This window comes from Leuresthes tenuis, unplaced genomic scaffold (assembly GCF_036924035.1).
Source record: "Leuresthes tenuis unplaced genomic scaffold, fLeuTen1.0.hap1 SCAF_5, whole genome shotgun sequence".
Classification (NCBI taxonomy): domain Eukaryota; kingdom Metazoa; phylum Chordata; class Actinopteri; order Atheriniformes; family Atherinopsidae; genus Leuresthes; species Leuresthes tenuis.
Genome location: NW_027325359.1, coordinates 37870029 through 37930976, shown reverse-complemented (window position 1 = coordinate 37930976; position 60948 = coordinate 37870029). Strand labels below are relative to the sequence as shown.

Genomic DNA, 60948 nt, shown 5'->3' with positions numbered 1-60948 from the left:
GAGAGTCATAAAAAGTCTAATTTCAGTCTAATTTCAGTCTAATTTCAGCCTAATTTCAGTGTTTATCACCCTTCTAAACACGTCTCAACTTATTTGGTTTCTTGTCACTTATTTTTATTGATAACTAATCAAACTATTTTAATGAACTAATATTTCTCGATGGAAGTGAATTGTGTGGAAAAACAGCAGGAACAGCATCAGTTGTGTTGTGGCTGAACTTCTTAATGAGGCCACAGAATCTGAGGGTCCCTGAACCCACTGATGGGGGGTAAACGGGGTGTTACCAACCCGCCTTCGCCTGCCTGGGGGTCACATATTGTTAATAATAACGTCCAGGTTTGGATTAACCCCTGTTTGGGAGTTATTTAGACTTTTTAGACGCATTTACTCGAGTAAAACAGCATGTACCCACATTAAATAGTCCGTCTGCGAAGCGCTGAGTTTAACGGAAAGAAACGGCTCCAACGGTTCCAACGGAAATGAGTTGCTTCGGGCTGTTTACTCATGTGAGCTTCGCTTATTTTGTGAGGAAACTAAATGAACCAGTAAATAAAAAGCCATACCTTCAGTCTTTAATCGGTGGCGCTGCTCTCCGGGGAAGCCAGTGCGCGGTGTGGTGCGTCCCTTCACCCCGCGGGACACCTTCTCCTCTCCGCTGTCTTCGGCCACCAGCGGCTCCAATGACTCCTCTTCCACAGCCACTTGTGCACAAACTGGAGTTTGAGACGTGGCCAGTGTCTCCTCTGCGCTTGGATGACGAGCGGCTGGCTGGGCGGAGGCTGCCTGGAGTGGAGAAGCAGACGGAACCTGCCGGCAGGGAAGCATCAATAAGAGCACAGAGAGGTGGAAAATGATCATCCCAAACATTAGAAACAGCATCCGCTGCGTCATGGCCACCAGAGCTGGCGTCCAAAACGGTTTCCCAGGCGTCCTTAAAGCCCCCCAACCTGTTCTTACTGTACTATCTCTGTGATAAACTCTTATTTTAAAGCGTTGCTGTGATGAGACGAAGTGAAAAACCTGCTGACTGTGAAATAAAGCGAATAATCCCTTAAAACTACAGTAATGACAGTAATTCTTTGTAACTTCCTGCTTTAACATGCATTTGACTGTTTTAGGAGTTACCATAGTTACCATGAACTACAATACCAGGACAAATCTATTTTAATCACTGTTAGAATCTAAGGTGAAGATGCTCGAAGCTTTTTCTTATTCTGACTAATCTGATTCAGATTTGTTTCTTACGTTTGATCAACCATCAATAGAACAGATCAATATCATATGATACAAACTAAAACCTGCAAAAAGACACATATTACACCCATTTTAAAGTCCATGTCTTTCATCATCAGTTCTAAGATCCTTTATTAGTTCATAAAAGTCTCGGTGGTCTTAATTTAATGGTCAGAGTTGTTATTTTTCTGTTAATTATTCCTAAAGTGAGAACCAAAAACTTAAGGTGAGATCCTCCCATCTGTGACTTTCCAGCTTAAAACCCACCTTCTCAGGTGATCTTTTCCTGCCTCAGACTGAGTCCGATACGATCGAAGCAGCCTGTTGAATCAGAAAGCATCCAAATGGCTAAAAAGAAGCTTTTGTAGGAAATATCGTACTTGTAAATGAAACAATTAGGAGCTATTAAGACCTTTTACAGCTTCTGAGACCTTTAAAACACTTAAAACTTTCCCGGCTCTGGGTTATTATTTGAAAAGTCATGTGTTTGGGTGAAGTGGAAGAGCAGAAGACTGACCACATGAAAGGATGCATCTGGTTCCTGCAGCAGCCAGACTCATATCCTCTGCCCTGCAGCAACTAAGCTCCGGTCTCCAGTAAAGGAGGAGGAACTTCCCCGGGCTCTGGTGTGGAATCGGTCTGAAACAGTCGCAGTAATGTGTGAAAGGAGATAACAATCCTCTGGGATTCAAACTGCAGACCTTCTGCGGGGACAGGTGCTTTGTTTTTCCTCCCCACAGGAAATATATCTCAGCTGCTGCTGGCCATAAATTCATAAAGTTCTGTAGGGACACAATGTGGATGTTGTGAGAGAATAATTGTGGTTATTTGCTGAGTTTTCCTCTTGTAGCAGGTCTCAGTTACATGTCCTGTGAAAGATCTCACATTCATGGTCATTAACCATCATATTAAGTCATGTATCCAAGTTATATATAATATTAAACTGCATGGTAACAGCAACATTCAGAAATATGTACCATAACTGAGTTAAATTACACAAAATCAACTGTTTAACATACAGTTAAATGTATTATATTAATATATTCATACAAAACAGATCTTTAATTCAATAAATGTGTGTTTAGATCCAGAGTTAATATATCTGATAATATATCTGATGTCTGTCCCAAACACAGAAACCAGGACATAGCTGCAGAACTGGTTACTAATGTGCTTTGGAAGGAGTCAGAAGCATGAATTTGGTGTGTCTGCTGCAGACTGAAATGTGTCATAATTATTTAAATGGGTTAACATGTCTGCCCTCCTGTCCCTGCGCCTCAGTAATTTTCCATCTCCCTGCCTCTGCCCCGCTCCACCTGCCAGCCACTCCTCCCTCATCCGCCCAACTTCACTCAGCTGCAGCTCATTCCCAACCAGCCCTGCATATCAGCAGCAGGACCGAGCTCCACTCTGGCAACTATCAATGGCAACCTGAGCTGCCACAGGGTGCCAGAAGGTGCCAGAAGGTGCCACAGGGTGCCAGAAGGTGCCACAGGGTGCCACAGGGTGCCAGAAGGTGCCACAGGGTGCCAGAAGGTGCCACAGGGTGTCAGAAGGTGCCACAGGGTGCCAGAAGGTGCCAGAAGGTGCCACAGGGTGCCAGAAGGTGCCACAGGGTGCCAGAAGGTGCCAGAAGGTGCCACAGGGTGCCAGAAGGTGCCACAGGGTGCCAGAAGGTGCCACAGGGTGCCACAGGGTGCCAGAAGGTGCCACAGGGTGTCAGAAGGTGCCACAGGGTGCCAGAAGGTGTCAGAAGGTGCCACAGGGTGCCAGAAGGTGCCAGAAGGTGCCACAAGGTGTCAGAAGGTGCCACAGGGTGCCAGAAGGTGCCACAGGGTGTCAGAAGGTGCCACAGGGTGTCAGAAGGTGCCACAGGGTGCCAGAAGGGGCCACAGGGTGCCAGACGGTGCCAGAAGGTGCCACAGCGTGCCAGAAGGTGCCAGAAGGTGCCACAGGGTGCCAGAAGGTGCCACAGGGTGCCACAAGGTGCCAGAAGGTGCCAGAAGGTGCCACAGGGTGCCAGAAGGTGCCAGAAGGTGCCACAGGGTGCCAGAAGGTGCCACAGGGTGCCACAGGGTGCCAGAAGGTGCCACAGGGTGCCAGAAGGTGTCAGAAGGTGCCACAGGGTGCCAGAAGGTGCCAGAAGGTGCCACAGGGTGCCAGAAGGTGCCAGAAGGTGGCAGAAGGTGCCAGAAGGTGCCACAGGGTGCCACAGGGTGCCAGAAGGTGCCAGAAGGTGCCACAGGGTGCCAGAAGGTGCCACAGGGTGCCAGAAGGTGCCAGAAGGTGCCACAGGGTGCCAGAAGGTGCCAGAAGGTGCCAGAAGGTGCCACAGGGTGCCAGAAGGTGCCACAGGGTGCCACAGGGTGCCAGAAGGTGCCACAGGGTGCCAGAAGGTGCCAGAAGGTGCCACAGGGTGCCAGAAGGTGCCAGAAGGTGCCAGAAGGTGCCACAGGGTGCCAGAAGGTGCCACAGGGTGCCAGAAGGTGCCACAGGGTGCCAGAAGGTGTCAGAAGGTGCCACAGGGTGCCAGAAGGTGCCACAAGGTGCCACAAGGTGTCAGAAGGTGCCACAGGGTGCCAGAAGGTGCCACAGGGTGCCACAAGGTGTCAGAAGGTGCCACAGGGTGCCAGAAGGGGCCACAGGGTGCCAGAAGGTGCCACAGGGTGCCAGAAGGGGCCACAGGGTGCCAGACGGTGCCAGACGGTGCCAGAAGGTGCCACAGCGTGCCAGAAGGTGCCAGAAGGTGCCACAGGGTGCCAGAAGGTGCCAGAAGGTGCCAAAGGGTGCCAGAAGGTGCCAGAAGGTGCCACAGGGTGCCACAGGGTGCCACAGGGTGCCAGAAGGTGCCACAGGGTGCCAGAAGGTGCCAGAAGGTGCCACAGGGTGCCAGAAGGTGCCACAGGGTGCCAGAAGGTGCCACAGGGTGCCAGAAGGTGCCACAGGGTGTCAGAAGGTGCCACAGGGTGCCAGAAGGTGCCAGAAGGTGCCACAGGGTGCCAGAAGGTGCCACAGGGTGCCAGAAGGTGCCAGAAGGTGCCACAGGGTGCCAGAAGGTGCCACAGGGTGCCAGAAGGTGCCAGAAGGTGCCACAGGGTGCCAGAAGGTGCCACAGGGTGCCAGAAGGTGCCACAGGGTGCCAGAAGGTGCCACAGGGTGCCAGAAGGTGCCACAGGGTGCCAGAAGGTGCCACAGGGTGTCAGAAGGTGCCACAGAGTGCCAGAAGGTGGCATAGGGTGCCAGAAGGTGCCACAGGGTGTCAGAAGGTGCCACAGAGTGCCAGAAGGTGGCATAGGGTGCCAGAAGGTGCCACAGGGTGCCAGAAGGTGCCAGAAGGTGCCAGAAGGTGCCAGAAGGTGCCAGAAGGTGCCAGAAGGTGCCACAGGGTGCCAGAAGGTGCCAGAAGGTGCCAGAAGGTGCCACAGGGTGCCAGAAGGTGCCAGAAGGTGCCAGAAGGTGCCAGAAGGTGCCAGAAGGTGTCAGAAGGTGCCAGAAGGTGTCAGAAGGTGGCAGAGGTGCTGCCACCGCTGTTTGCAGAGGCCGATCCTGATGTTCCGTGAACAGTAATAATTACTTTAAAATGATGATGCAGTTATTGGTTGTTCTTTGATAAAGTGTTAGACCCAAAATACAAAGTCACTGCTTTTAGATGGAAACTATGTCTTACATAGCATTATATAAATCTATATAAGTATATATATATGTATATATGTATGTTGTAGCGTCCAGCAGGACGTGCTGAAAGGATGACGAAGAGCTGCTCCACAAACAGTGGGTTTATTATCCTGCTGGCCGTAACTACGCTAAATCAGTGACCCTCTGCTCTCTCTGGCCTCTGTCCCTCACACTCGACTCCACTAACTTTAGGGCAGTGTTAGGAGGTTAAATAGCACAGATACCAGGGTTGTGCAGGATCATTTTGGTTTCCTCTGTTAATCGAATCCAACCAGAGGAACATTTATGGTAAATGGACAGATGGACACAGAGAGAGGATAAATATATTTTCAGATTCAGTGTGATTTCTGCCGTTAATACATCTGATTTCCATCCCAAACACAGAAACTCGCTGCAGAACTAGATGAATTATCATGTTTCTTTTTACAGTTAAATCTTTATTCTGTGTGTTCTGAACTGTTATTCATGAGCTTCTTTTCCAGCTCTAAACTATATAAACCTGAATGCTGAAGGGTGTTACTTATCAAGTAAATATTCCCTTTTATAACACAATATATTATGTGTATAATGGGCTGAAACCTGTCAGGTGCTGTACTCCAAAGCAGCGTGCAGAAAGATTTGTGCACATTAGGAACCAGAAAGTCCTCCTCTGGTAAAGCTGCAGCCTCCTCAGAGAGTCCAGATGTGAGGTTTTCTGCATAGATGAAATGAGTGACTCATACAGCTGCAGATGTATGAGTCTGTGCTGCATCACTCCAGGCCAGGTGGCAGCAGTTGGACTGAGGGGTTTAGCAAAGAGACTCAGGCTGAAGCTGGACTGAAGCTGGACTGAAGCTGGACTGAAGCTGGACTGAAGCTGGACTGAAGCTGGACTGAAGCTGGACTGAAGCTGGACTGAACACCAGCTGCCAGTTTTTTGGGAGAGGAACAGGAAAAAGTCTGCAGTATCCAGCAAACCCTTTTATTTTAAGCAGGGCATATGTATGATGAACCAACAGAGCAAAGCCCCCAGAGAAGGGTAATAACCTGCATCCTCTCTCAGCTGAGAGTTTTCTTTACTGGACTTCTCAAAGTTTTATGGTTTCAAACAGTTTGGAACAGGCTGTGGCGGGTTGATCATGAACAGATGGAGGCTTTATTCTAATTAGGGCTACATTGTTCATCTCCTATTCTGAAACAGACTAAGATATAATGGGGGGGTAGCTACTAAACAGATGGACATTCAGATAAATGAGAAAGCAGAAGGAGACGTGTGATAAAATCAGAAACATGGGTGTCTGCAGAGGACTGAATCATGTTCTGAGGATAGTTTCTGTGGCCCAGTGGGTGTGACTCTTGGATAACTTTCTGGTATAATCCTGGTTGGCCTGAGTGGTTGAAATGAGCTAACAGGGAGGCCCAGGCTCCAGAAAACAAACCAGCATTCACACGTTGCCAAACATCTCCTGGGACAGTGAGTCAGTGGGAGGAGGAGAAGGAAACAACATGCTTCTAAAGGAGAGCTGTTCTCCCACAACACATTTCTTTCAGTGGGTAACAGTGAAAGAACACTGGGAACAGATGTGTGCAAAGTAAGAGACTCAGTTATTAAGGTGCTGATATGTAGCCTGACCTCAGTTATTAAGGTGCTGATATGTAGCCTGACCTCAGTTATTAAGGTGCTGATATGTAGCCTGACCTCAGTTATTAAGGTGCTGATATGTAGCCTGACCTCAGTTATTAAGGTGCTGATATGTAGCCTGACCTCAGTTATTAAGGTGCTGATATGTAGCCTGACCTCAGTTATTAAGGTGCTGATGTGTAGCCTGACCTCAGTTATTATGGTGCTGATGTGTAGCCTGACCTCAGAGACTCAGTTATTAAGGTGCTGATGTGTAGCCTGACCTCAGTTATTAAGGTGCTGATGTGTAGCCTGACCTCAGTTATTAAGGTGCTGATGTGTAGCCTGACCTCAGTTATTAAGGTGCTGATGTGTAGCCTGACCTCAGTTATTAAGGTGCTGATATGTAGCCTGACCTCAGTTATTAAGGTGCTGATATGTAGCCTGACCTCAGTTATTAAGGTGCTGATATGTAGCCTGACCTCAGTTATTAAGGTGCTGATATGTAGCCTGACCTCAGAGACTCAGTTATTAAGGTGCTGATGTGTAGCCTGACCTCAGTTATTAAGGTGCTGATATGTAGCCTGACCTCAGTTATTAAGGTGCTGATATGTAGCCTGACCTCAGAGACTCAGTTATTAAGGTGCTGATGTGTAGCCTGACCTCAGTTATTAAGGTGCTGATATGTAGCCTGACCTCAGTTATTAAGGTGCTGATATGTAGCCTGACCTCAGTTATTAAGGTGCTGATATGTAGCCTGACCTCAGTTATTAAGGTGCTGATGTGTAGCCTGACCTCAGTTATTAAGGTGCTGATGTGTAGCCTGACCTCAGTTATTAAGGTGCTGATATGTAGCCTGACCTCAGAGACTCAGTTATTAAGGTGCTGATGTGTAGCCTGACCTCAGTTATTAAGGTGCTGATGTGTAGCCTGACCTCAGTTATTAAGGTGCTGATGTGTAGCCTGACCTCAGAGACTCAGTTATTAAGGTGCTGATGTGTAGCCTGACCTCAGTTATTAAGGTGCTGATGTGTAGCCTGACCTCAGAGACTCAGTTATTAAGGTGCTGATGTGTAGCCTGACCTCAGTTATTAAGGTGCTGATGTGTAGCCTGACCTCAGAGACTCAGTTATTAAGGTGCTGATGTGTAGCCTGACCTCAGTTATTAAGGTGCTGATGTGTAGCCTGACCTCAGAGACTCAGTTATTAAGGTGCTGATGTGTAGCCTGACCTCAGTTATTAAGGTGCTGATGTGTAGCCTGACCTCAGAGACTCAGTTATTAAGGTGCTGATGTGTAGCCTGACCTCAGTTATTAAGGTGCTGATATGTAGCCTGACCTCAGAGACTCAGTTATTAAGGTGCTGATGTGTAGCCTGACCTCAGTTATTAAGGTGCTGATATGTAGCCTGACCTCAGTTATTAAGGTGCTGATGTGTAGCCTGACCTCAGAGACTCAGTTATTAAGGTGCTGATGTGTAGCCTGACCTCAGTTATTAAGGTGCTGATGTGTAGCCTGACCTCAGAGACTCAGTTATTAAGGTGCTGATGTGTAGCCTGACCTCAGTTATTAAGGTGCTGATGTGTAGCCTGACCTCAGTTATTAAGGTGCTGATATGTAGCCTGACCTCAGTTATTAAGGTGCTGATGTGTAGCCTGACCTCAGAGACTCAGTTATTAAGGTGCTGATGTGTAGCCTGACCTCAGTTATTAAGGTGCTGATGTGTAGCCTGACCTCAGAGACTCAGTTATTAAGGTGCTGATGTGTAGCCTGACCTCAGTTATTAAGGTGCTGATATGTAGCCTGACCTCAGAGACTCAGTTATTAAGGTGCTGATGTGTAGCCTGACCTCAGTTATTAAGGTGCTGATATGTAGCCTGACCTCAGTTATTAAGGTGCTGATGTGTAGCCTGACCTCAGAGACTCAGTTATTAAGGTGCTGATGTGTAGCCTGACCTCAGTTATTAAGGTGCTGATGTGTAGCCTGACCTCAGAGACTCAGTTATTAAGGTGCTGATGTGTAGCCTGACCTCAGAGACTCAGTTATTAAGGTGCTGATGTGTAGCCTGACCTCAGATATTAAGGTGCTGATATGTAGCCTGACCTCAGTTATTAAGGTGCTGATATGTAGCCTGACCTCAGTTATTAAGGTGCTGATGTGTAGCCTGACCTCAGTTATTAAGGTGCTGATATGTAGCCTGACCTCAGAGACTCAGTTATTAAGGTGCTGATGTGTAGCCTGACCTCAGTTATTAAGGTGCTGATGTGTAGCCTGACCTCAGTTATTAAGGTGCTGATATGTAGCCTGACCTCAGTTATTAAGGTGCTGATGTGTAGCCTGACCTCAGAGACTCAGTTATTAAGGTGCTGATATGTAGCCTGACCTCAGTTATTAAGGTGCTGATATGTAGCCTGACCTCAGTTATTAAGGTGCTGATATGTAGCCTGACCTCAGTTATTAAGGTGCTGATATGTAGCCTGACCTCAGTTATTAAGGTGCTGATGTGTAGCCTGACCTCAGTTATTATGGTGCTGATGTGTAGCCTGACCTCAGAGACTCAGTTATTAAGGTGCTGATATGTAGCCTGACCTCAGTTATTAAGGTGCTGATGTGTAGCCTGACCTCAGTTATTAAGGTGCTGATGTGTAGCCTGACCTCAGTTATTAAGGTGCTGATGTGTAGCCTGACCTCAGTTATTAAGGTGCTGATATGTAGCCTGACCTCAGTTATTAAGGTGCTGATATGTAGCCTGACCTCAGTTATTAAGGTGCTGATATGTAGCCTGACCTCAGTTATTAAGGTGCTGATATGTAGCCTGACCTCAGAGACTCAGTTATTAAGGTGCTGATGTGTAGCCTGACCTCAGTTATTAAGGTGCTGATATGTAGCCTGACCTCAGTTATTAAGGTGCTGATATGTAGCCTGACCTCAGTTATTAAGGTGCTGATGTGTAGCCTGACCTCAGTTATTAAGGTGCTGATATGTAGCCTGACCTCAGTTATTAAGGTGCTGATATGTAGCCTGACCTCAGTTATTAAGGTGCTGATATGTAGCCTGACCTCAGTTATTAAGGTGCTGATGTGTAGCCTGACCTCAGTTATTAAGGTGCTGATGTGTAGCCTGACCTCAGTTATTAAGGTGCTGATATGTAGCCTGACCTCAGTTATTAAGGTGCTGATATGTAGCCTGACCTCAGAGACTCAGTTATTAAGGTGCTGATGTGTAGCCTGACCTCAGTTATTCTTAAATAGCTGCTAACACAGCTGTACGTCAGGCCTGTTCTTCTATTTCTGTGGAGGACTTCTATCTGTTGGACTGGCGCCTCTCTAGAGTTATAATTGTGTCTTTGTGGCAGACTGCAAACATCCCAGATTATCAGATAATAAGCAGCGACACATTGAATTGCCCCGGGGCCATCTGCACCTCTTTCTGATAGCTCAGGAGTTTAATCACTAGTCTCTGACACATCTTATCGCTGCTCATTCAGCAGCAGCATCAACTCTGCGGGTGACATGAACAACATGACATGTCACCGCTCCCCAGAGTCAGATTCTACATCAACAAGTGTTGCTGTATCTTCTTTAAATGCTGTCATTACGGGATTAGGAGTGTAGCTCGGTGGGTAAAAAGAAGAAAGCCCTGAGCTGTGACTAAACATGATTTAAATATGCTAAAAATGGGTGTGTTTTGGTTAAAGAGAGCATTTAACCAGTGAAGCCATGTATGATACAAAAATGAATGTCTTTAATGTCACAAATATCCGCCATAAAGACAGAAATACAGAAAATCTGTTTTCTACACATGCTAAAGAACCTGCAGCGAAGGAGAGAGATTCTTTTTCAGAACAACTAGTAATCCAACAGAAAAGGATGAACCTTTGATGTTAAAGGAGAAACTTTGAATGATTTCACTCAAACTGTGAAGAAGCTGACAGACGTTCAGACGTTGGAGGTCATGGAAATGTTCAGCTGGTGTTCCGGCTTCCGTGGTTTATCTCACAGAAGCAGCTGGGCGAGGTTTCTGCTTTGTGACGGGAGAAGTTGCTCTGCTGGTTCTCTATGATAAGATGAACCTATAAAACCTATAAAACCTGCCACCAGCTGAGCTGTTTGAGGCGATGGTTCAGTGGACGTTTCCAGGGTGAATGTCTGGTCGAGTGTCTTCATATTCATCTAATGTAGAACCTGGTGTTTGCCTTAAAACTGGATGGAGAAGGTGTGTCAGAACAAAAGAAAGCCTGCAGGATGATGGGACTTTACTCAGTGCCTCTTCGCCTCCTGCCTGCACCAGAAGTGAAGCTGTCTTCTCACTTCAACCACTTCAACTTGTGGCTTCATTTATTAAAAACATCGTACAACAATGTGCAGATAAAGGATCAGCTGGTCAGTTGGGCTCAGAGGGGGTTACTGCTGGTTTTTAGGGGGTGTTTGGAACAGGATGTTGGCCCTAAGATCTGGGAACAGCACTGAGAAGCTAGCAGACAGCCAGACTGAGTGAAGTTAGAGGCTCCAGAGGTCGATGCACAGCTGCAGGCAGAGTGTTCCCGCTGCATCACGACAGGTGAGGTTTCCCCACAGGTATGGCTACGGTTGTTAGAACCTGGTTCTGAAAAACAAACCTCTGGATGCGTTCACAGACCCAGAGGAAGATGAGCAGGACGCTGACGTACTGAATCCAGGCAAACTTGATGGTTTCCCAGAAGCCAGGACGATAAGTGGAGGGAGACGGTTAAGGTGGAACTCATGATGACATCAGACCAAAGCTCTGTTTGTTAGCCCGGTTTATGAGCTCTAATGAGCTCTAAAGAGTCATTCTTACCCAACTCTGCCAGACATGAACGTTTCACTGTAACGAACCGCTGATCATACCGGACCATGTGGGTCTGTGGAAGAAAACCCGGAGTGCTGAGCTGGAAAAGGTCCATTTTATTCTGATTCATTTCATCCCTCTGAATTAGCATCGAGTCACTTTGAAGCTCATGAACTGCGGTTAATGATGAGGAAACGTTAATGTTTCACAGCCTGTGGGTGGATTTAATATTTCTGTTAAACTTTACGACTCTTCCATGTAAAAACAAAGAGACTCAAACACATTTAGCTCCACAGACAAGAGCAAAACAATGAAAATATGACCAAGATCTTAAAAGTCAGAGTTACAGGATGATCCATAAATCCCTAAATGTTTTCCACCAGAAAGGAATCTTTTCTAAACTAGTCCAGATTTATCTGCCTAACATCTGTTTCAGCAGATGTTTAACTCGTTTAGGAGCTCACATCTGAGAGAATAACTCGCTGAGTCGGCTAAAAAGTCTCTTTTTTTTCTTCCAAACACATGATTATTATTACTATTATGACAGAGTTGCATGAAAGTTTTCGTGCTCATCCAAAGATGTTGGAGTGAAGGGTTGAAAAAAAACTGCTGATGAGGGTAAAATGACTGAGATTAATAATTAATTATTAATGATTAAATTAACTATTAATACTGTTAATAGTTAATAACAGTGGTCATCCAAAAGAATTGTGTATTTTTATCAGCTTCTCATTCCCAGAGTGTTTAAAATAATTTATTTAGTATCAATATGATTTTAAGGAATAAATTCACTGGTTTGTGTTAAACTTCAGAATAGTTATGAGCAGCACTTGGTGCTTAAAGCTGGAATAAAGCCATTTTCAGAAGGTTTAAAGGATATCTGATGACCTCGGCTGGGTAACGGATTTCAGCAGTGAGCTCAAAGGGGGAACCAGCGGCTCGGCCCACAGTCCAAACCGGCATTGGACAGGACAGCACTGTGGTCACTAAGGCAGAAAAAGGAAAGCGCCATGAAGTGACAGCCAGCTGACATTCAAAGTGAAGTTCTGTCCACTTACGGTTCCTCTTCTGGTAGCTCCTGACGATGTTTTCGAGGTCATAGGAACTCGCGAAAGGACTGGACTCGTCGATCACCGACACCTTGGTGTGAAACAGACGCAACAAAACTGACACCACAGTTTACAATGTTCTGCAAATATGTCCTGATTATAGGCCAGAGTGAGGATGTTAAACAGCGTATTTCTTTATTAATGCCGATAATAACGGGAATAACTAAATATTGTTTGTGTAAGTATTCGCCCCGAGGTGCTCTTTGGACTCTTTGGCATGAATGCTTGGATGGAAACACTTCAGTTAACTTTCAGTTACTCATTAGTCATGTTTCCATCCAAAAGTGATTTTTTTTCATCAAAAGTACAGTTTTCTGCAGGTTGGCATGACAACCAGGCTGTTTTACCCCCAGCTACTCCTTTCCATGCGGAGCTCTTGCTATAAGCTCTCACTTCTCTGCTGTTTACTGTCCATTTATTTGTTTCTCCTTAATTAAAGTTAAGCCACACAAACCTTCTGTTGGCCGCCATGTTTGTTGTCCTGTGAGAGACCCGGAAACAGCTGTTTCCATCCCTTTTCATTTGTGTGAATCAGGGGATTTTAGTTGAAATGATGGCCTAATGTTCTCGATGTGAACAGGCTGATGGAAACGCTCCTATTGCTTTGTTGTTCTTTTGTTAAAAGCTATAATGGGCAGTAAAGATTTATCTTATCTCACATCAGGCTGTACCTTCACCAAATCATATAAAACCCATAAAGGCAATTTGCCTCCTTATATCAGCAGCAATAAAGTCCTCCTCATTAAAGAATAACTCGTGTTTTCTCACGTTGTAAATGTTGTACAATGTTGTACAACAAAGGTTGTCTTTACGGGATTAGGAGTGTAGCTCGGTGGGTAAAAAGAAGAAAGCACTGAGCTGTGACTAAACATGATTTAAATATGCTAAAAATGGGTGTGTTTTGGTTAAAGAGAGCATTTAACCAGTGAAGCCATGTATGATACAAAAATGAATGTCTTTAATGTCACAAATATCCGCCTTAAAGACAGAAATACAGAAAATCTGTTTTCTACACATGCTAAAGAACCTGCAGCGAAGGAGAGAGATTCTTTTTCAGAACAACTAGTAATCCAACAGAAAAGGATGAACCTTTGATGTTAAAGAAGAAACTTTGAATGATTTCACTCAAACTGTGAAGAAGCTGACAGACGTTCAGACGTTGGAGGTCATGGAAATGTTCAGCTGGTGTTCCGGCTTCCGTGGTTTATCTCACAGAAGCAGCTGGGCGAGGTTTCTGCTTTGTGAAGGGAGAAGTTCTCTGCTGGTTCTCTATGATAAGAGGAACCTATAAAACCTACAAAACCTGCCACCAGCTGAGCTGTTTGAGGCGATGGTTCAGTGGACGTTTCCAGGGTGAATGTCTCTGATGCAGCTGATAGTGTCTTCATATTCATCTAATGTAGAACCTGGTGTTTGCCTTAAAACTGGATGGAGAAGGTGTGTCAGAACAAAAGAAAGCCTGCAGGATGATGGGACTTTACTCAGTGCCTCTTCGCCTCCTGCCTGCACCAGAAGTGAAGCTGTCTTCTCACTTTGATCAACTTGTGGCTTCATTTATTAAAAACATCGTACAACAATGTGCAGATAAAGGATCAGCTGGTTAGTTGGGCTCAGAGGGGGTTACTGCTGGTTTTTAGGGGGTGTTTGGAACAGGATGTTGGCCCTAAGATCTGGGAACAGCACTGAGAAGCTAGCAGACAGCCAGACTGAGTGAAGTTAGAGGCTCCAGAGGTCGATGCACAGCTGCAGGCAGAGTGTTCCCGCTGCATCACGACAGGTGAGGTTTCCCCACAGGTATGGCTACGGTTGTTAGAACCTGGTTCTGAAAAACAAACCTCTGGATGCGTTCACAGACCCAGAGGAAGATGAGCAGGACGCTGACGTACTGAATCCAGGCAAACTTGATGGTTTCCCAGAAGCCAGGACGATAAGTGGAGGGAGACGGTTAAGGTGGAACTCATGATGACATCAGACCAAAGCTCTGTTTGTTAGCCCAGTTTATGAGCTCTAATGAGCTCTAAAGAGTCATTCTTACCCAACTCTGCCAGACATGAACGTTTCACTGTAACGAACCGCTGATCATACCGGACCATGTGGGTCTGTGGAAGAAAACCCGGAGTGCTGAGCTGAAAAGGTCCATTTTATTCTGATTCATTTCATTCCTCTGAATTAGCATCGAGTCACTTTGAAGCTCATGAACTGCGGTTAATGATGATGAAACGTTAATGTTTCACAGCCTGTGGGTGGATTTAATATTTCTGTTAAACTTTACGACTCTTCCATGTAAAAACAAAGAGACTCAAACACATTTAGCTCCACAGACAAGAGCAAAACAATGAAAATATGACCAAGATCTTAAATGTCAGTTACAGGATGATCCATAAATCCCTAAATGTTTTCCACCAGAAAGGAATCTTTTCTGAACTAGTCCAGATTTATCTGCCTAACATCTGTTTCAGCAGATGTTTAACTCGTTTAGGAGCTCACATCTGTGAGAATAACTCGCTGAGTCGGCTAAAAAGTCTCTTTTTTTTCTTCCAAACACAGGATTATTATTACTATTATGACAGAGTTGCATGAAAGTTTTCGTGCTCATCCAAAGATGTTGGAGTGAAGGGTTGAAAAAAAACTGCTGATGAGGGTAAAATTACTGAGATTAATAATGAATTATTAATGATTAAATGAACTATTAATAGTTAACTATTAATACTGTTAATAGTTAATAACAGTGATCATCCAAAAGAATTGTGTATTTTTCTCAGCTTCTCATTCCCAGAGTGTTTAAAATAATTTATTTAGTATCAATATGATTTTAAGGAATAAATTCACTGGTTTGTGTTAAACTTCAGAATAGTTATGAGCAGCACTTGGTGCTTAAAGCTGGAATAAAGCCATTTTCAGAAGGTTTAAAGGATATCTGATGACCTCGGCTGGGTAACGGATTTCAGCAGTGAGCTCAAAGGGGGAACCAGCGGCTCGGCCCACAGTCCAAACCGGCATTGGACAGGACAGCACTGTGGTCACTAAGGCAGAAAAAGGAAAGCGCCATGAAGTGACAGCCAGCTGACATTCAAAGTGAAGTTCTGTCCACTTACGGTTCCTCTTCTGGTAGCTCCTGACGATGTTTTCGAGGTCATAGGAACTCGCGAAAGGACTGGACTCGTCGATCACCGACACCTTGGTGTGAAACAGACGCAACAAAACTGACACCACAGTTTACAATGTTCTGCAAATATGTCCTGGTTATAGGCCAGAGTGAGGATGTTAAACAGCGTATTTCTTTATTAATGCCGATAATAACGGGAATAACTAAATATTGTTTGTGTAAGTATTCGCCCCGAGGCTCTTTGGACTCTTTGGACTCTTTGGCATGAATGCTTGGATGGAAACACTTCAGTTAACTTTCAGTTACTCATTAGTCATGTTTCCATCCAAAAGTGATTCGAATCATGTGTTTTTCCATCAAAAGTACAGTTTTCTGCAGGTTGGCATGACAACCAGGCTGTTTTACCCCCAGCTACTCCTCTCCATGCGGAGCTCTTGCTATAAGCTGTCACTTCTCTGCTGTTTACTGTCCAGTTATTTGTTTCTCCTTAATTAAAGTTAAGCCACACAAACCTTCTGTTGGCCGCCATGTTTGTTGTCCTGTGAGAGACCCGGAAACAGTTGGGCTCTACGTCAGAACACAGCTGTTTCCATCCCTTTTCATTTGTGTGAATCGGGGGATTTTAGTTGAAATGATGGCCTAATGTTCCGATCTGAACAGGCTGATGGAAACGCTTCTATTGCTTTGTTGCTCTTTTGTTAAAAGCTATAATGGGCAGTAAAGATTTATCTTATCTCACATCAGGCTGTACCGTCACCAAATCATATAAAACCCATAAAGGCCATTTGCCTCCTTATATCAGCAGCAATAAACTCCTCCTCATTAAAGAATAACTCGTGTTTTCTCACGTTGTAAATGTTGTACAACCCCCGATGAGGCAGCGGCGTCCTCTGCTGCAGCCGCAGGTCTCCGCTGATGAACAGCTTGGCGGCGGGAACAGGAGAAGCGTGCTGCACAAAGGCCAGGCTCTGCATCACCACTGTGGACATCCGCTGGGGAAGAGAACCAAAGACATGTTCCTCTGTAACGCTGCTGTGCTGTGGAGCTTTTAAAGAGTTGGATATATAAAACTAACGTTGTGTCCTTAAACTTAGCAGCACGTGTTGCTTTTTCATCAGGCTGCTTAAAACAGCCGTTTTACATCGTTTTACATCATTTAACATCGTTTTTACATCGTTTTACATCGTTTTACATCGTTTTTACATCGTTTTTACATCGTTTTATATAGTTTTTACATCGTTTTATATCGTTTTACATCGTTTTACATAGTTTTACATCGTTTTATATAGTTTTTACATCGTTTTATATCGTTTTATATCGTTTTACATCGTTTTATATCGTTTTGCATCGTTTTACATAGTTTTATATCGTTTTACATCGTTTTATATCGTTTTACATCGTTTTACATCGTTTTATATAGTTTTACATCGTTTTACATCGTTTTTACATAGTTTTTACATAGTTTTCCATCGTTTTACGTCGTTTTACATCGTTTTACATCGTTTTTACATAGTTTTTACATAGTTTTCCATCGTTTTCCATCGTTTTATATCGTTTTACATCGTTTTTACATCGTTTTTACGTAGTTTTTACGTAGTTTTTACATAGTTTTATATCGTTTTACATCGTTTTACATCGTTTTACATGTTTTTTTAGAGGACAGAATACATACAAAGAGCTGGTAGCTGAAGGTCAGCAGCAGCTGGACGCTGTACATCTGCTCATCGGGTTTCAGAGGAAGCTGCAGCTGAAAGATCAAAAGGTCCAACTTCCCGTCCCGGTTCAGGTCCTCTTCTCTCACCTGCAGAGCGTCGTCATGGAAACAAATCAGTTAAACTTTAAAGAAGTTGTGAGGCACCTCTATATATACTGCTGGTTGTCTGAATATGAAATATATGTATTGTTAGGTGCTCCCCTTTGAAATATCTGTACATTTACAGAACTTCAGAGCTGGTGTGACATCCTTCCACTTCATCAAGAATTCAATCCAATTCAATCTGTCCAATAAAACTTTATATATTTCTACTCACATCCAGTCATCGTTGCCTTTCAGTCTCTTTTTGACCCAAAATGTTTCCCTTTTCTTCAGTGTTTTGTCGTTTATTTATATCCCGTCAGTATGATTAAATTGAGTTGAGCTGCGGTTAAAGTTTGAACTTAAATGGACCGCCATATTTTTCCCAGCAGCACATGCACAGGACTAAAATCTCTGCTGTGAATTATTCTACATGTAAGAGTCGCCAAATTTAATGTGCAGACGATGTCTTTGAGTTACTTGAGCTGTGATTTTTGATTTTATCATGATGCTGTAGTTATAAAAAGCAGGACTTTATTCTTTATTAGAGCAGAGCGACAGAGTTTAATTAGAGCAGAGCGACAGAGTTTTATTAGAGCAGAGCGACAGAGTTTTATTAGAGCAGAGCGACAGTTTTATTAGAGCAGAGCGACAGAGTTTTATTAGAGCGACAGAGTTTTATTAGAGCAGAGCGACAGAGTTTAATTAGAGCAGAGCGACAGTTTTATTAGAGCAGAGCGACAGTTTTATTAGAGCAGAGCGACAGAGTTTTATTAGAGCAGAGCGACAGAGTTTTATTAGAGCAGAGCGACAGAGTTTTATTAGAGCAGAGCGACAGTTTTATTAGAGCAGAGCGACAGAGTTTTATTAGAGCGACAGAGTTTTATTAGAGCAGAGCGACAGAGTTTAATTAGAGCAGAGCGACAGTTTTATTAGAGCAGAGCGACAGTTTTATTAGAGCAGAGCGACAGAGTTTTATTAGAGCAGAGCGACAGAGTTTTATTAGAGCAGAGCGACAGAGTTTAATTAGAGCAGAGCGACAGAGTTTAATCAGAGCAGAGCGACAGAGTTTTATTAGAGCAGAGCGACAGAGTTTTATCAGAGTGACAGAGTGCTCTTTGTGCTCTTTTGGGGGATTTTTGGTCACAGTTTCTGACGTGTTTAGTCTGGTTCTGGTTGGACGAACTCAATGATTCAGTTTTGTTCTTGTGTCATTCCAACATGACTTCGAGTTCAGCCTTAATAGTTTAAGTGTTTAACACCTAAATTCAGGACTTCACTACAGAAACATATCATCAGAAAATGATTCAACTCAAGAAGAATTAAAGTTGTAGAGTTGGTTAGAATATTAACCTAATGATTATTCCCAGTTTCTGACATTAAATACTGAACAACTGATCAAATCAAACCCAATAAAGCTCTAAGTACCTGGTCAAATATGACAGAATAAATAAGTGTTTAAGTTAAACTCTGACAGGTGATGTTCATAGAAACAGAGTCGTTCAAAATTAAGTCGACAAAAGTCATAAAATAAACCTGTGGTCTTCAGACTTTTTCTACCAAGTAATCAAGCGCTGATTTAAGGGATTTAATACTGATTAAATACATATAATCTGTTCTTACAGACACAGCAGGGATCCGTAGGTTGGCTCCAAGCATGTTGTTCAGATGGGGGAAGGTGCTCCAGGCAACATAGTGTCCCTCAGTACTGGTCGCTGCCACGAGCAGAGTCTGGTACTGGAACCTCACAACCGGTTGCTCTTCATAAGTGCTTCGTTTTATCCAGAAACCTGAAATAAGAACAACTTCAAACAGTGGGCAGGCATGCCTACCTGATAAAACTGAATCTGGTTATTATAAATCAGACTCTGTACAGGCGTGTCTAATCACTTTTCCTGAATATAACTCACAGAGCCGTGGTTCTATCACTGGTTTAACCTTTATCAAACCTTCCTCTTATTGCTGAACCTTTTATCCTCAAAGCAGGACAGGATCCCCCTTCTCGGGGGCTTCGGAGCACAAAATTCATAAATTGAGCCACCAGCAGCCTAAAAACAAACCAGTGCTCTTTACATTTAGACTGAAAGCTATCCTGATAACTAATTTATTGATTAAATCACATTTTTTAGACAGAAAAGTCCATCTTTGAAAGGTTTAATGTAAGATAAGGGTGTGTTTCTGTTTTTCATGAATGGATCAGTAGAATGTGTTGATTTGGGCTTGTGGGAATAATGGTGGATTGTTTCTAAAACTGTTCTCATGTTGAAGTATCAATAAACAGATTTTGTACCTTTTCAAGGCTTTGTCTGTGTTTGTTAAAGCGTATCTAAGACTTTCATGGACATCTGTGTTGTTTCTTAAACAAGAAGCACAACAGTTGAGCGTCACACATCACAATCCTTTACCTTGACTCCTGTAAGCGACCAGCAGAGGTGGGATGTAGGTTAGGCACAAAACAACTACCAGGAACAAAGTGGCCTTTGTACACACGCTGGTTTTGTAACGTATCACAGCCGGGTGGGAGTAGACTTCATAGAAAGCCATAAGTGTTGATATAAAGAGCGTTCCTAACCGCCAGCTAGCTTAATGCACAGCTAGCACAGATGCTAACCTGAATGATTAAAGTGTTTTAAACTTCACAGAAAAGAAAACGCTGAACAAACGCAGATTAGTCCTTATCAAATAATATCCATCTACCTGCTTCCGGAATGAAATAACCTTTAGAGGTACATTCATCACAAAACTTTAGGCATTAACATGCTATTTATGTTAGCTTCTGAAGCTACTCAAGTCGCACGCAATGCGCCATGTTAAGCGTCTGGCGGTTACCATGGCTGCCAATGTTAGCGCTGAGGCTGCGTTCAATGGAGTTGGTGCAACAGCAAACTAGAAACTAAGTGTAACGTAGACTCGTATAGAAGAAAGATTTAAGGATACTAATGAAGTGTCACATGCGCATTGTTTAGTGTCTCTTTGTGGTATCTCTCTGAGACAGTTTTGCATCTTTGTAGTGTTATGTCTCTCTTATGATTTGGAATCCAATAAGTATTTTCTCTGCTTCTGTCACATAATAACAGAGTGATGAGGAGGAAATTGAAAATTTAGGTACAGCAACTGATTAGTTAATTTACATTTTACTTTATAATTTGATCAATTATTTCAAAATGTTTTCAAAAAGGATCTCTAGTCTGTGTTATGTATAAGTTGACGTTTTTATATTAACCGACTTTCTCCGACGGCACCCGAAGGCAGCATTCGCACCAACACCCCTGTCTGACGGTGACGTCACCCCTCTGCCAGACCGACAGCTCAGAAGCAGAGACTTATTGTTGACGTTTTGTTTTGATCGCATTTGTCTGGATTTTTTGGACATTACGCCGACATTACCCGCTGAGTTAGAAGCTCTCTTCGCCTCTGCCGTCACGCCTCAGTGCGGGGATCCAGCAAAGATGAAATGGATGTTTAAAGAGGACCATTCCCTCGGTAAAGGGGTTTGGATTGTTATGAAACAAGAGCTGTTCTGATCGTATCATGCATCTTCCTTCTCTACTGCCATCCCCGCATCGACCTGTTGTTATTTTCTGGCTATATCACCCCTCATAGACGCAATAATGCATGATTTTCGCTGCCACCTGCAAATGGCTGCTGTCAGTCGATATTTACTAATGGTGCATGACTAGCAACTAATGCTAACATGTTTTTCTGAAAGACCTCAAAATTAAGCTCACCTTCAACATCGTGTATAAATCAAATTAATCAGCTGATCCTTGCCCGAAATTTGTCCTTCCATCGTAAGCATCTATTCCATTTCTTACTGGTGTAAAAGCAAAGCCCATTGGTAATAAAATCTATTAATCTGGTCAGTTTCAGCTAAATTAGTACCCCAAGTTTAATGTACTGTTTCCTGCTGTTCAGCAGCACCTTTCAGGGTAATTAACATGACATTTGTGGTGCACCATCCTGTACATGGATGCCAAGTGTTTCCTTCACATTTGGCCCCTAAACGGTTGGAATTAGCAGAATTTTGAGTAAGTTTTGTGTAAAATTCTCTCCAGAATCTGATGGCAGCAGCATGTTCCAGTCCTGTGGGTGACATTTGTTTTCATGCTCTCATCAGATAACCTCAGGGCTCCTTTTTAAAGAAACACGTCCAAAAGTAGGCCTCTTATCTGGGCTAATGAGCGAGTGCACCTAAATGGATACACCAGTCCTCACCCTCACCTCACCCTCCCCTCCCTGGAATTATTGCTCCTACATTGAGATGATGTTGAGTGTGTTTAGAACCACTAAATAAAGGCCATTTGTATGATTCATAATGTGATTATGGGTCACTCCTGAAATTGCTAATCATCCCCCTGACTTGTGGTTTGGTTCTTTTTGCATTTAAAGCATCAACTGCTCTGTGGGCTGAGGCTACATGTTGTGCTTTGCCCTGTTTCTGGAGCCCTGTGCCGAGCCAGAGGTCCCAGGAGGCCTCACTCATCCCATTAATCTCTGACTTCCTGTTTGTTTGCTGTCTCTCCCTCAGAGCACCGATGTGTGGAGTCAGCCAAAATACGCAACAAATACCCCGACAGAGTACCGGTGAGTTGTGGGGGAGGGGTGCGAATGACGAGTGAGTGACAGGAAGTCGAGAGATAAGGAAGGATTGATAAAGAGTGAATGTTGGCTCCAGCAGTAGGGAATTAAACCCAAACAGATCACCAGCTGACTTAGTGTAAACAAACCCATAACTTTCAGTAAAATGTCAAATATGACAGATTAAAGCGGCCATTTGTCTAAATGTCCATGTGTCAAACCACAGAAAACAAAGCAAACTTAAAGGGATTGCATCTCACTAAAGGCCCATTACAGCCTTTCACAGATCAATAATTTAGCAGATTATAGTTCAAATCCATTTCCTGCAGCTGCTTTAGTCCCAGGGCAGGACTTTGCCCCCACTAAGGTCCGATCTAAAGAGTCATTTTAATGTGCTTCTCTTGCTTTGAGGACAAAGAATGGCCTTCATTTTCTACCACCTCTTATCTTTAACGGTTGCCTTACTTCCTGCAGCTCAGCCTGGGGGATCCTGAGAGGTTTCCAGGCCACCAAAAGTTATTCAATCCCCCGGTGTGACATAGATATGTCCCCTGGTGTCCTCTGAGCTAAAAGCACCTGGAATCCCTCCGAGGGAGGTGTTCGGATGGGATTCTGATGTCTATAACACCTCAATAGACAGAAAAAGCATTTCTGTTTAGAGCTCCTCCTTGACTGTGACCCTCTGTGGGAAACTCTTTCCTGGAGACCTGAAACCCATCTGTGCACAGCTGGAGGAGCAAAACATCTGCATCAAAGTTGCATCAAAGTTGTGGCGACTGGACAAAATTTGCATTGATTGTTCAGAGGGTGAATTCCTGGAGGGATAAAACAAGACGATTTGGTGCAGTAATGGAATAAAAAAGGGTATCTCAGGCGCTCCTGGGCGGTTCCAGGCCCGGGAATGGGAATAAAGAAGTTAATATCTTTAAATTTAAGGTTCACACACACATCCAGTGCAACACCATGAGGATGAAATGGTTCCTGTGGGCTGAAACAGTCTGAATCAGTAGAGGTTCTGGGGCCCTAAAATGATTGAAACAGGCTGGCATATCAGACATGGCAACTTTTAAAAGCTGCAATAAGTCACAGGAGGGAGAGAAGTTCATGCTTTTGTCTTTAAAGCTTTCATTTCAAGAGAGCTGAACATTAATAATGTTCCTGCGGCGCTCATTCGTTCTCCTGAAATATCATCAGAGCTTACACCTCTACAGATATGTTATATGAAGGCTCAGCTGGGTTTGTTGCCTGGTTACGAACCTGACAAATTAACATTATTAATATATCCTGTTAGACCTTAAAGTTCATGTTAAATCCAAAGAAAGAACAAAGGCTTTTAAAACTATAAATCTGCTTATAAATTCAATTCAGTTTATTTATAAAGTGCCAAATTACAACAAAAGTCATCTCAAGGCACTTAAATAATATAATAATGATTATAATTCAAGCCAATTGGAGTTCAATTCATTGTAATCCTAATCCAATGAAGTCCAGTTAATTAATCTCATATAAATCTATCATACCTGCTTACTGTTCATTCTTCCAGGTGATAGTGGAGAAGGTTTCTGGCTCTCAGATCGTGGACATCGATAAGAGGAAGTACCTGGTTCCCTCTGACATCACAGTGGCCCAGTTCATGTGGATCATCAGGAAACGGATCCAGCTGCCTTCAGAGAAAGCCATCTTCCTGTTCGTTGACAAAACTGTGCCTCAGTCCAGGTGAGAGCAGCACCGCAGCCTTTCAGTTACCTCGATAGCCATAATAATAATAATGTGTGTAATAATAAGTGGTTTTTATGGTGCTACATGAAGCTGAGCAGCTTCCTGATGACAGTTTGAGCTTAAAATGTTCCCCCCTTTATAAAAAGGTTTTATTGAGCTGCATGAGAGGTCAGAATACTGCATGCTGGTTTCAGCCTGTTTTCACACCTCTTTGTTAGCAGTCTGTTTGCAGGGGGGAGACTTGGCAAGTGCCCCTCAACCCCACCCTTTCATTGAGGTCAGGAGCTTTCAACTACCCCCCCCCCCCCCCCCCCCCCCGAAAACACCCCAAAACAAAGTAATGTGGGAACAATAATGTTCATCTTTCAAAAAGTAGCAGCATTGATGTGTGTCATCTTCATTAGCTAAGCTGTTAGCGTTAGCTGCTGCTAAAGGAGGAAATAAATCAGTAAATAAACCATGAGGAGTTATTTCATTAGCTAAGCTGTTAGCGTTAGCTGCTGCTAAAGGAAGAAATAAATCAGTAAATAAACCATGAGGAGTTATTTCATTAGCTAAGCTGTTAGCGTTAGCTGTTAGCATTAGCTGCTGCTAAAGAAAGAAATAAATCAGTAAATAAACCATGAGGAGTTATTTCTTCATTAGCTAAGCTGTTAGCGTTAGCTGCTGCTAAAGGAAGAAATAAATCAGTAAATAAACCATGAGGAGTTATTTCATTAGCTAAGCTGTTAGCGTTAGCTGCTGCTAAAGGAAGAAATAAATCAGTAAATAAACCATGAGGAGTTATTTCATTAGCTAAGCTGTTAGCGTTAGCTGCTGCTAAAGGAAGAAATAAATCAGTAAATAAACCATGAGGAGTTATTTCATTAGCTAAGCTGTTAGCGTTAGCTGTTAGCATTAGCTGCTGCTAAAGAAAGAAATAAATCAGTAAATAAACCATGAGGAGTTATTTCTTCATTAGCTAAGCTGTTAGCATTAGCTGCAGCTAAAGGAAGAAATAAATCAGTAAATAAACCATGAGGAGTTATTTCATTAGCTAAGCTGTTAGCGTTAGCTGCTGCTAAAGGAAGAAATAAATCAGTAAATAAACCATGAGGAGTTATTTCTCAGATGCTTCCATTTCCCTGCTCTGAAGTTCAGGCTCTGAGAGCTGGAACTGATCCTCTTCGTGGCTCAGTTCCTTCAGTCCAGCGTTGAACTGGACCAAGTTGTTAAAACAGTGGGATGAAAAGTGGCTGCTGCACATTCACAGTCTTTAGCTAACTCTGCTGGAACATTAGCCTCAGATATAGTTTATCCACTGGGCTCTTATATCCTCTGAGGCTGCTGCTGGATGGAAGATGCATGCTCCTCAGTGCAGCTGACAGCAGAACATTTCCACCAGAAGCTGGCTTCATCCGCCCAGCAGGGTGGATGTGAGGGGGCGGGGCTTAGCAGAGGGGGCGGGGCCAACTTAAGGAGTGACGTACTTTAGAAATGAAAATCAGAACGGCTCGTTAAATGAGGAACTTTCACACAAAAATAACTAAAGAAAATGTTCTACCCTTGATTCGCTCCCAAGAGCAGAAAAAAGCGATTTTCCCTTCATATGTCACCTTTAAAGCTGGACTTTAGACTCTATGTTCAAATCATTTATGGATGTTAAACTGCTTTTCTTGGCTAAGTGATCTGCCTTATTAGAACTCAAATTACTTTTTTGGAACTTTTCTCGAACGAAAAATGCGTTCCCATGTTTGCAAAAGAACAATTTTTGGAATGAATCGATGCATCTATCCATTTCTATTCCTGCTTAATCCATTCAGTGTTTGCAGGGGGGGGGCTGCAGCCTATCCCAGCAGCCACTGGGCGAGAGGCGGGACTCTGGACAGGTTGCCAGTCTATCCGGGGCCTATAAATAAATAGGTTCCAGTAAAATAACTTATATTATGTCCAAGAGTACCTTCTCCTTCTCTAACTAATTTTAAAATAAAGCGCTCGGGTTACTGAGCGTTTCAGAATCCAACAGCAGAACCTGGAGGCTGGATTTGGTTCATTCTCACAGGCTTTCTTTCCCCTTCAGATAAAACGGTGGGTTGAGGTGTTTAAAGCGTCGTTAAAAGCTTTGTGTCTTCTCCTCACGATGCTTGAAGAAGCAGCAACACGTTAGCTTTAGCTTGCGTGATATTGTGATGTCGCCGTCTCTGTCCATCAGCACTGAAACATATTATTATTATTATTATTAATATTATTTATCTTTTAAACTCACAGCTGTTGGCATCAACCTCGAAATCCACTATTTACCAGATAATAAAATACAGTTTATTTAGAAATCGTGAGGCAGAGATGAGCTTAAAGCAGTGAAGGTTGTTGTAGGATTTATGGTGTTTATCTGGGGAACCGAAGAGCAGGAACAATCTTAGGTTCCTGTTCCAACCTTAGAACAAACCGTATAAATCTTAGGTTCCTGTTCCAACCTTAGAACAAACCGTATAAATCTTAGGTTCCTGTTCCAACCTTAGAACAAACCGTATAAATCTTAGGTTCCTGTTCCAACCTTAGAACAAACCGTATAAATCTTAGGTTCCTGTTCCAATCTTAGAACAAACCGTATAAATCTTAGGTTCCTGTTCCAACCTTAGAACAAACCGTATAAATCTTAGGTTCCTGTTCCAATCTTAGAACAAACCGTATAAATCTTAGGTTCCTGTTCCAACCTTAGAACAAACCGTATAAATCTTAGGTTCCTGTTCCAACCTTAGAACAAACCGTATAAATCTTAGGTTCCTGTTCCAACCTTAGAACAAACCGTATAAATCTTAGGTTCCTGTTCCAACCTTAGAACAAACTGCATAAATCTTAGGTTCCTGTTCCAACCTTAGAACAAACCGTATAAATCTTAGGTTCCTGTTCCAACCTTAGAACAAACCGTATAAATCTTAGGTTCCTGTTCCAACCTTAGAACAAACCGTATAAATCTTAGGTTCCTGTTCCAACCTTAGAACAAACCGTATAAATCTTAGGTTCCTGTTCCAACCTTAGAACAAACCGTATAAATCTTAGGTTCCTGTTCCAACCTTAGAACAAACCGTATAAATCTTAGGTTCCTGTTCCAATCTTAGAACAAACCGTATAAATCTTAGGTTCCTGTTCCAACCTTAGAACAAACCGTATAAATCTTAGGTTCCTGTTCCAACCTTAGAACAAACCGTATAAATCTTAGGTTCCTGTTCCAACCTTAGAACAAACCGTATAAATCTTAGGTTCCTGTTCCAACCTTAGAACAAACCGTATAAATCTTAGGTTCCTGTTCCAACCTTAGAACAAACCGTATAAATCTTAGGTTCCTGTTCCAACCTTAGAACAAACCGTATAAATCTTAGGTTCCTGTTCCAACCTTAGAACAAACCGTATAAATCTTAGGTTCCTGTTCCAACCTTAGAACAAACCGTATAAATCTTAGGTTCCTGTTCCAACCTTAGAACAAACCGTATAAATCTTAGGTTCCTGTTCCAACCTTAGAACAAACCGTATAAATCTTAGGTTCCTGTTCCAACCTTAGAACAAACCGTATAAATCTTAGGTTCCTGTTCCAACCTTAGAACAAACCGTATAAATCTTAGGTTCCTGTTCCAACCTTAGAACAAACCGTATAAATCTTAGGTTCCTGTTCCAACCTTAGAACAAACCGTATAAATCTTAGGTTCCTGTTCCAACCTTAGAACAAACCGTATAAATCTTAGGTTCCTGTTCCAATCTTAGAACAAACCGTATAAATCTTAGGTTCCTGTTCCAACCTTAGAACAAACCGTATAAATCTTAGGTTCCTGTTCCAATCTTAGAACAAACCGTATAAATCTTAGGTTCCTGTTCCAATCTTAGAACAAACCGTATAAATCTTAGGTTCCTGTTCCAACCTTAGAACAAACCGTATAAATCTTAGGTTCCTGTTCCAATCTTAGAACAAACCGTATAAATCTTAGGTTCCTGTTCCAACCTTAGAACAAACCGTATAAATCTTAGGTTCCTGTTCCAACCTTAGAACAAACCGTATAAATCTTAGGTTCCTGTTCCAACCTTAGAACAAACCGTATAAATCTTAGGTTCCTGTTCCAACCTTAGAACAAACCGTATAAATCTTAGGTTCCTGTTCCAACCTTAGAACAAACCGTATAAATCTTAGGTTCCTGTTCCAATCTTAGAACAAACCGTATAAATCTTAGGTTCCTGTTCCAACCTTAGAACAAACCGTATAAATCTTAGGTTCCTGTTCCAATCTTAGAACAAACCGTATAAATCTTAGGTTCCTGTTCCAACCTTAGAACAAACCGTATAAATCTTAGGTTCCTGTTCCAATCTTAGAACAAACCGTATAAATCTTAGGTTCCTGTTCCAATCTTAGAACAAACCGTATAAATCTTAGGTTCCTGTTCCAACCTTAGAACAAACCGTACAAATCTTAGGTTCCTGTTCCAACCTTAGAACAAACCGTATAAATCTTAGGTTCCTGTTCCAACCTTAGAACAAACCGTATAAATCTTAGGTTCCTGTTCCAACCTTAGAACAAACCGTATAAATCTTAGGTTCCTGTTCCAACCTTAGAACAAACCGTATAAATCTTAGGTTCCTGTTCCAACCTTAGAACAAACCGTATAAATCTTAGGTTCCTGTTCCAACCTTAGAACAAACCGTATAAATCTTAGGTTCCTGTTCCAACCTTAGAACAAACCGTATAAATCTTAGGTTCCTGTTCCAACCTTAGAACAAACCGTATAAATCTTAGGTTCCTGTTCCAATCTTAGAACAAACCGTATAAATCTTAGGTTCCTGTTCCAACCTTAGAACAAACCGTATAAATCTTAGGTTCCTGTTCCAACCTTAGAACAAACCGTATAAATCTTAGGTTCCTGTTCCAACCTTAGAACAAACCGTATAAATCTTAGGTTCCTGTTCCAACCTTAGAACAAACCGTATAAATCTTAGGTTCCTGTTCCAACCTTAGAACAAACCGTATAAATCTTAGGTTCCTGTTCCAACCTTAGAACAAACCGTATAAATCTTAGGTTCCTGTTCCAACCTTAGAACAAACCGTATAAATCTTAGGTTCCTGTTCCAACCTTAGAACAAACCGTATAAATCTTAGGTTCCTGTTCCAACCTTAGAACAAACCGTATAAATCTTAGGTTCCTGTTCCAACCTTAGAACAAACCGTATAAATCTTAGGTTCCTGTTCCAACCTTAGAACAAACCGTATAAATCTTAGGTTCCTGTTCCAACCTTAGAACAAACCGTATAAATCTTAGGTTCCTGTTCCAACCTTAGAACAAACCGTATAAATCTTAGGTTCCTGTTCCAACCTTAGAACAAACCGTATAAATCTTAGGTTCCTGTTCCAACCTTAGAACAAACCGTATAAATCTTAGGTTCCTGTTCCAACCTTAGAACAAACCGTATAAATCTTAGGTTCCTGTTCCAACCTTAGAACAAACCGTATAAATCTTAGGTTCCTGTTCCAACCTTAGAACAAACCGTACAAATCTTAGGTTCCTGTTCCAACCTTAGAACAAACCGTATAAATCTTAGGTTCCTGTTCCAACCTTAGAACAAACCGTATAAATCTTAGGTTCCTGTTCCAACCTTAGAACAAACCGTATAAATCTTAGGTTCCTGTTCCAACCTTAGAACAAACCGTATAAATCTTAGGTTCCTGTTCCAACCTTAGAACAAACCGTATAAATCTTAGGTTCCTGTTCCAACCTTAGAACAAACCGTATAAATCTTAGGTTCCTGTTCCAACCTTAGAACAAACCGTATAAATCTTAGGTTCCTGTTCCAACCTTAGAACAAACCGTATAAATCTTAGGTCTGCAGGTCTCTCCGAGGCAGAGGGCGAAGCCACTCCTTCATTCTCATTTTACACGGATCCCACCTTTTTCCCACCAGCCCCAGTTACTCCTGACATAATGATAAGATGCATAATCATAGTTTATCTGAGACATCTGACCCGCTTCCCAGAGTCTTCTGTTGTGCTGCTGCTGGATTTAAAGGATCATTTTACTGCACCTGCAGCTCTTTAAAAGAAACTGCATCAACTATTGTGATGTTTCAGCACATTAGAGCTTTTCCACCCTAAGAAGCCGGAGCAAAGACTCCTTTAAGAGTAAATTATGTTGTTATCCTCATCAGCTGCACAGCTCCTTTTGATTTCATCGTCTCGATGTCTCGGTGCTTTAAGCGCTGATCTCTCACATGATCAGTGATTTAGTTACCTTAAATCCCCCATGATGCAACACTCCCCCACCATGTGTGACGGTGTGGGGTCACACTCTGGCTCAGATTAATTAGAATAGGAATCTTATTTCAGAACGACAGGCTTTTTTCTCCGGTTTCTTACTGGTTTAAATCTGAAGGCGACTTTCTGTTTTTACAGCTGGGATTTTAGAGGCTTTTTGTGTTACCGAGCTCCAAAATAACTGCTGATTTGGCAGCTCCTAAAGTCTCTGGTTGGTGGTTCAGTTTAAGATTAAAAAGTCGTGTATTTATTGTTCTGTAGATTCAGGAAATGCACAAAATGACTCATTTAACCCAACCTGGTTGGCAGCTGTTGAACACGTGCACACGCACGTGCACGTGCACAGGGTCATGGAGACAGACACTGGAGCGGTGGGCAGCTCCTTTCACAGCGCCGGGGTACGGTGCTTTGCTCAAGCTTTGAGGGGCGAGAATCGAACCACCAACCTTCCGGTTATTGGACGACCCACTCTAACCCGCGGCCCGTTTTTCAACCAAAGGACGGCCTCCTTCCTTTGTCCCCATGAACCACAAACTTAGATCCAGCAGAACTTTTTATCTCCTCAGTTTGTTGTGAAATAAAGAAAAAAAAAAGCCTCTTCTTACGATTCAATATGTTTCAATCTGCACAAAAGCAAAATGTAACGAATTGTGTGCGAGTTCAAATCCTGATGGACCTGACCGCATACATTTAAACCTTTTAGGTCCATTTAAACCGTACTTTTTATTGGTAATAAACAGTCTGCATTAAAATCAGATTTATATAAATGACAGAGATTTTAAAACCTGTATCATAAAGTGTTCTGTTCCCTGCTGGCAGTTAAGGAGGAAATCATCCCCTCAGCTTCACACTTCCATTAAAGGGTTCAGACCACCAGAAAATACCAGATATTTGGGTTTGTCTGAGCAAAACCGGACTCTGAAGCTGCTGTTTCTGTGATTGTTGGTGACTCTGAAGCTGCTGTTTCTGTGATTGTTGGAGACTCTGAAGCTGCTGTTTCTGTGACTGTTGGAGACTCTGAAGCTGCTGTTTCTGTGATTGTTGGAGACTCTGAAGCTGCTGTTTCTGTGATTGTTGGAGACTCTGAAGCTGCTGTTTCTGTGATTGTTGGTGACTCTGAAGCTGCTGTTTCTGTGATTGTTGGAGACTCTGAAGCTGCTGTTTCTGCTCTGTGTTGCAGTCTGACGATGGGCCAGCTGTACGACAAGGAGAAGGACGAGGACGGCTTCCTGTATGTTGCCTACAGCGGAGAAAACACCTTTGGCTCCTTTTATACAGCACAGGGTTAATCCTTCCTGCCCCCCCCCACAGTAGGGCTCGACTCACTGCTGCAGAGCTTCAGATTCGGACCTTTACACGTGTTTCTCACGTAATGCATCCACACATTCTGCACTGTCAAGTTTTTATACCGAAAACACAGAATATCGCTGAAATTAAACAACAAAAGTCCCGGCTGGTGATTAGGGACAAAAACAACGTCTGACTTTAAAGGTCGTCTTTTTGTCACCATCGCTGGTTTAAGCTCATGGAGACACATCTTAAACACTGCCGACACGTCCGATTAGCAACGACAGCAGCTGGCAGCAGATTCTCAGCCTCAGTATTAGACTAAAAGAGGGAAAATTAAACCGAGACGAACCCAGTTCTTCGTCAGAAACCCTGCGACCGTGAGCTGAACCATCAAAGTGCTCTGTGATGGGATCAAACCCACGTGCACGTGAAAGAAAGGCCGTGCACGTGAAAGAAAGGCAGCGAGCGTGGAGGAGAGTCCGGCTCAGATCAGCTTTCAGTTCCTCTTCATTCCATCAGCTCAAAGCAGCTTTTTGCAGTAAAAATAAAGAATGAAAACAGCTCCAGAGCCGAAAAGTGAGGATTCTTTCCATTAAAAGCTTTACACGGTTTTATGTATTTCTGCTCCTTTCTGCTCCTTTCTGCTCCTTTCTGCTCCTTTCTGCTCCGTGCACGCCTGGAAGGGTTCGATCTGTGCTCCGTGCACGCCTGGAAGGGTCTGATCGCTCACTTTATTCCCCCCCCCCAGTGGAGTGACGCGTCTCGCTGAGCACTTTTTACGCCTCATTACTTCTCCCTGATAAGATCTTTGAGCCTCTTCTGCTGGTCGCAGTGGAAGTTTGTTAAAGTCTTTAAGGAGTTAATACCATGAAGTCTGTTATCTTTGGTGGTATCCTTTTAATCTCGGCACCAGTCCCAGCTCCTTATTCCCCATCCTGTGTAGTTATTAACTGTAAAACTCTTTCAGTTGTGTTTGACTTGTATGAAATGTGCTGTTTGAATAAAGTCTGATTCTTCAATTTGACATTTAGAGGTTTTCTTTTTCTCTTTTGGCATTAAGTTATGAGGAATAAAGTATCTGATGTCTCCAGTTTTCCTTTCGGTTTCAGTTCAGGGTACATTTAATATGAAAGGTGGTAACAGGCTCCTGATGTAAATGTTTCGATCCGAGTGGAAACTTTAGCAGCCGTTTGCTTCCTTTAAAGAAGGAACTATTTAATCAGCACGAAGCAGCGCTTCACTCTGAAAATAATGCAAAGTAATGTTGAGCTAAACAGGAAATGATTAAACAGCCCAAAACCTGCTCAGTGTGACGCGTCACTTCACTTGATGTGCACAAAAAACCCGTTTCTGTAGAGTCTCTGTCGCTGAAATCCTATTTTTGGGGACAAGTCAAAGCCCAGATTGGCAAAACCAAACTAAAAATGAACGTAGCCTCGAAACGAGTCGTGGATTAATGCGTAAATACAAGCAGGTTGCAAACAAAAGGCAGGAAAACGACGAGAAATGAGCTCCAACAGACTCTTAAATGCCCTGGTCCTGATGTGCACATTCCATTTTAAATTAAAGTCATTTAGGCGAATCCGCCCAAACCATCACACCCCCGCCGCCATGTTTAACAGAGGAGCTGCTGGGCTTTGGATCTTCGACACTTTGTTTGGTCTCCACACTTTATTCCTGCCATCTGGATCTCTGATCATCTTATCCCTGCCATTAATTTCTACTGGAACTGAAATGAATGAAAAGCCTTTAAATTAAAGTCTGGAAAGTGCACTTTAATCTGTTTTGACCTGGTTGATTTAGAGTTTTATTCTGAGGAGGAACTAAACTCAGGCTCCATTAGGTGGCCTCCTGCCTCTGGATTATACATGAATTCAAGCTTATTGAGATCATTCCCAATGTGGTGAGAACATGATTCCTATAAAATGCTGGATATAAAGGTTTAACCTCCAAAAAGGAGGGTTTCCAGAAAGTCCTCAGGATCTGGAAGGCTTTCTAACACTTTTTTAATATTAAGCAGAACGTCTCAAATCAACATGAACTGAGGGCTCCTGCCTTGAAAAAAGGGATGTGATGTTTCTATCTTTAATTAAAAAGGAAATAAGCAAAGAGCCATACAAACACCTTTCATCTGGTCATTAATTCCATTCATTTCCATCACTTCGTCTCCCTGTATTTCATCTGGTTGTAGATCTGCTGCAGAGCGCTCGATCCTGTGTTAATCAGCACCTGAATAATCAATCATCAGGTCTTTTCTGGCTCTTTTCCTCATTTTTGAGCCTTTCAACATCAGGAGGAGGAATTCGCTTGAATTTACTCAAAGAATAAATGACTGGTTCAAAAACATTAGTTAAAAACCACAGGAAAAATGTAGTAAAAGTACAGAAAAAGGACCCTGGTGCACTTTTAACATCACATGATATGTATAGCGCAGTGTGTGTAAGTGTCATATCTTCTTAAAGTTTTAATGATTAGAAACGTTGGTTAATTAAATCGTGGCGGCACATTTTTAGCTCGCCTTGCATAGACAGCGCTGTAATCTCCGGGTTTCAGAAGCTCGAGTTAATTTAGTCCGTTTCACTGAGGCGACGCTAACATTTTGAATGTTTCCACCTTTTATTCGAGCCCATGAACGAGTTCCAGCTGATTCAGGACCTTTAACTTCTTGCAGAAGATGTTAATGTGTTGTTAGAATGTGATAATATTCAGGAACATATTTTAATCAGTGTTGTGTGGTCATCATATATGTCCAAAAGACTTTGAAAAAGGTAAAACTGACCAATAAACGTGATTCAAACTGGATTTTCAGGCTGTTTCTGCCTTATTAGAAGTACTGCATGTTTATTTTTTTATTTCATTTATCATGTGTGATCTCAGGGTTTAAAGATGCTTCCAGAGACAGGAAATACATTTAAACTCACTGATGAACATTAGATTTATATCATGTAAGGTAGGAAAAGGCCAAATATTTTCTGGATGGGGTATATTATATCATATCTTATAACCATAAATCTGTGGAAATAATGGATTTTTATCTATAGGCCGTCAGTATGTAGAGGAAATGCAGCACAGATACAGTTAAGGTTTTAATTAACTGATTTGTTATAACTTTTTATTAATACTCTGGGATTTGTAAGAAAGTTAAAATCATGATTAGTACAAATCTACACACCAAAGGTAATATATATACGTATAATTACATCTTGATAGGTTCACAGGTGTGTTTTATAAGGAGACTAAAAACCTGAAGAAGCCGATTTAATTTACCTTTCCAATATGTGGGTTCAGGACCTTCTGTGGTGGACCAGCAGCCCAGACTGGTCAAAGACGAGTGTTAATGCCGGTATTTTTATCTTTAATCAGCATAATTTTCATACTTTTTGGTTTCAGAGCAAGTTGAAGTGTGTAGATGTTGTACAAAAGTGGCCCCAGAATGGAGCCTTGGGGAACTCCACATAATTTTTGACAGAAAAGACAAAGAACAGTTGTCAAAATCCAAATGTTTTCCAGTTAAATCCTAGCTGGAAAACATGAAAACAGTTTAGTTGCATTGAAAAGCATCTGAGATACAGAAATGGGAGGGACTGACCTGCAGGAAAGTGACTCACAGGTTCGGACTCTAACCTCTAACCACTCAGCCAGGTGAGCTACCGGCAACCCTTTTCTCCACTTTCTGTGGTTGATGAAAAATTCTGTTGTTGCTACTTAAACTGGGTTAAAAACAGCAGAACAATTCAAACTCCTGACATAAAAGGTTTAATGAATTGTTTATAATTCATTAATTCAGCAATAATTCAGCCATGCTCAATGTCTACAGAGTCACAAAATGCTTAAAGTTTGGGATCAAGATTGTCCAACTTAGACAATCTCAGGTCATCTTTAGATCATCTTAAGAACTTAACTCAACTAAAGATGATGATAGCAGTGACAACTGCTGCTGCTTGGCTGACAAATGAGGCAGGAAACAGGCACAGGACGGGTATAGATGTTCATGAAGTGACAAAGAACAAAGAAAACAAAGGAGAATTCATGCACTGAGTGGCAAGCAACAGCTGAAACGGAGGCGTGGAGATATTAGGAAACTGAAATCAGGTTTAAACTGAAACCAGGAGGCAAAATGGCCGAGGTGCACGATAAAAAACAACTCAAAATGAAAAAATAAACCACACTAGCACAGAAACGAGGGACATAACTCATAAAAACTGCTAAACCTTGACATGCTAACATGTCCAATCTCTGAAAGGTGCCTTCAGTCTACACAGCCAGCCTGGGTGGTTCCCTCTGGTGGGTTTTGGGAGATGAAGCACCAACTCCAGGAGAGCAGCCTTCACCAAACCGATGAATTACCTGCTGTTTGGGAGCTCGGATACTGCAACAACAGGTGTTCATGAAAAGCTTTGCTCTTCAGGCTGCCAGCAGAGAAGTGAGTGCAGGCGGAGAGAGAAAGACAACAGGAAATATGCCAGGCGGAAATAGAGTGGAATTATCCTGAATCCTAATAGCATGAGAATGCTCATCCTGACTTTAAACTGCAACACGTCGTTCACTGTTAGCCAAGAGGAATCAGGTGGAATCTGCTGAGCTGATGCAGCAGCACAACTAATCCTCAGTTCTTACACTGAAATCACTTCTGGCCTCCAGAGAAGAGGCTGCTGTGCAGAAATATGCAGGTTCTACTCACTCTTTGTCTTTTTGAGTGAGAATTTACAGCCTGAGGCAAATAATTTGTGTTACAATGAACAAAAAGAAACTGCACAGGGCTCTGAATCAGCTGAGGAGTCAGTGTGGCTTTTAAAGGGGAAACTATGTCGATGACTTCTACTCAAATGTGAACGTTGATTGTTTCCTGCATTTTTAAACTAAAAACTCTTGTTTTTATGACTATAAAGCCAAAACCAGACGTGAACACTGATGTAAAGATACAGAAAACGACCGATTATACGGGTATCCTGCTGAAAAACAAAGTTCTATCAGATTAGAAACCCAAGATGAGGTTCATATTGTATCATGAAATGAATGACATATTCCAACATAAATGGTTTACGGTAAAAGCCTCCTCGGTGCTGTCTGTGGGTCAAACATGGGGAGGGTCTTTGAACCATGACTGAGAATCCAAACTTAGAGGCAGATACGTGCAGCTGAGAGCACAACCGCAGCCAGGCAGCTGCACTCACAACATGCCCTGTGAAAATAAGGCCATCAACCTCTCTGAACAGCGGGACAGTGCAGGGCGTCCTGAGCTACAGATCAGCTGCAGATCAGCTACAGATCAGCTGCATCCTGAGCTACAGATCAGCTACACCCTGAGCTACAGATCAGCTACAGATCAGCTACACCCTGAGCTACAGATCAGCTGCATCCTGAGCTACAGATCAGCTGCACCCTGAGCTACAGATCAGCTGCACCCTGAGCTACAGATCAGCTACAGATCAGCTACACCCTGAGCTACAGATCAGCTACACCCTGAGCTACAGATCAGCTACACCCTGAGCTACAGATCAGCTACATCCTGAGCTACAGATCAGCTACATCCTGAGCTACAGATCAGCTACATCCTGAGCTACAGATCAGCTACATCCTGAGCTACAGATCAGCTACAGATCAGCTACATCCTGAGCTACAGATCAGCTACAGATCAGCTGCATCCTGAGCTACAGATCAGCTACATCCTGAGCTACAGATCAGCTACATCCTGAGCTACAGATCAGCTACATCCTGAGCTACAGATCAGCTACACCCTGAGCTACAGATCAGCTACATCCTGAGCTACAGATCAGCTACATCCTGAGCTACAGATCAGCTACAGATCAGCTGCATCCTGAGCTACAGATCAGCTACATCCTGAGCTACAGATCAGCTACATCCTGAGCTACAGATCAGCTACATCCTGAGCTACAGATCAGCTACATCCTGAGCTACAGATCAGCTACACCCTGAGCTACAGATCAGCTACAGATCAGCTGCATCCTGAGCTACAGATCAGCTACATCCTGAGCTACAGATCAGCTACAGATCAGCTACATCCTGAGCTACAGATCAGCTACAGATCAGCTGCATCCTGAGCTACAGATCAGCTACATCCTGAGCTACAGATCAGCTACACCCTGAGCTACAGATCAGCTACATCCTGAGCTACAGATCAGCTACAGATCAGCTACATCCTGAGCTACAGATCAGCTACATCCTGAGCTACAGATCAGCTACACCCTGAGCTATAGATCAGCTACATCCTGAGCTACAGATCAGCTACATCCTGAGCTACAGATCAGCTACACCCTGAGCTACAGATCAGCTACATCCTGAGCTACAGATCAGCTACATCCTGAGCTACAGATCAGCTACACCCTGAGCTACAGATCAGCTACATCCTGAGCTACAGATCAGCTGCATCCTGAGCTACAGATCAGCTACATCCTGAGCTACAGATCAGCTACACCCTGAGCTACAGATCAGCTACATCCTGAGCTACAGATCAGCTGCATCCTGAGGTACAGATCAGCTACATCCTGAGCTACAGATCAGCTACACCCTGAGCTACAGATCAGCTACATCCTGAGCTATAGATCAGCTGCATCCTGAGCTACAGATCAGCTGCATCCTGAGCTACAGATCAGCTACATCCTGAGCTACAGATCAGCTACATCCTGAGCTATAGATCAGCTGCATCCTGAGGTACAGATCAGCTGCATCCTGAGCTACAGATCAGCTACATCCTGAGCTACAGATCAGCTGCATCCTGAGCTACAGATCAGCTACATCCTGAGCTACAGATCAGCTACAGATCAGCTACATCCTGAGCTACAGATCAGCTACATCCTGAGCTACAGATCAGCTACACCCTGAGCTACAGATCAGCTACATCCTGAGCTACAGATCAGCTACAGATCAGCTGCATCCTGAGCTACAGATCAGCTGCATCCTGAGCTACAGATCAGCTGCATCCTGAGCTACAGATCAGCTACAGATCAGCTGCATCCTGAGCTACAGATCAGCTGCATCCTGAGCTACAGATCAGCTACATCCTGAGCTACAGATCAGCTACATCCTGAGCTACAGATCAGCTGCATCCTGAGCTACAGATCAGCTGCATCCTGAGCTACAGATCAGCTGCATCCTGAGCTACAGATCAGCTACAGATCAGCTGCATCCTGAGCTACAGATCAGCTGCATCCTGAGCTACAGATCAGCTACACCCTGAGCTACAGATCAGCTACAGATCAGCTGCATCCTGAGCTACAGATCAGCTACATCCTGAGCTACAGATCAGCTACATCCTGAGCTACAGATCAGCTACATCCTGAGCTACAGATCAGTTGTTGACCCAACAAACAACAAGTGAGTAGTGAGGAATGGAAGCAGTCACGTTTATTTATGAGCATCACTCACAGCATTTCTTATTCACGCTACATCTGTTACGCCAGCTTTTGCTTAAAAAATGTGATTTTTTTTCTCTTTCAGGCCAGCAGTTATTTTGACCTCCAGGTTTCTCCTGCAACAAAGAGGGTTTTTCATGGAGCCCTTTGAGGACATTCCTGCTACAGAGTCGGTTTTCAGTGAAAGAGGAGGAGGTCTCTGGCGCTGCGCGGCCACAGAGGAAACGCCTGGCTGCGCAGCTGCTGCCAGGCCTGCTGGTACGCCTGGGACGCCTGCTTGTAGTCCAAGTAGGTGTGCAGCTCGGCCGCCCTGAACACAGAGGAGGGGCAGGGTGGGTCATTATTCCCATGTGTTTGCATTTAAAGCGTTAGAGTCACAGTCAGGCTGGGAAGAAGCTGCTAAAGGTGCTCTGGACACGGTGGTTGGAGCAGATAATTAAACCTTTTCACACATAACTTCATGAATCTGTTAAAAAGATGCTGCTCCTTCATTCAGACGTACCTGTGAATATGTTAAAAGAAGAGCCCCGTTACGCAGGAACAGGTCAGTTTCTGTCATCAGAACTCATCACAGTGTGTTTGAGGAACATGCTGGGATGGTTAAAGCTTACAGTCCTGGCTTCAGCTGCACCACAGCAACAGAGAAGCAGTTTCCAACCCAAAGAGAATCTGATGTTTCCTTCATCTGAGGACACCAAAGTCCTGAGAAGTTGAGCCTGCAGAACCGTGACCTCTCTGGTGTTTCTGCAGCACCTTCAAATAAACTGAAGCCACTTCTGTTGTAGCTTAAACTACAGGAACAGGCTGCATTAAATGTAAAGTTTGATCCAAGTAATCAGGGAGAATTCAAACTAAATAAGACACGAGAGTCTCTGGGAGTTGCACATATTTAAAGGATTATTGGTAAAAAACTCAAGTTGTTTGGAGTCAATAAATCAAATAATATTAAGAGTCTTTGCTTTGAAAAGTAAAGATAAGATTTAAACAGTTTAAATGCAGTTAAACGGTTTCCTTTCTCCCTGATTGGCTTATATAACAGCTTTTTAATGCTTTTTAATGCTTTTATTCCACCCCTTAAGCATGTTTACTCTCCTCAGGTGTGTCTCTGCCAGCTTTTACTGATCTCATAATCTTTTCTAATCTTGAGCAGATCAAGTGCACATTGTGGAAGATTCGTCTCCCGTGAACACAAACGAACACATCCTGGTTCCTCGTTCATTCAAACGCTGCCGTGCTGTGGGCTGGAGCTCGTGTGTGTTTGCTGTGCTGAGATCAGGTTACCCGCTGAAAAGCTGACAGACAAAAGCTCCTCTGTTCCCTCTCTGGGAGAACAGTCCCATACAGAGCTGGGTTTCTTCAGAGGACAATTCATCGATTTTTGGCCTTTTCCTGGAGGCTTAGGGCCAATTCAAGTATCGATTGAGAGAGTACGGTCCGATCTGAAAACAGGTCGGCCTGTTCTGACAGCAGGAATTTGAGCTTCTGTGATGGAAGAAAAGTAATAAAAAAAGAAAAATGTGGGAACCAAAGGCTCAGGTGCACAGGGGGGGGGGGGGCATGGCATGAAATGGGAGCTCCACATAGCAAAAAAGGTTCTTTTGAGGGCAGCAAGAAACTGTTTTAGAATCAGTTTGAGACCAGAGGTGGAAAGAGTTTAAGGAAAAGTGAACATCATACATCTAAAATCTATGAATCCATTTAAATCCAAGGCAAAGACTTCCAAACAAAACCTGGAAATGAATAACTCACAATTCCAGTCATTTTGGTCTATTTCCTGGGAGGATTCCCTGCTTCTTTGTGACAATAAAAGAGAAAGTTACAGACCAACAGAGACAATAAAACTTGGATGATTTGATCACTGACTGCAGTCCTGACATCGTTCACATCTAACAGTGAGCATCACAGCTCCAAACTGACCGCTTTGTTAGCCTAACCCTGAATGATTCATTTAGCAGCTTTAATCAGATAAACGAGGAAGGAAGAAACAGATGAAACCAGGTAAGAGCAGGAGGAGCCGACTCTGCACTTCCGTTCTGGGCTTTCTCTTCATGCTGCTGTTTCTGTCGGGACTCAAAGTGGTGTGAGGGTTACTTCTACTCAGGGCAGCAGCTTCAACCCCAGTGAGACCCTGAAAGAGGCTGCTGTTTGTTACCTGAGCGAGTCGGGCAGAGACGACGGCTCCGTGGCCAGCACAAGGGACAGGAAAGAGTGGAAGAGCTCCAGTTTACACAGCAGAGACCTGGAGACACATGGAAGGGTCAAAGGTTACTCTGAGGCCAGTCAAACCTCTTTAAACTGCATGCATGATGGGAGCAGGGAGACTCCACCTGGCCTTCCTCGTGCCCAGAGCCTTCTTGGTGACTCCTTGCTTGTAGCCGTTAGCAGTGACATCTAGTGGCTGCTGCGCCACATTACACCAGCTGATGGCTGAGGAGGGGAAGAAGGAGAGAGAGATGGATGGACTTTTCTGTGGCAGGACTCCAGTTCCTGGGCTCGCCCTCTCTTTCACAGAGCTAAGCCACGAACACGTTCAACAAAGACCCCGTTACTTCCACAGGTTTTATTCTTTCTGATGAGGCTACTTCTGCTCACTTTCAGGGTCGGATGAATGTCCTCATCAGGCTCGAAGCAAACAAGCTTTTCTGATCCTGAATAAAAGCTTTGAGATGTTTAAAGTTGATCCTAAACCTGTGATTTGAACTCAAAGAGGGGAATATAGACGCTTTAATCCTGATTTTTCCAGCGGATTTATAGTGATAAAGTCTAAAGAATTGACTGTGATGGTTTAGTGAATGTAACTTATAAACTTAGATAGTCCTTAAAGCTGAGCTGAGTCTGGCTGAGACAGGCCAGCAGACTTTGGCTTCATTTCTGCAGATTCACACCGATGTGACGGGCCGTGAGAGGCCTACCTGCTCCACAGGGGGAGACCCGTCCCTGAGCGGCCTGGTGCTGCAGCTCGGTCCGGCTGTGGCTGAAGGGGAACTCCAGGCTGGACTGCAGCAGCACCGGGGAACTCACAGAGAAACCAGCTGGAAGGCCTGATACATGGGAGCATCTGCACAGAAGAGACAGAACAGCTGCTGTCAGCATGAGGAAAACTGGGCTGATTAAACCTGATTAATTGGGCTAAAACTGGGCTGATTAAACCCGTTTAATTGGGCTAAAACTGGGCTGATTAAACCCGTTTAATTGGGCTAAAACTGGGCTGATTAAACCCGTTTAATTGGGCTAAAACTGGGCTGATTAAACCCGTTTAATTGGGCTAAAACTGGTCTGATTAAACCCGTTTAGTTGGGCTAAAACTGGGCTGATTAAACCCGATTAATTGGGCTAAAACTGGGCTGATTAAACCCGTTTAATTGGGCTAAAACTGGTCTGATTAAACCCGTTTAATTGGGCTAAAACTGGTCTGATTAAACCCGTTTAATTGGGCTAAAACTGGTCTGATTAAACCCGTTTAATTGGGCTAAAACTGGTCTGATTAAACCCGTTTAATTGGGCTAAAACTGGTCTGATTAAACCCGTTTAATTGGGCTAAAACTGGTCTGATTAAACCCGTTTAATTGGGCTAAAACTGGTCTGATTAAACCCGTTTAATTGGGCTAAAACTGGTCTGATTAAACCCGTTTAATTGGGCTAAAACTGGGCTGATTAAACCCGTTTAATTGGGCTAAAACTGGTCTGATTAAACCCGTTTAATTGGGCTAAAACTGGTCTGATTAAACCCGTTTAATTGGGCTAAAACTGGTCTGATTAAACCCGTTTAATTGGGCTAAAACTGGTCTGATTAAACCCGTTTAATTGGGCTAAAACTGGTCTGATTAAACCCGTTTAATTGGGCTAAAACTGGGCTGATTAAACCTGATTAATTGGGCTAAAACTGGGCTGATTAAACCCGTTTAATTGGGCTAAAACTGGTCTGATTAAACCCGTTTAATTGGGCTAAAACTGGTCTGATTAAACCCGTTTAATTGGGCTAAAACTGGTCTGATTAAACCCGTTTAATTGGGCTAAAACTGGGCTGGAAGTTGTTTTGTGGGACTTCAGGATGTCCCTCGTGGAACAAACTCATCTTCGGACGTCTCGGTTCTCTTCAGCTCAGCAGAACTGCTGAAGTGAGGAAATCATGTGACCTTCACAGCTCTGCTGGTTAGTTTTTAATTAGGACCAACAACCCTCTGCTGTGAAAGATCAGGCAGAAAGAGGTTAATAAAACTCACCGTGCCACCAGAGCTCGGTGCATGGCTTCCTGGCTGTACGGACCCCCCCCCACCACCACGGTGCTGAAGTGCAGGGCCTCCTCCAGGTAATGGGACAGGAGTGCGCCCTGAAAGCCCAGCACCCCCCAGCGGGCCATTTTATCACTGCAGGACAGGGACAGAGTGGGCTCCCCTCGGCCCGGTTTCACCCGGAGCACCTCGGTTCTGTGGTATCCCCCCCCGGGGAGCATTGGGTCGCCCCGGCCGCCCGGGACACACTTGGCCCCCGTCCTGTGGATGTCAGGGACCTGTGGATGCTCCCCGGCACAGGCGGTCGGACTCGGGTCCGAGGAGCCGGAGGGTTTGACCTCTGGCTGCGTCTTTGTGACATTCCTCCTTAAAATCCCTTCTTCTTCTTCTTCTTCTTCTTCTTCTTCTTCTTCTTGCGTTGCCTTTCCTTCAACACGAGGCAGCTTTGAGGTTCGCCCTCCTCCTGGTTCCTCAGCTTTCCTCTTCAGGTCTCCTCCCCCAGCCTTTTCCCGGCCGTTCTCACATGTGACGGCCGGGCAGGGCTGAGACTGGCTGACAGTCACAGGGACGATGGAGGCGTCCCCACCTGCTGACAGACAGCAGAACTCAGACCAGCTCTGCTTTCCTGCTGCAGCCGAACAGCAGAACCATGCTGGACTTACAGGGCGTGTGACTGGTGAAGAGCAGGAAGGAAACCCCGGGCTGAAGCCTCCACTTCCCTCGCTGAGACGCACAAAAGAGGGCGCTGCCCCGGCCGCTCACGGCGCCATGCAGCTCCTGGATCAAATACCTGCCACAGACCCACAGAAACGGCGTTTAAACCCAGTTCAGTGGAAATAAGGAGCAAAGGACCCAGAACAGTTCAGAGGAGAACTGATCACCTGATGCAGCCCCTGCGGGCGATGACCTCCGCGTGGCTGTCATTAAGCACATCACCTAAAAGTTTGGGAGAAAACCAAAGATACAAAAGTTACCGTTAAAGTAGCAGAAATGCGTCATTTCCGGAGATGTTCTGCCAATCTGAAAGAGTTCGTTAAGGAAAGCGAAAAATATTCCTGCTAAATGTCCGTGATGGAGGAGATAGAGACAGAAAATATAAAAAATATAAAGTAAAGACACCTTTGGGACTCATGGCTGACTGTCCAATGCATTTGGTCCCCGTTCCCATGGAAACAACCTCCTTCTCAACTGTAAAAGAAAAGCATTTATCCCACTGTGTTGTTTTTCAGCTTCAGTTTCTAACCACTTCACAGTAAACAGAACTAAAGATAAGCTGCCCGACCTGAGCCAGAACTGTCGCCCCGGCTGAGTTTAACCACAGCGGCCAGCAGGGTCCACTCTCTGCCCGGCTCAGGCTTCCCTCTCCGGGGCAGCTGGCTGAAGCGCTCGTAACACAACTCGGCGACTTCATCCGCGTTTATCATGTCAAAACTGACGGTCTGAGTAAAGACGAAGGAGCGGAACAAATATAACAAGAGATGATGTTTAATGCCGTTTAATCTAACCTGGCGTGGATGTTCTTAACCGTTACTTTTATTCAACTTTACAGCGCTGGATCAACCATCACCGACGCTTTGAACTCTCGCGAGAAGATCGTAAAGAAAGTACTTCCGGGTTAAGCCAAGGCGAGACTTTCACAATTAGTCCGGAAAAAAGTGAGATTTCAAAATAATTTCAATTCATTTAGTTTATGATTTGTAGATTTCTTTAAAATAATATCCTCGCAGAGAAGAAAGAACAATTGTTGTCGGATCGTTGTATTTCATGATCATTATTACTTATTTGTATTAATTATTATTATATATCAAATTAAAATGAAGAAATATTTGATAAAAAGTTCAAACTTACTGGATGGATCTTTACAACAGAACCACATTTTGTATCAGGTTTTGTTAGTTTCCCGCTTCTTTCTCCTCATTTTGCATGTTTTTTCATTTGTTTATTGGCATTTTGTATCAGGTTTTGTTAGTTTCCCGCTTCTTTCTCCTCATTTTGCATGTTTTTTCATTTGTTTATTAGCATTTTGTATCAGGTTTTGTTAGTTTCCCGCTTCTTTCTCCTCATTTTGCATGTTTTTTCATTTGTTTATTGGCATTTTGTATCAGGTTTTGTTATTTTCCCGCTTCTTTCTCCTCATTTTGCATGTTTTTTCATTTGTTTATTGGCATTTTGTATCAGGTTTTGTTAGTTTCCCGCTTCTTTCTCCTCATTTTGCATGTTTTTTCATTTGTTTATGGACATTTTGTATCAGGTTTTGTTAGTTTCCCGCTTCTTTCTCCTCATTTTGCATGTTTTTTCATTTGTTTATTGACATTTTGTATCTGGTTTTGTTATTTTCCCGCTTCTTTCTCCTCATTTTGCATGTTTTTTCATTTGTTTATTAGCATTTTGTATCTGGTTTTGTTAGTTTCCCGCTTCTTTCTCCTCATTTTGCATGTTTTTTCATTTGTTTATTGACATTTTGTATCTGGTTTTGTTAGTTTCCCGCTTCTTTCTCCTCATTTTGCATGTTTTTTCATTTGTTTATTGACATTTTGTATCTGGTTTTGTTAGTTTCCCGCTTATTTCTCCTCATTTTGCATGTTTTTTCATTTGTTTATTGACATTTTGTATCAGGTTTTGTTATTTTCCCGCTTCTTTCTCCTCATTTTGCATGTTTTTTCATTTGTTTATTGGCATTTTGTATCTGGTTTTGTTAGTTTCCCGCTTCTTTCTCCTCATTTTGCATGTTTTTTCATTTGTTTATTGGCATTTTGTATCTGGTTTTGTTAGTTTCCCGCTTCTTTCTCCTAATTTTGCATGTTTTTTCATTTGTTTATTAGCATTTTGTATCTGGTTTTGTTAGTTTCCCGCTTCTTTCTCCTCATTTTGCATGTTTTTTCATTTGTTTATTGGCATTTTGTATCTGTTTTTGTTAGTTTCCCGTTTCTTTCTCCTCATTTTGCATGTTTTTTCATTTGTTTATTGACATTTTGTATCAGGTTTTGTTAGTTTCCCGCTTCTTTCTCCTCATTTTGCATGTTTTTTCATTTGTTTATTGGCATTTTGTATCTGGTTTTGTTAGTTTCCCGCTTCTTTCTCCTCATTTTGCATGTTTTTTCATTTGTTTATTAGCATTTTGTATCTGGTTTTGTTAGTTTCCCGCTTCTTTCTCCTCATTTTGCATGTTTTTTCATTTGTTTATTGGCATTTTGTATCTGTTTTTGTTAGTTTCCCGTTTCTTTCTCCTCATTTTGCATGTTTTTTCATTTGTTTATTGGCATTTTGTATCAGGTTTTGTTAGTTTCCCGCTTCTTTCTCCTCATTTTGCATGTTTTTTCATTTGTTTATTGGCATTTTGTATCTGTTTTTGTTAGTTTTATGCTTCTCTTCTCTTCTCTTCTCTGACTTCTCTCTTTTTCCATCAGTTATGTATCTTTTTACAGTAACTTTGAACATTCATTTTAAACTTGTAAGACGTTGTGCCTCAGTGAGCCAAAAACCTCTGGGCCCTTCGTGTATGTGCTCCATATGTCTACTCAGTCATCCTCCTGAGCTGCTGGATATACATTTCCAGTTTTAACCACGGTTGTGCCTGTATGTGCTTACTGAAGAGCCAATGGGACGGTCACAGCGGAGAAGACATAAAGGATTGTTTGTATGGTTACATCCAAGCATGTATTTTCAATTACAAAGACCCTGTTGGCCAAACCACAAACTGTGTCCTGATGAGAGGAAAATGCTGCTGGCGCTGGAAAGGCTTTATCAACACGAACAATCACTGCCTTTTGACTAGTTTCAGTTTGTAGAATCAAATTATTCAACGTTGTTCAAGTCATCAGTGATGCTGGAAGAATCAAAATGCTGTGGAACAAATAAAGTATCCTGCTAAAGTCAAAGAAAAGAGTTTAACATTTCCTGAAAGCATGAGCAGTGATGGTTTTTAACATTTTCTGGGATTATGATGCACATTAATCGTGGTTTTGCAAAATGATGCAAATGTATAAAAAGCATTAAAGTGTCTTTTTGTATTAGTGGTGACAAAATAAATGATTTAGTGATTTTTTATGTTATATAAACACAGAATGTTTGAGTCTGATCTCTCTAAGTTATTTTAAAGTGTTTTTGTGGACATATTATATTAATTTGCCTGTTTTTTTTACATTGGGGACTTTTAAGGGTCTCTAAAGAGTGGAAATAACCCAGTATTTCACAGTAGCAGCAAAAACTAGCATTACGCTGCCAAGGCTGAGAAATAACATTCTGGATCCAGATAAATAACGAATTGTTATTGTTGTTCTCCAAGAATAACTTTGTATTGCTCAAGAAGAGCAAAAGATGACATTTCCATTTGTTATTCTTGGACATCGGCTTCATTTTCAGTTCAGTTCTGTTAAGCCACCAAACATTGACCCATGATCCATTTAAGCACAAAAAGGCACCAAATTCAAGTCATTCAACGTTGTGTCGGCACATATCAAACAGCTTAACAGGAAAAACTATCTTAAATCGTATATTTAGGCACTTTGTTACCAGCAGCCTGTCACAAAGACACATCATTTGTTCCCATTTCTTTAGCTGCATCTATGAAAAACAGCAAAGAAAACACAGTTTGACAGACAGAAAATAGGATTTCTGCAGCAACAAGGTGATTCCCAAAGAGCTATTAGCTGAAAACTTGGCATATCTCAGCATGGTGTGCAGTGTGTCCTTAAAACATTTGAGGAAACTGGACAAGTGAAGGACAAAAGAAGAAGTGTCAGGCCTAAAAAACTATCTACAGCAGATGAACAGGATCTGAAAGTGATGTCCTTAAGAAAGAGGAAAAATCCAGCTGTGACCTGACAGGACCTGAGAGATGCATCTGGACCTTCAGCTGATCCATCTACTGTTGGCCCAAGCCTCATCAGAAATGGTCTCCATGGAAGGGTGGCTGTCAAGAAGCCGTTCTTAAGGAAGGGAAACAGGGAGAAAAGGCTGAGCTGTGCCAAATGACACAAGAAGTGGACTGAAAATCAGTGGCAACAGGTCTTATGGAGGGATGAATCCTCCCCAGAGCCCGGACCTCAACATTATTCAAGCAGTGTGGGATCATCTGACAGAGAACGGAACAAAAGGCAGCCCACATCCAAAGAAGAGCTTTGGGATGTCCTTCAAGAAGCCTGGAGAACTATTCCTGAAGACTCCTTAAAGAAATGACAGAAAGCTGGTCTCAGAGGGTTCAGGCTGTGTTGGAGAATAAAGGAGCTCAGACCAGAGATTCACTTTAAAGCTGCTGAGAACTGAGAAAAATATACACTTCTGCCCTTTATATGGTTTCTTCAGTTGTGTTTAAACATATTTCAGTAAATTTCTGAAACTCGTTCCTGTTTTCCTGGAAACAAATGAAGGAAATCTGTGTGTTTTAAGATGTTTGAGACAAACTGAACAGTGTTAAAACAGCAGAACTCACCCTGAACATGAACCTGATAACAGGGGAAATGGACTGATGGAGGCCGGGAGTCGAACCGCCAACCTTCCCATCCGCGGACGGCTGCCCCCCCCCCCAGATGATGAGGTCATGTGAAAGAGTTCCCATAAAAGCATCGACACAACGTAAGACTGAAATCTCATTTATTTAGGATCTGTACAACGCTGACTTTCACAATTAACAGAAGAATAAAAAATTAAATCCCATCTCCTGCCGGCAGCCTCTGTAACGGAGGGGCTCTACGGTCACGGCTCTCAGATTCAGACGCACTCCCAGCTCCCGTCACACGCTGCTGCCTTAAAGTGAATAAATGTATTTCTCTGGTAGATATGTTGTACTGCATTTGTGAGAAGCTGTGAGTCCACATTAAGGCCAGAATGCCGTCTGGTTCTGGTGCGGTTTAAGCGAGAAGTGGAGGTGTTACGTTCCATCCATCCCACACAGGCGTGCACACGCCATCTATACATGCACACACACACACTCTGTGTTCCTGTGACTTCCTCCCATGATCCAGTTCACTACGATGCCCCCCCCCAGGTGAGGGTTCAGCCTGTGATTAAATGTGAAATAAGAACAATAAGAACAAAAACCAACGCCTTGAACCGAGCATCACTCCTGGCCGAAGCCCTCCGTCTCCTCGATGGCGAACATGAGCTTCTCCCGGAGCTGCTCCAGGCTCCTGTAGGGCGGCAGATCCAGACGGTTGAAGCTGCGAGGAGCAGAAAACAGGAAGTGAAGCGTTACTCTGCTGAAGCCTGAAACCCTGAAGTATTCACAGAAGAGGGGATATCTGACCATGTGTGGCTTCTTGGAAGCCAAGTCTCCTTCCCCACTTTGTCTATGCAGAACTTCTGGGGACCGTTACTTCCTGGGGGGGGGAGAGAAATCAGTCAGCTGCTCGGTGCGTTCACTGACCCCAGCCAAGGAAACGAAAGCTCAGATTCACATGAGAAATTCATTTTGTTTCATTCAGCAGGGTCATCTCACCGTTCTTTGCATCCACAGATAAGTCTTTATCAGCTGAGTAAAACCAAACATTAAGATCTGCCTTTGAGCGTCTCGCAGGTATTTATCGGCTCCGGCTCGGCGTGACAGGAAGCCGTTACAAACTGTAGCCTGGAGCCCAGAGGTTAAACAGGCGCGTTGTAGCAGCTTTAAATCACTTTTTCTTTCTTTTGACACGTTTCTTTTGGTGTAAAAATGTTACGAGACAAAGAGAGTTCAAACTGAACCGAAGTAAATGAACCAAACAGTAGAAGAACAGGCCTAAACGGCGCTGGGCTCGGATTTATCAGTTCAATAGAAACGGTTATTTCAGGAAACGCTCATCAAACTCGTGTTCTGTTTCCGGATCGCCTCTTTTTGGAGGCATTTCTCTTTTTTCACTGCATTGCCAATAAAAACAGATCTCAGCAACACTTGTCTTTATCCTCCACACCGGGACTTGGAACGAACACTTTTGTGTTCCCTGAGAACCCGGCACCCAGGCTGAGCCTCACAGCTGCGTACCTATGAGCTCCGTGAAGCCTCCGACCGGCAGCCGGCAGGTTCCCGTCACAAACTGAAGCAGGCGGATCCTCTTCTCGTTGTCCATCTCCTTCACCACCTGCAGCAGCAAAGCTTCATCACTCCCTGCACACTCATAACTGAAGAACACCTGTGTGAGTGCACCTGTACCTGCCAGAACCAGTGGATCTGCTTGCTGTTCTTGGTGTAATGTCTGTAGATGGTGTTCTTCTGCCAGTCGGCCATATCGATCTCCTGCATCCCACAGAGCATCAGCTGAGACAAAGAAAGCAGCAGTTAAAGCTCTCCAGTCTCTATGTGCCATCAGGTATGTTTAATGGTGGTTATTCTCTCCCCGCAGACACCACAGACTGTCCTTAGACCAGAGGACACCATTTAAGGCCTCCGATGAGTACATTTATGGCAGCTGAACACTGGCCCAGGACTGCTGTGGAAACATCTCCTCTCCTTGATGTTTCCACAGCCAGATTTGTGCTGAAATGATCTGAAGAAGGCGTTTTGTGAGCGTTCAGCCTGCAGCTCGTGGATATTTTTGTCAGTTAATGAGCAGCTAGTCTGCAGGAGCATCAGCTGTGTGCTGTTAAAGAGCTTCATGCTGCTTCCCATTTCTCTGCCTCACACTTTTACCCAAACTGCTGCTCCTGAAAATCTCATGTGAAAACAGCTGATGGAGACCTTAAAAAGAGAAACCTCCTCATTAATCAGCTCTTCTTTGCATTAATGGACACAGGTCCTTGTATTTGCTGGGCTGTTTTACACAAAGTTTCAGCTGATCTCATTTAGTTTAAAGCCCGGTCCCAGCAGATGCCATTCATCAGGATCTCCTGTATCTGAGTTTTCCCGCAGCTCCTCACCTCCAGCTCTTTCTCATCAAAGTAGCGAAGCCACTCCAGAGGAACCACCTCGTTGAAGCCGTCCAGGAAGGCTTTGGTCTGCTCCTCCACCCCGCGGGTGAACCTCCAGTCTGTCAACAGGCTGCAGAAGGAAACGTTACTGCTACGCTCTCTGGCCTCAGCCCATGCCCTGACTGTTGGGCCAACTCACCCGATGTACTCCTCCTTGTTCTCCTCAGTGACCAACTCGTTCTCGCCGTCGTCCTTCAGCTGGTGAGTGGAAACCTTCCCCAGAATCTCCATGTCCTGAGCAAAGTACAGCTCCACGCCGCACTCCTCCAGGTTGTTCTCTCTGGACACAGGAACACGTTTTCATGACTTGTTCTCGCGCTGTAAAGGACACTCGTCTAAACCAAGGATGGTTCAGAATACTTTCAGGATTTCAGCAGGTTGGACTTTTTAAGCCTCATTAGCAGAGCAATTTAAAGTCTGAAATGGCCTGAAAACACTCTGAGTTACACTGAACTAACTATGACTTTGTCACGTTTCATACCAGTAAACAACATATTTCCTAAATAAAAATCCTTTTAACTGAAGACTTCTGGACCCAGAAGAACACCTTTTTATTCTGTGGGCAGAAATGATTCTGGAGAAGCTTTATAAGCTGTTTCCTGTATGTTTTCGGTTCAGGTAACAGGTATAAAGGCTGACTTTTTAATCCTCCGCAGACTTGTTCAGGTGACTTCAGAAGCAGAAATGAGGCCTGGAAAAGCCCAGAACCACCCTGTGATACTCACTTGACCCACATGATGGAGTTATAGAACTCGGGGTCGATCGACTCCAGGTCTTTCAGTGTGGGTTTCTTGTCCAACATTCGCTTGTAGAACGGCAGCGTGAAGCCGGTGTCGATGAACTTTCCGTGGTACAAAGCCTGCAGGGAGGAAATGTTACATTAGAAACGGCCACCTGCTGTCCTCAGCTCACAGAGCCGATGCCACGGCAGGTTTGGGTCTCAGGACAGAAGGAAGCTCAGAAGGAGAGTTTTAGATGTTTTAGTGTCTTTTAATGCTCAGCGTTTGTGTTGATGTTTCACTGAGGGACTGTTAGAGCTCATTCTGGGGTTTAAAAGCTCTTTCCAGGAGTCATAAATGGGCCTTTTATTTCAGGAGAACTGCAGCCCCTCCCCCCCGGTTTGATGCTGCCTTACACAGCGGCTCAGGCTACATTTCACTTCAACATGACATCCTGGATGCTGTTTTCTCCTCGTTTTATGGCAGACAAATGGATGAGTCACTCGAATTATGATGTGGAAACCTTCGTGTGAAATCAGGCAGCTTCAAACCAAGTCATAATCTTTCTTAAGAGTGTGTGTGTCCACAGAGAGTCTGCCAGACGGCTGTTTAATGTTAGAAACCAACAGAGGGTTCAGAGCTGCGATGAGCCAACAGCAACACAGACGCTGACTCAGTCTGCTAACTCCTACTGTCCTGAAGGACCACGAGTCTCACAGATCAGATTATAGACAGAGGATGGCTGTGGGAGTGAGAAAGGTGAGGAGTGAGAAAGGTGAGGAGTGAGAAAGGTGAAGAGTGAGAAAGGTGAAGAGTGAGAAAGGTGAAGAGTGAGAAAGGTGAAGAGTGAGAAAGGTGAGGAGTGAGAAAGGTGAGGAGTGAGAAAGGTGAGGAGTTGGTGGCTCGGTGGCTTAGAGGAGAGAAGCATCTTTAAAGGCAGCCAGCTAAGAGCTAAATATAGGCAGCTGCTGGCGGTGGAGGCTGGGCGCGGCAGTGAGGTCATGATGTGGGCGAGGGGCGGGGCGAGGGTGGAGGGCCAGACGGCGCTTTGGAGTCCGTCCCAGAGACATTATAGCTGGAGAGCTAAAAACAACCCGACTGTCTTTAAAACAGACAAAAGAGTCCTTTCTCTGTGAAATTTCCCTGTGAAACCAATGGAGGATGCATGTGAATGTGTGAGTGTGTGTGTCTCATCTAACCTGCATCTGCTAATAAAATCTTTTATGCTGATCATTTACCCGATAAAACTTAAAAAATGTGTGAAAAATACATAATAAACCTTTTGTCAAACAATCCAAACATCACACATAAGATCAAAGTAACCCATTTAGCACCTAAAAGAAATATATCTGAAACCAAAGGAAGCAAACCTTACATTTGGAGGTCTCAAACCTGAGAATATTTTGGATTTGAGCTCATCTAAAAACTATTTTTCTTCAGCTTTGGTTAAAGAAACATTTTCTTTCGTGTTTAATGACTTTGAATCCTGAAGCTTTAAAGGTTTAAAAGCAAAATGAAACCTGAATCATCCACACATTTGGACTTTTTTATCCCGTTAAAACCACACATTCACACCCTTTCCACGCAGGGCAGGAAATGAGGTCCTCGCTGTAACTCAGACCGAAGGACGTGGGTTTGTTTGGGTTTTTCTCTGGTCTACAGGCTGAGATATGCTCGGGTTCTTTAAAGAGAGCCTGAGAAATGAATGGGTTTAAGAACAACTGCTTCAGTATTCAGTCAGATAGTATAGGGTTAAAAGCAGCTTTCTGCCTAAAGCTTCCTAATAAAGACTAAGTTTAATTCTACGCCTTAGAAGCCATTAAAAACATGGTGAGTGGGGGGGTGTTTCTGCTGAATGGCACAGCTTTGTGTGGACTTGTTGGTGAAATGTTCACCAGAGATCCAGCCGGTCCTTCCTAACTCAGCTGTAAATGCTGGGCTGACACGGTGCTGAGGTGAGGCTCACCATAGCGATGAAGCGCCCGATGAAGCGGAAGTAGGTGAGGTGGTCGGGGTTGATGGAGGACGCCGGGTTGATCTGGAGACAGTAGTTGTTTTTGCCGGCGTACTCGAACAAGCAGTACATGGGGTTCAGGACTTCGTGGGACAGCAGGAAGAACCACTCCCTGCGGAGCGAGAGGACAGAGGGCATTACTGTCGGGGAGGAAGCTGCAGCACGGCGAGAAACTCGCTTACAGGAGCAAACAGTCAGTTTTAACCACAAAGTTCAGTTTCAGCACTGTGAGCACAGAAAACATCCTTCAACAAACAGGAAATAAACAGTTAATAACAGTCTGTGTCACAAATCTCACAGAAAACAGCTTTAAAATGAGCAGCTGGCATGGAGGGATTCATTTAAAGCATCAGAACTGTAAAAATCAGCTCCTTAGTGACGTCCTCTGAGCTTTTATAAAGCTCCGGACACAAAGAAAGCAACAGCAAGTCTGGTTTTATTCCAGGAGCAGTTAAACCCGGGGGGCAGGCAGCCCCCGTCATAACTAATGTTCAGCTGGTTTTATTTGACTCATAATTAGGATTTCTGCTGTTTTTTTCTCTAAATAAGTGCTTTAGTGGTGCTGGAGAGGGATGAGCTCCTCTGAGCAGGTGAGTTTCAGCTCTCCTTACAGCTGGATTTCTGGACAGTTGTCCTGTAAACACGAGCCGCTGATGTGTGCCTTGCTTCCTGAATCCCTGCCTTGGAGGGACGGACCTGTTATTTTATAAAGGTGGAGCAGAGCTTTCAGGCCGGATCGCACACATGAAGTAACCCATGAACCACAGCAGGACAGAACATGTGAGACGGAGGATAAATACAGCAGCGTTGGATTAAAGCAGCACTGTGGAAAGAGGCATGTTAGACAGGATGGGGCCCTCCACCAGCTGCAGCACCCAGCGCCCCGCAGGCCCCGGCCAGGCTTTGGGGGTGGGTGGGGGGGTATGAACTGACGGACGGATTGACGGACGCAGACACCTCCCAACATCCCGTCCGTGGTTCTACCCTGTGGTAGAACAGCATGATGTCACCTACCATAGGGTAAAACCACTGACGTGACACCGGAGACAGAGACAATGCAAAACCAAACAGAACGAATGAAAACAAACATGAGAACATTTACAGAGACCCGAAGGACAGCAGGATGGATACATGTGATGGGAAGGAGGAGGACAGAGAGGAGGCCTTGCATGGGTTCAACGTCTAACCAGTAAAAGCACATTTTCCCTCAAATATGACAGACTTCTGCAGCCCTGTGAGGCTGCTGAAGCTTTACATTAAAACCTGCAGAGAGGCGCTTCAACAGAAACAAAAATACGGCTTTTGTAATAACTGAAAGGACTGAAATGATGGATCTGAACGTTTTCCAGGTGAGTTTCAGGTTTTCTGACTTCACAACCTGTGTTTACAGCTGCAGAGTCAGAGAAACTGAGGGAATGATCCTCACTTTGTAATAATCTGACCATGAAAGGCACAGTTCAGTTTCACCTGGTAGCTTCACCTGAAACAGACACACTGCCCCCGTCAGGTCACACAGGGAACTACAGCTCAACTGTCTTAAAACACAATGTATTACAGTCTATTCTTTCTATTCATCATTAAAGAGCATATCTAATTCATATCAGTACTAAAGGAGAGATTTATGATCATTTCTGGGTTACTAATGACCCGACGTGTTGATTAGAGAGTTAAAAGAGGTTCCCAATGGCACCAGGGCCTGAGCTGGAGAAGATTTTGAGGCCGAATACTGAGGCAGTCTATCTTTCATTATAGGAGTGTGCTACATATTCTTATTTTTAAAGGCTTGTCTTAAAGCAACACTGGATAAGTTTGTGAACCTTAAAACTCATTTAGAGCTGATATTTGTAATAAAACATTCGCCTGAAACCACCCTGGAGCACTCGGGCCTTCGGTTTCTGTCCCCGCACCACACAGTTTGGCTCGAAGGTCACCTGATACTTTTGGGGGTCTTTGTGGCCTCTTTACCAAATGAATGTGTCCGGCTGCTCAGAGATTTAACTCCTATGACAGAGTACACTTTATTTTAGTTTTACTTCAGCTGAATCCGTATATCCTCATCAATCAGTAATCTGAGCCTCAGTGGGAAACCCTCTTTATCTGCTCACTAATCAAACTTTAAAGGTTCAGGGGTTAAAGGTCAGATCCAGAGCAGAGGCTGAAACACATGTCACCAACATTAACACCAAAGGTATCCACAGGTCAGATTAACCCAAAGATGCAGAATGTGAGGGGAGGCGTGCTGCAGCTGCTCTCACCTGGCGATGCCGCCGTAGTCCAGCCCCTCCTCCCCTCTCATGATGATGTAGAGACGGCGCCGCAGATCGTACGGCTTCACATTCATGATCTGAACACAAAAACGAGTGAATATCATTGGAATTAGACGGAAAAACCAGCGTGAGCGACTGAATATTTCATCTGTTTGCTGAGAGCTAATTTAATCCTGCACACATTCATCTGAATGAGTCTGATTATTCACTTCTTTATTTATGTCTTTACTTACTTTTTACTGCTTTGACAGTAACCTACTCTCTAATCTCATTTGGTTTTATTTAACTTTGCATCTTCATCATCTTTATTAGAAACTTTCTTCATATGAAAGGGAACAAATGGTTGGTTTGAATGTTTCTGGTAGAGTGAAATCAGTGTAATTGGACCATTAAAATATGCATGTACTGCACCTTTAATTACCTTAAAATTCATTGTTCTATTCAGTAAAAGAAATGCTGGTTTTATTTTACAGATTTAGTCTGTCTGACCTGCTGAAACGAGTCTTCAAACAGCGTCTGCCTCGACACGGAGATCTTCACGTGGCTGGGCAAGGCGTTGGACTGCAGAGAAACAGTTAGAACAGTTCAGTTTTAATTCCTTACTGCAGCTTAATCTGGTTCAGTTCTTATAAATAAGAACTATAAGAACTATAAACTGCGCAGACTGGATCAGGTACTGACTCAGCTAAAGAAAGCCTGATATTCAAAATCTGCACAAATGTCTAAAGTACGAATTATCTGCTTCAAATCACCTAAAAATCCAACATATTTAGTCACTTATTATATCCAACAACTGGCTGAGATTGTTCAGAAATATCATTCTGCAGCGAATTACAGCTGATTTTTTATTTTTTTTTGCTGAAAAATGACATTTAAAACAATATTACAGCATCTTGTAAAGGCCTTTCACATGAATGATAAAACTGAGAAATAAAGGGTTTTACTGGAAAGCTTGAAGGTTTCCAGAAGGTTTGTTTAAACGAAGCTTTAAGGAATAAACATTTATGTCTTCTGTGAATAATCCCAAATATTTGTGAAGTAAAAGTTCTTACGCAGTGTGAAAACGGTGCGTTAACTTTCTGTGGTGATATCGGGCTGCAGAAATAACGCCAGAGGAGCCGCGAGAAGTCAGGAGATGTGAGTAATTAAAGCAAAACCAGTCTGTGACTCCTGCTGCCTTTGCAACAGCAACTCAAACAGAATCAAGTAGAAAGCTGAGGCTGTTTTCTCCGGTACGACCACAATAAATGCCTTAAAAATGTCACCGAATCACTGGGTGACGGCAACGATTCAGACTTTAGGACGACCAGCAGCTCAAACTGAGCCTGCTGCTGCGGTTCAAAACCAGTTTAAAAGCTGAAAAGCAGCTCCTGCAGCGTTTCTCCAGCGTTCACTCAGCTGATTAACAGCTCTGCTCTCTCCTCTTTTCACGGGTTAACGGAGCATCTTCGGCCTTAAAATAAAGAGCTTTTTTTAAATAATGCTGCAGAAATAAAAGTGAAAAGCTGTTTTTTTGACCAGCTGTGAGGGAAGCTTTATGACCTGAGATGGAGGCAGTTTAACACTTACATGACACAGGAAACGGAACTGGTGGTATTTCCACCTGAAGCTGCGATCATAGGCGCCGGGAGACCCGCCCTGTCGAGACCTGCAGACACACACACACACACACACACACACACACACAGAGACACACACACACACAGACACACACAGACACACACACACACACACACACACACACACACAGAGACACAGAGAACACAAACACTCGGTCAGTTTTATAAAATCCAATAAAAATCTGTGCTAATCAACAGAACCCCGATAACCTCCTTGAAGAAGCTCTGATGTTGCAGCGCTACAGATGTTAAACTCTCTGCCTGAAATAACTAATCAGTGGCTCCATGTCTGAGCCTGGGCCTGCAGCTGTGTTAGTATAAGCTCCACCAACCCTTCGCAGACTGGAGATGTGCTTTGTCAGCAGCAGAGAGGCGGAGATGCAGAGTCAAAGAAAGATGATGGGAGAGAGAAATGAGGGAAGAAAAGAAGAAGGAGGCCTCTAATGTGTCGGGTTTATGCTCGCTGAGCTGCCAGGCACATCTCGGTTTGGGTTAGGAAACAGAGACCGCAGCAGCTGAAGCAGCAGCAGCAGCAGCAGCTGAAGCAGCTGAAGCAGCAGCTGAAGCAGCAGCAGCAGCAGCAGCAGCAGCAGCAGCAGCAGCAGCAGCAGCAGCAGCAGCTGAAGCAGCTGAAGCAGCAGCTGAAGCAGCAGCAGCAGCAGCAGCAGCAACAGCAGCAGCAGCAGCTGAAGCAGCAGCAGCTGAAGCAGCAGCTGAAGCAGCAGCAGCAGCAGCTGAAGCAGCAGCAGCAGCAGCTGAAGCAGCAGCAGCAGCAGCTGAAGCAGCAGCAGCAGCAGCAGCAGCAGCAGCAGCTGAAGCAGCAGCAGCAGCAGCTGAAGCAGCTGAAGCAGCAGCTGAAGCAGCTGAAGCAGCAGCAGCTGAAGCAGCAGCAGCAGCTGAAGCAGCAGCAGCTGAAGCAGCAGCAGCTGAAGCAGCAGCAGCTGAAGCAGCAGCAGCAGCAGCAGCTGAAGCAGCAGCTGAAGCAGCAGCAGCAGCTGAAGCAGCAGCAGCTGAAGCAGCAGCAGCAGCTGAAGCAGCAGCTGAAGCAGCTGAAGCAGCAGCTGAAGCAGCAGCAGCAGCAGCAGCAGCAGCAGCAGCAGCAGCTGAAGCAGCAGCAGCTGAAGCAGCAGCTGAAGCAGCAGCAGCAGCAGCTGAAGCAGCAGCAGCAGCAGCTGAAGCAGCTGAAGCAGCAGCAGCTGAAGCAGCAGCAGCAGCTGAAGCAGCAGCAGCTGAAGCAGCAGCAGCAGCTGAAGCAGCAGCAGCTGAAGCAGCTGAAGCAGCAGCAGCTGAAGCAGCTGAAGCAGCAGCAGCTGAAGCAGCAGCAGCAGCAGCAGCAGCAGCAGCTGAAGCAGCAGCTGAAGCAGCAGCTGAAGCAGCAGCAGCAGCAGCTGAAGCAGCAGCAGCAGCAGCTGAAGCAGCTGAAGCAGCAGCAGCTGAAGCAGCAGCAGCAGCTGAAGCAGCAGCAGCTGAAGCAGCAGCAGCAGCTGAAGCAGCAGCAGCTGAAGCAGCAGCAGCTGAAGCAGCAGCAGCAGCAGCAGCAGCAGCAGCAGCAGCAGCAGCAGCTGAAGCAGCAGCTGAAGCAGCAGCAGCTGAAGCAGCAGCAGCTGAAGCAGCAGCTGAAGCAGCAGCAGCTGAAGCAGCAGCTGAAGCAGCAGCAGCTGAAGCAGCAGCAGCTGAAGCAGCAGCAGCTGAAGCAGCAGCTGAAGCAGCAGCAGCAGCAGCAGCTGAAGCAGCAGCAGCTGAAGCAGCAGCAGCTGCGGAAGCAGCTGAAGCAGCAGCAGCAGCAGCAGCAGCAGCAGCAGCAGCAGCAGCTTCTATGTCCTCTATGACCGTGTAACTATCAGCAGGAAAAGCAGCTCCAGATTCACCAACACACACACGCCGTTACAGCAGCAGGACCGGGAGCACACACAGTTGCATGCTGGGAGTAAACACAGAGGCACAAACAGCCACACACATGCCAGCGCAGCCTGCTGTTGTCGCACATCTCCCCAGTTCTGCGGTGAGATGTGAGACTGCTTCAAGGCAAAGCAAACATCCCCCGGCTGAGGAGAGCAGTGTGAACATGTGGCTGTGATGAGTTTATTCAAATATCTCAGATCCCTACGGTGACTCAGACAAGTAGAAGCAGGAAAGTCAATGAAAAGCAACGGATAAAACTCAATAAAGATGCAGATAAAGCTTGGATTTTCCAGGGCATCGTGTGAATCATTATTGGCAAAGCAGTTCTATCAGAATAAGGCAGAATCATTGTGTGATAAAAAGACTTTGATTTAAATCACAATGAGAGTTTTGGCCTGGCAGGCTGGGAGGAAGGGCTGAGAGACGATAGTTACCCTGACTCAAACCCGGGTCTGGGGTCTTTAAAGGTGGTGGTGCGCGAGTTGTGGTCCACAAAATATCGTACTCCCTCTGCGGTGTACTTCATCTCCCAGCCAGGGGGCAGGGGGTGCTCCTTGATCATCCTGCAACAGGGAGAGGGCAGTGAGCACAGTCCCAGGCGGAGGGCCCCGTCCCGGGATGAGACTGACAAACCTCCCCTGCCAACCTGTGGAGCTACAGCCCTGACAGCTAAGACAAAAACATGGCTGAGCTGAGCTGCTGAGCTTTGATTATTCACACTGCTGTCGACTCCCGGAGCTCTAAAGAACAAAATACAGACGACTTTACCGGTGAGAGGCCAAGAAAACCTCCTCACAGTTTGTGCCTCTCCTGCATTTTCATTATTTGAGTCAAAGCTGCTTCACAGATTTAAATTAGTTTAAAAAAGGCGACTCTGAAAGGTCTGAATGGAGAGTTTTAACTCCATAAAGATGGAGATCTGTCTACATTACGGCTTCAATGCATACGGTTAGAAGAGTTTTTGAATAAACTCGTGTGTCAAAAGGCGACAAAAACTAAAAGACTGATGATTCAAAAGCTGAAATGTGAGGAGAAAATCAGGAGAAAATCATTTAAAAAGCTCTGAAAGTCTTCTAATCCCAAAGAAAGAGAGGAGGACATCAGCATTCAGAGCAAACTGAAGCGAAAACGCCGTTTCAGATCGGATTCTGGTCTAAAAAGTGATTTTTTGAGCGATAATGTTCCTAAACTATCTGAGCTTCTTTGAATCTTAGCTGCCCTGCTGGGTGAATGTGTCAGATCTTCCCGGTCAGTTTGCATCCGTTTACACGGTGATGAGGACGCCTCCCTCAGCTGTCATACTGTGCAGGATGACCACAGCAGTATGAGCAGACACCCAAAGCCACGCACCACCGAACAAGCAGGCGGACACATGCTCGCACACACACTGAGTCTCACCCCTGGGTCCGAGGGTCGTCCCACTGGGTCGTCCGGGTGTTGTGGTTGACGAAGTACACTCTGCCATTGTCCTGACGCTTCTCTGCAGACACAAACAGGACAGAGAGAGCGCTGAAACAGGCAGAAACGACAGGTTTATGGCGTTCAAAGGGTTCAGAGTCTGTCTTTCTGTGTGGATGGAGCAAAGAATCTCGCCACTAGCAGAGAAAACCAGCGCGTCTGTGTGATATTTCACCGTGGCCTGATCTGAATGCCTCTGAGTGTGAGTTTCAGAGTAACTTCAGTGTAAAAACGAGCACGGGCTCAGATGCTTTCCCCCGGCTTAAAGCAGAATAACTTCTTACAGGAGTGTGCTGTGTGT

At 44.0% G+C, this 60948-nt stretch overlaps 5 protein-coding genes across 9 annotated transcripts in view; 1 reads left to right on the top strand and 4 right to left on the bottom strand.

Moving 5' to 3' along the window:
• Positions 1-10829: 10829 nt before the first annotated feature.
• Positions 10830-14195, bottom strand: LOC140306765 (transmembrane protein 231-like). The gene is made up of 5 exons (XM_072385355.1): positions 14051-14195; positions 13195-13232; positions 12376-12457; positions 12198-12303; positions 10830-11222 (listed from the first exon to the last, which is right to left on the bottom strand). The coding sequence occupies exons 1-5, from the start codon at positions 14193-14195 to the stop codon at positions 11060-11062; spliced, it is 534 nt and encodes a 177-aa protein (XP_072241456.1). The 3' UTR covers positions 10830-11059.
• On the bottom strand, positions 13207-20150 carry LOC140307798 (transmembrane protein 231-like). The gene is made up of 7 exons (XM_072386812.1): positions 19733-20150; positions 18951-19117; positions 17205-17333; positions 16381-16524; positions 15522-15603; positions 15344-15449; positions 13207-14357 (listed from the first exon to the last, which is right to left on the bottom strand). Exons 1-7 carry the CDS (start codon positions 19869-19871, stop codon positions 14195-14197), a joined length of 930 nt encoding a protein of 309 aa, XP_072242913.1. The 5' UTR covers positions 19872-20150; the 3' UTR covers positions 13207-14194.
• A 538-nt stretch (positions 20151-20688) lies between these two features.
• gabarapl2 (GABA(A) receptor-associated protein like 2) lies at positions 20689-32206 on the top strand. Its single transcript, XM_072386811.1, has 4 exons — positions 20689-20810; positions 21856-21911; positions 23449-23621; positions 31073-32206. Exons 1-4 carry the CDS (start codon positions 20777-20779, stop codon positions 31179-31181), a joined length of 372 nt encoding a protein of 123 aa, XP_072242912.1. The 5' UTR covers positions 20689-20776; the 3' UTR covers positions 31182-32206.
• Positions 32207-38548: 6342 nt separating this feature from the next.
• On the bottom strand, positions 38549-44370 carry adat1 (adenosine deaminase tRNA specific 1). 2 transcript variants are annotated; one of them, XM_072385323.1, is made up of 9 exons: positions 44070-44370; positions 43907-43975; positions 43669-43723; positions 43450-43577; positions 42779-43373; positions 41468-41613; positions 40883-40982; positions 40708-40794; positions 38549-38865 (listed from the first exon to the last, which is right to left on the bottom strand). In XM_072385323.1, the coding sequence occupies exons 1-9, from the start codon at positions 44209-44211 to the stop codon at positions 38733-38735; spliced, it is 1455 nt and encodes a 484-aa protein (XP_072241424.1). In that variant the 5' UTR covers positions 44212-44370; the 3' UTR covers positions 38549-38732. The 2 variants fall into 2 exon arrangements, with proteins under 2 accessions (XP_072241424.1, XP_072241425.1); XM_072385324.1 differs by lacking the exon at positions 38549-38865 and adding an exon at positions 38903-39057.
• Positions 44371-48362: 3992 nt separating this feature from the next.
• The window catches only part of wwp2 (WW domain containing E3 ubiquitin protein ligase 2), a 304365-nt gene continuing 291779 nt past the window's right edge, over positions 48363-60948 (bottom strand). For 3 of the 4 annotated variants that reach the window (XM_072386810.1, XM_072386807.1, XM_072386809.1), the window contains 13 exons: positions 60588-60669; positions 59624-59752; positions 57238-57316; positions 56158-56229; positions 55657-55745; positions 53354-53513; positions 51394-51527; positions 50808-50948; positions 50618-50738; positions 49914-50018; positions 49746-49842; positions 49032-49104; positions 48363-48945 (listed from right to left, as the gene is read on the bottom strand). In XM_072386810.1, the coding sequence (XP_072242911.1) occupies positions 48846-48945; positions 49032-49104; positions 49746-49842; positions 49914-50018; positions 50618-50738; positions 50808-50948; positions 51394-51527; positions 53354-53513; positions 55657-55745; positions 56158-56229; positions 57238-57316; positions 59624-59752; positions 60588-60669 (1382 nt within the window). In that variant the 3' untranslated portion in view covers positions 48363-48845. The remainder of the gene's footprint in view (positions 48946-49031; positions 49105-49745; positions 49843-49913; positions 50019-50617; positions 50739-50807; positions 50949-51393; positions 51528-53353; positions 53514-55656; positions 55746-56157; positions 56230-57237; positions 57317-59623; positions 59753-60587; positions 60670-60948) is intronic. The other variant, XM_072386808.1, reaches the window with a different exon arrangement.

Coding starts and splice junctions, on each gene's coding strand:
- LOC140306765 (XM_072385355.1), bottom strand. CDS start 14,195: ATGCAGCGGGAACACTCTGCCTGCAGCTGTGCATCGACCTCTGGAGCC. Junction 13,233..14,050: donor ACACCCCCTAAAAACCAGCA/GTAACCCCCTCT, acceptor AATCCCGTAAAG/ACAACCTTTGTTGTACAACA. Junction 11,223..12,197: donor TACCCAGCCGAGGTCATCAG/ATATCCTTTAAA, acceptor GTCTCCCTCCAC/TTATCGTCCTGGCTTCTGGG.
- LOC140307798 (XM_072386812.1), bottom strand. CDS start 19,871: ATGGCTTTCTATGAAGTCTACTCCCACCCGGCTGTGATACGTTACAAA. Junction 15,604..16,380: donor GGTTGTACAACATTTACAAC/GTGAGAAAACAC, acceptor TTTCACACCAAG/GTGTCGGTGATCGACGAGTC. Junction 14,358..15,343: donor TACCCAGCCGAGGTCATCAG/ATATCCTTTAAA, acceptor GTCTCCCTCCAC/TTATCGTCCTGGCTTCTGGG.
- gabarapl2 (XM_072386811.1), top strand. CDS start 20,777: ATGAAATGGATGTTTAAAGAGGACCATTCCCTCG. Junction 21,912..23,448: donor AATACCCCGACAGAGTACCG/GTGAGTTGTGGG, acceptor TCATTCTTCCAG/GTGATAGTGGAGAAGGTTTC. Junction 23,622..31,072: donor AAAACTGTGCCTCAGTCCAG/GTGAGAGCAGCA, acceptor TCTGTGTTGCAG/TCTGACGATGGGCCAGCTGT.
- adat1 (XM_072385323.1), bottom strand. CDS start 44,211: ATGATAAACGCGGATGAAGTCGCCGAGTTGTGTTACGAGCGCTTCAGC. Junction 43,724..43,906: donor GTCAGCCATGAGTCCCAAAG/GTGTCTTTACTT, acceptor CCAAACTTTTAG/GTGATGTGCTTAATGACAGC. Junction 38,866..40,707: donor TCTCTGCCCGACTCGCTCAG/GTAACAAACAGC, acceptor CTCTGTGTTCAG/GGCGGCCGAGCTGCACACCT.